The sequence below is a fragment of a genome, unplaced genomic scaffold, assembly GCF_019419815.1.
Source record: "Pyrus x bretschneideri cultivar Hongxiangsu unplaced genomic scaffold, Pyrus_bretschneideri_v1 Contig81, whole genome shotgun sequence".
Lineage (NCBI taxonomy): Eukaryota > Viridiplantae > Streptophyta > Magnoliopsida > Rosales > Rosaceae > Pyrus > Pyrus x bretschneideri.
Window position 1 is genome coordinate 319,181 of NW_025999822.1, and position 71,418 is coordinate 390,598.

At 35.7% G+C, this 71,418-nt stretch overlaps 5 protein-coding genes and 1 long non-coding RNA gene across 6 annotated transcripts in view; 4 read left to right on the plus strand and 2 right to left on the minus strand.

Moving 5' to 3' along the window:
• LOC103939746 (protein FAM133B-like) overlaps positions 1–254 on the minus strand; it is a 2,705-nt gene extending 2,451 nt beyond the window's left edge. Inside the window, exon 1 of the mRNA XM_009349862.3 lies at positions 1–254. This exon is cut by the window's left edge and continues 71 nt beyond it. Coding sequence (XP_009348137.1) covers positions 1–174 — 174 coding nt within the window. The 5' untranslated portion in view covers positions 175–254.
• Positions 255–11,763: 11,509 nt separating this feature from the next.
• Positions 11,764–14,104, plus strand: LOC103939744 (eukaryotic translation initiation factor 6-2). Its single transcript, XM_009349861.3, has 6 exons — positions 11,764–11,925; positions 12,020–12,202; positions 12,320–12,364; positions 12,473–12,603; positions 13,399–13,509; positions 13,625–14,104. Exons 1-6 carry the CDS (start codon positions 11,916–11,918, stop codon positions 13,880–13,882), a joined length of 738 nt encoding a protein of 245 aa, XP_009348136.1. The 5' UTR covers positions 11,764–11,915; the 3' UTR covers positions 13,883–14,104.
• Positions 14,105–15,300: 1,196 nt separating this feature from the next.
• On the plus strand, positions 15,301–18,825 carry LOC103939743 (uncharacterized protein C57A10.07). The gene is made up of 3 exons (XM_009349860.3): positions 15,301–16,329; positions 17,779–17,900; positions 18,386–18,825. The coding sequence occupies exons 1-3, from the start codon at positions 15,738–15,740 to the stop codon at positions 18,713–18,715; spliced, it is 1,044 nt and encodes a 347-aa protein (XP_009348135.1). The 5' UTR covers positions 15,301–15,737; the 3' UTR covers positions 18,716–18,825.
• A 341-nt stretch (positions 18,826–19,166) lies between these two features.
• On the minus strand, positions 19,167–20,562 carry LOC103939742 (pathogen-related protein). The gene is made up of 4 exons (XM_009349859.3): positions 20,320–20,562; positions 20,087–20,219; positions 19,524–19,825; positions 19,167–19,447 (listed from the first exon to the last, which is right to left on the minus strand). The coding sequence occupies exons 1-4, from the start codon at positions 20,455–20,457 to the stop codon at positions 19,304–19,306; spliced, it is 717 nt and encodes a 238-aa protein (XP_009348134.1). The 5' UTR covers positions 20,458–20,562; the 3' UTR covers positions 19,167–19,303.
• A 5,433-nt stretch (positions 20,563–25,995) lies between these two features.
• LOC103939741 (glycolipid transfer protein 3-like) lies at positions 25,996–31,098 on the plus strand. The gene is made up of 5 exons (XM_048575940.1): positions 25,996–26,241; positions 26,453–26,508; positions 26,938–27,068; positions 30,082–30,217; positions 30,553–31,098. The coding sequence occupies exons 1-5, from the start codon at positions 26,043–26,045 to the stop codon at positions 30,823–30,825; spliced, it is 795 nt and encodes a 264-aa protein (XP_048431897.1). The 5' UTR covers positions 25,996–26,042; the 3' UTR covers positions 30,826–31,098.
• Positions 31,099–39,675: 8,577 nt separating this feature from the next.
• On the plus strand, positions 39,676–47,717 carry LOC125473278. Its single transcript, XR_007255149.1, has 2 exons — positions 39,676–39,942; positions 45,358–47,717. It is a non-coding gene; the product is annotated as an uncharacterized LOC125473278 (long non-coding RNA).
• Positions 47,718–71,418: the final 23,701 nt, after the last annotated feature.

Below are 71,418 nucleotides of genomic sequence, written 5' to 3' on the forward strand. Positions count from 1 at the left end.
TTTAGTGTTGGAGCGACTGGTCTTTTTTCGGATCTTGAGGGCATCTTTGTCTTTATCCTTGTCTTTATCTCGGCGACTGCGGTGGTGGCGATGATGTCTGCGGCGAGATACAGACGAAGACGACGAGGACGAGTCCGAGGAGTACTCAGACAACGATGAGGACGAGGCCACCATGTCTCAGAGAGAGAGAGAGAGTTTGAGGCGACGAAGGGTTTGAGAAACTGCAGTTCGGACCAGAACTAGGAGAAACTTTTATTCGGGGGGTCAAAACGAAATAGCCTTTTGGTTGAAGTTTTTCTTTTCTTTTGGGACACGATTTTGGTCAATTAATTACGGTAGTGGGAAGCAACTATTTGATGTAAATGATATTTTATTACGGTGGTAAACTTTAATAAAAAAAACTTTAGGTACTATTTATTTTAACAAAAAATTATATTTTTACATTAAAAAGTCAATCATGTTACTATTTATTTTACATTTTATTTTGTCATTATCGTTAAAACTCAAACTTTTTTAAACCATTTTCATTAGTTTTTCTTTATTTTTTTAGGGGCTTTTAGATCTAGGTCCAAAAACATAGATGATTTTTAAAAGTGAGTCCAATTATCTAATTACATGTTTTTATTTCTTTTATACTCATTTTATATTTTTTTTAAATATTAAAAATCAATTAAAATCTTCTAATATTATGCATTTTTCAACTCCAAAAAATCTAATTAATATCTTACAAAAAAAAAAAAAAAAAACTAATATACTAACATAAATTATGAACAAAACATTGTACCTTAACTCAAGTAACAAATATACGAATATATATTATACCGGTAAGTAAGATATGAAACCTAACTAAAAGGTAGGAAAAAACATAATATACCTATAAGCAAGACACATGAATTTGTGACACGTTGATTATAAAAAAAGAATCTTTCGTATAGATACATAAAAATAAATTAACCTGTGATATAGATTGATTATAAAAATTAAAAATAAAATCTATAAATGGGGTTTAAAGCAGAAGGAAGAACAAAAAATAAAAATAAATAATCAAAGAGATAATTGGGAAGAAATTTGATTTTTATAATAAATCTTATCATTGAATAGATAATTATTGATAATAAAATAATTAAATTTAAGGAATTGGACTTATTTTAATAAATTGGATTATTCCTACTATTGGCTAAAAAAATTGGACATATATCAAGTTTTCCCTTTTTTTTTATACATGCAGAGACGGGATTGATTTTCACTAATTTTTCTACCTTTTTTAGTAATTAAATATCTAACTCACTAACCCTATGACCAAATGAGGATTCTTTTTGGATACTCTTTGTGAGGATCCTGGGGATCTGAAAATCGGATTCGATCATAGTATATCGTGTGGTCAGAAATCATTTTAAATACTTTTATTTAAAATTAAACATAAATAATACCTGACGAAAACTGACCGCATGATATACGATGAACGGACACAATTTGAGAATCCCCTGATCCCTATAAGGAAGATACAGAGAAGATCCTCCTATATAAAAATAAATAAATTTGATAGTACATTGCTCTCCCTTATTTGGAGAGACTAGGATTTTCTCCCCTCCTCTTTCTATCCCCTTCTCTCACATTTTCTATTTTGTATTTCTCTTTCTATAAAAAAATAATAATATAAGATATACTTTTATTTTAAATTAAACATAAATAGTACCTGACGAAAACTGACCGCATGATATACGATGAACGGACACAATTTGAGAATCCCCTGATCCTTATAAAGAGGATACGGAGAAGATCCTCCTATATAAAAAAAAAAATACATTTGATAGTACATTGCTCTCCTTTATTTGGAGAGACTAGGATTTTCTCCCCTCCTCTTTCTATCCCCTTCTCTCACATTTTCTATTTTGTATTTCTCTTTCTATAAAAAAATAATAATATAAGATATTGACGTGACTTAACCGTAATCGTTCAAATAAGAGGAGAGGAAAGGAAAGGGAAGCGAAGATGATGTAAAAAAAAAGAGGAGAGAAAATCCTGCTCTCATTTAGAGACGTTCATGCTTGTACAAGAGTTTGACTTTTCAAAGTTTCATTGCTTAGGGGTACGATGAATTTGGTTTTTTTATATTTGATCAGTCTATGTGCGGCTATCACAAGTATTTGGATGTCAATTTGTTTTTCATGCAGTGGATATTATATGGTTTTACATATGAAATTGGTTGCCTCAATACGAGAGCCATTTTATTGATCAGAAGAAAGAAATTACATCTAAAGAGGAGGGAGAGGGTGAAGGTAAAATGAGCGAGGATATAAACCTTACTCGTCATACAACATGAAAAGAGAAATATGAAAGTTATGTTAACTTCCTAGTTCCTATTTCATTACATTCGAGTATCATGGTACAATGAAAAATCATCAAGCCTTTGGCAATGTTCAATATTCATGATCTTTTTTTTTTGGGGAAACTGTACATTGTATTATAGGGCCAAGGCCAAACAAAGATACAAAGAGGTCCACAAACTACATAAGCACAAAACAAAACAATGGACCTAAATAGTACACACAAAAGAGCTCAAAACAAGTTTTGGGCCCAAGACAAACATAGACAAAACTACAGAACTCCCTAGAACCTTGCAGTCCCCTCCGTTGCCAGAAATGTCAAGAGTCACCATCACAATCCGTCCAGCACTCCGACCAACCAATGTTCTAACACTGCAAAACATCTATGCCAGCACAAACCCACGCCCTGAACCACCATCAAGCAGCCACCGCCCAGAAACAAAGAATTTGGTGACTTCTATAACCTACAACAACCCTCATGCCGATCGCAACCAGTAGACGAAAGAAGTCGGTGGAAAAGCTGTCACGCCCCAATCTCGACATACGTCCAGAATTGACACGTGGCGTCACCAAAAATCCGTATCTATCATATCCCACCTCCGGGATATGGGCAAGCACAACTCAAATATCGAATCACATAGTTATTTTCGTATGCTTTATGGCTGCATCTAACCTCCCTGTTAGACTGCCTACGTACCCTAGACAGGGATCAAGCCATTCGTAGTTCGTCAAGCACAATAATTGACATATAACACAATCCGATTAAGTCGAAAGGTATAACATTTCTCAATCAATCAATAGAACTTGACAAGCATGAAAATACTAGACTTAGGGTTACATAACAACCCATCTGAAAATCATGATTTCCCCTCCATCAATATATAGGCAATTATGTCACAACATGATACCGCAATTCACAACATATATCATTTCAAAGAACCAACGATGTACTATACCATTCTCTACCCACATTTATCAACAAGTCTAGTCATAATAATAACCATGGTATCCAACATAACAATCCCACATGACAATTTACTTTTCCACTTCAACCATCACATAATTCATCACGTTTTCCACATAAAATCGCATTTCATAGTGTGTAACATAGTTAATAATTAACAAAGTACACATTATTCTCTAGAAATATCACTCAACTAAAATACTCATGATAACCCCACTCATATCCAACGTCATTCCATAATCACATCAATCAATAATGTCAACCATTACATCATCAATAACACATACAACAAGTCGAAACGCAAGGCTAGAGCAACACAATTCAGTTGAAGACTACATCTTTGGAAAAAGGGAAATTTTGGACCACCCAACGGAACCAAGGCATCAAAGGGGATTCTGGACCATCACTCAACGGAATCCAAACAGAACTCAGTTCCAGACCACCCAACCGAATTGAACGGAAGTCCAAGAAACATAACAACGGCTCGAAGGAACAAGACATGATTCAAGTTACTCAATTCCCAAAAACTCAACGAAGCGAAACAATATCGAGCAACAAATCCACATCACAATGGGTTATTGGCCAATTACTCGACCTCACATCTCCCAAGCAATTCAATACGCATTTCATTCACATGTCACAACTATTTCCAATACACAAGTCAAATCCCATTTCACTTCATCTTACCAATTCACTATACTTCCAACATTATATCTCAATACATAGCTTGTAACATATCAAGGAATCACAAAGCACAATGTTAATATTTAATTATGTTAATCAATCAATGAGATAACATATCATTTCACGAATTTAATTAATGAATTCTACATAATTCCCAACTTGGGTTATGAATAATAACATGGCGATTCTAATTTATTTTCACAATATCTATTGTGAGTAATTCCCATCTACTCGAATTTAGGATTCTAAGATCACCTTATGGAATGAACAAGAGCAAGGATTCTGGACCACTCAACAGAATCCAACAACATTGGGTTCTAGACCACTCAACGGAACCAAAATACCAAGCGGTTTCTCATAATCTACTCAGACCTGCCATATGTAAAGTCAATGCCAATATTATGGAATTGGTGCACTGGCAAATCAGGCACTCAGATAAGCTAAGAGGCTCGGGTGAGGGACAATAAAATAAGCATGTGATACAATAATAAAACCAGCCATCAATCATAATTTATAAACATTGAATATAAATCTTTCATAAGAAATCAATACCAAACTTTTGAAAACTCCGAGGGAGTCACCCAGACATCCAAAAGTTCATCTCAAACAACCATAACATCTTACACCCATATTCACATACACACAATGAAAGTAGAATTAGGGCGACACTGTTCATCCAAAGCCTACACCTTTGCAACCATCTCAAACTAAACTCAATGAACTAAGGTGGATACAATCCCGGACCATCACTTAATGGGATCGCGAAGTAAGAGGGATTCCGGACCATCACTCAACGGAACCCAAACCAAGATACGATTCCTGACCATCACTTAACGGAATCGCAGAGTGGAGTAGGAAGGATTCCAGACCATCACTCAACGGAATCGCGGAGTACATTGCATAACCACCAACCAATGAAACAACACATGAATCAAGTTACTCCAGTTATAAAGGCTCAACGAAACAAGATATGAAATAATGAAACGAGCATTGACACATGTTTCAAAACAACAAACCCATGACAATGGGTTAACAGGTCCACCACTAGCCCTCATCTCATCAAATCAAGCCAATCATACAAAACAAACCATATTTCCAATATGCACGTCAAATCCCACTTCATATAACTATATCATTGGCTAAATATGAAAATTAACAATTTATAGGAAAAATGATTATAAAACCATTTCATATTCACATATATTAAGTTGCTCACATTTCATCATATCATACCATCTATGTAAATCAACCACCTTTCGAATACGCATGTCAATCACATATCACGATCATCATTAGTACACAAGTCAAATCATGTTTAATAAACTTCGGTCTATGGCTAAATGTATATATATAATCACATTTCAATAGAATCACATTATAAGACCAAGTCAAATTCACAGATGATGCCAATATAAGAAATCAAGGTAATAACCATACCACACATGTTCAAGTCACTCTCTAACCAATGTAGGCCCACTAGACTTCACTTAAGACTCCCATGGTACTAATTTTATTATTTAGAACATTCCGAGACATGTTGACCATAAATCAACTCTCGGTCAACGATGGGGTCCACAACAATCCGCAAATCAGATTTATGATCCATAACTTCCCAAAGTCCACATTATGCTTCGAGGATAACATACTAAAGTTTCATTATGATCCAATGGTCGAATTGTCGTCAATCACACAAACAAGTGGTGGTCCAAATTGATCACCACACCAAACAATTGAATCTTTGGAAACCAAGCTAGACATAGGTTCACATGGTCACTAGAAGGTATTTAAAACCTAGATAACACTCGTGAACGATCCCACACACTGCCACACGCGGTGGAAGTCAAGATGGAGGGTTTAGAAACCCCGAATTTCAACATTAACTAGATGAGCTCAAATTTATGTGGTAGCTAGAGTTCAACAAGAGAAACACTTTTCACAACTAGGTCGACGATAAATTCTAACCGGAAACCGTCCAATTTCACCGGAGAAAACCGAATTTCTAGGGTTCTAAACACCCAACTCTAAAATGAATACGAAAGCACAAACTAAGCATACCAACTTGAAGATTATGAAGAGTAGATGAAGTTTCATACCTCACTCGAAGGAAATCGTTGCCGGAATCGCCGGAAAAATGATAAAACAGCCGGAAAAGTCGTGGACTTTGCGACCTCAAGCTGCAAAGATGGAAAAGAAATGGGGAAATCTAAAATCACAGAGATGTAGGGCTCGTCAAGAGCTTTCCATGGACACCAAGATCATCCAAAACGGAGCTCGGATGAAAAAGATACAAGCGAGTTAAGTTTGGTGGTTTTATGGGTCAAATACTCCCTAAAACGGGTTAAGCAGCACCCATTTTCCATTTTCTGAAAAACCCTCCCATTTATAGCATTTTGGTAATATTACCAAAATGCCATCAACTTCAAACGACTCCAACTTCTCCGTTCGGACTCGAAAATAAGATTTGTTTATGCCTACGTGCTCATGAAATCGAACTCTACCTAACCAATTCAAGAGTTGACCGAAAAGGTAGAGAAAATTAGACATGACAAAATTACCCCTCACTTCGTTTTTCTGAAATTTGGAGAAATAAAGAACTAGTTCCAATCAAATCTTCGAAATACGTCAAGAATAAAATAAAATAATAATTTTGGGGACGGGATATCACAGAAGCCACCGACGACAATGCCAATAAAGGCAAACAAACAGAAGGTGGTAGTGTGTACACCCGAGTAAAAACTCTACGCACCTTCCAAAGAAAACACAGCCGAGTGCTGTTAAGAAAAGAGGTTGCATATCAGAAAGAGGAAGCAACAAGGAAGGATGGAGCCCACCCGAATTAGGACTGGAAGGAATTGGGAAAACAGAGTAAGAGGGATAAATGAGAGACATGGAAGTGGAAGGAAAACTAAGATGAGGGTAGAAAGAAAAGGAAAAAGGGTGGAAGAAGGAAGAAGAACAAGGAAAAACAACACAGGACGGCCATTGACCCTCGTTGGAGCTTGGGCTGACGGCTAGGGAGAAAAAACAACAATTAAAAAACTCACACAAAGAGGTGAGAAAAACTCTCAGAAAGAGAGAATATATTGTTTGTTATCAACCACTTTCTTTGACTTGTTCCTAGTCTTTCAATCTCCTTGGAACCTTTCAATTACTACTGTGCCACACATATGGTCAGATTCTCTGTCTAGTAAGACCATCTCCAATCAAATGATCCAGAGGGCTAAAGAGCCGAAAATAGCTCGAAAATGTGCCACTGGACAAAAAAGGGCTAAAGGGCCACCCATGCGACCCAAATGTGCCAGCTAGCCAGCCCCGAGCCTGACGACAATTCAAATTGCAACAGCTAGCCGTTATTTTTGAATTTTTTTTTTACAAAATTTTTAATTTTTTTTTTAAATTCTATTTTTTTCCCTATAACTTCCTAAGCCATTAAACAACATTAAATTAAATTAAGTAACATGAAACAACATTAAACAATATGAAACAACATTAAATAACATTAAACAACATAAAAATTATACAACATAAAAAATCCATTTAACAACATGAAACTTAAACAACATTTTTAAAAGCATTTAACAACATAAAACTTAAACGCCTGCTCCATGCTTGTTTTTCCTATAAATTTAAGTTGTTGTAGTTTTTAAATTTAAATAATAAATTATGTTTGACCCTTTGGCCCTCGGTTGGAGACTGTTTTTTGTGACAGGGCTAAAACGAACCATATGACCCTCAGTTGGAGATGGTAAGAAATATGGGCTTACAATGTTCATTAAAATATTAATTTTTTGGAGGGCTGAAATGAGCTCTCTGACCCTCTTTCGGTTGGAGAAATGCGCGAAATCCACTTCCCTCCACCGTTTCTCTAGTTATATTTTAAACAGGAACGAGCCAACATAGTTTCCACTGTTAGATTGTCAATGATTGGATCGGAAAGGATCTTTTCCACATATTCACCATCTAAGTAGAAGATGCCGCTCTCATTAGATAGCAATGGAGGAACATACAAGAAAGAACCACTTCTTGTAAAGAATATTTGGTTGCCCAAATTGTGTACCCTAATAAAGCTCCCACTACAATGCATCTTGTAAACCTCAAATTCACTAGTCATCTTAAAAATGAAGTGATACGTCTAAAGTTCAATAAGACTACTCTCGAAAGTATGCATCATATGATGGATTGTTCTGTGTAGTTGGTTCGCTAATTACCTTCCATGAAAAAAAATCCATGAGCTTGGGAAAAGTAGGGCCTTCGGTCAACCAAGAGAGGTCTAGCACTTCCTGGTCAATCTTGTTGTGTTCTTCTTTCAAGCTAATTAGTCAGCTTCTAGCCACCCAATCAATTATGTTGATCTTGAACTACAGGGAGGGGTGAATGAGGTTTTGAAAGAAATCCCTTGTCCGTCACGATGCCTGAGGACACAATCTAATAGATCATCATATCGAGTAGTTAGATCGTAGTCTCTTACCCTAAAAATGGATGCATGCGCACCAGCACCATGAGAAATCCACCAATCCATAAGTGTATCGAGAGGGAAGGGAGGGAGTACCACAGTGGAACTAAAAGTATTGTCTTAGTCCAGCAGCCTTCATCTTGAAGCAATAAAATGCAATTTATAGAACCAAAAGTAAACTCATACAAATTGGCAAATTTGCTGCTCAACTGGATGCATTGGACAATCTTTTTAAGGAAATACAATTGTCTACATTTACGTGTAATTTTCTATTTGTTGGAAAATGTGGCAACTCCTGAAGGCTTTTGCACCCCTCCAAATCAAGATACTTAAGCTTTGAAAGGCATCTAATGCTTCCAGGAAGGCTAATGAACGGATAAGCAGCCAATATCAATGGGGATATCTCCCTCACATAATTTACAATAGCTTAGGTTTAACATTCTTAAAGAACATAAACGATTTAGAGAAGACAACACCAGGCCCCAACAAGAATAAGGACGACTCTAAAAATCGAACCAGGCCCCAACAAGAATAAGGACGACTCTAAAAATCCAAGAGCACGGAGAAGGCTCCAATCCAAATCCAATCCATTAAACTTTAAACGTTGGAGATGTTTCATGCTAACAAACGGCTCTGTTAAAGCAGTTCCCAAACAAAGTGCACTCAAGGTGGTCCATGTGCCCTGGGAGTTAATTTGTTGAAGTTTGAGCGTATATCCATGCACATTTAGCCGTCTAAGAGACTTCAAAGTACAAATCGTACTGGGTAGACTCGTGAGATTTTTGCAACCACTTACATACAATCGAGAAAGCCCTAACAGATTTTTAGCTCAATCCCAGTCTGATCTAAGTAAAGCTGTGTCAAATTCTTCATCTGCTCCACAAATTCTGTTTAGGTTTTTAGTTGATGATGATATTTCCTCAATCCCAATCTCATATGATGATTTGTGGAAACAACCTAAGGCTATGTAAGATAGACGTTCTTCTCCCGATCCTTACAAATAAGGAGTCTTGTTGGCTTGAGATTGTCCTTTTTTTTTAAGCAATCTTGTAGAGCAATCTACTATCTTAATACATAAGCAAATAAATTTCAAGATTGCTCCTGCACTTACTCATTTATTTTTTTTGCCTCAAGAAACTGAGGAGATAATTGCACATGTTCTTGACGTTAAAGTTGTTAGGCTGACGAGTGCTAGTAGTATACCTGTGGGTGGCCATTGGACCATATCCAACAAAGGTAGCTTGGTAAGAATATGTCTCTCCTTTATTTGCATTTAATTATTGAAATGAGATACTACGGTCACTGTGTACTGTGCTTTTAAAATCTTTCTTCCATTGGATTTTTACTGTCCACTTCTTTCTCCTTTTATTTTTCTTTGGTTCCATTCTTAACCCTAACCCTAAAAAATACTAAATGCAGGTTCATCAAACGCATCGATCAAAGACTTGAATGAAATTTTAGCACTTGTTGAGGTCCCTGTGGTTGTCGGAACAGTTAACACAATTAACACTGAATTTAACTCCCGGATTGTGTTATCCATACACTCATTTTTACTTCTCATACATTCTTGTTAATTTTCGTCCTTTAATCTTCTTCAATTCATCAGATTTGACGATCAAAAATTAAAAAAATGTACGAGAAATAAAAAATGTGTGTGTAGATACCACACCTAATCTAAAGACATCGTGCAGCAACTAGACTTCGGGACCAAGTAAGTTTATTAATAAAATACAACAATTGTTATTTTACATTGAATGAAGATGATGACAAGGCAAACATCTATTTAACTTGGTCCTTACTCCAGGGAAATGGGAGTGTTCTCCACGTAGTCAGATAAGTCATACATCTCTGCGGATATTACAAAAACACCATTCTTTCTTTTGGTCATCACGTTTTGACCAACATGTGAAAATGTGGATTAATAACATATACAAATATATACACATTATATAATAATAATAAGAACAATAACAATAAACAATAATAATAGTGAACAAATACATTATTATAGCTGGCTTAATGTAAGACTTATCTCATTTTCCTACTTTCTTAGTATAGATACTATTATTTGTTAAAAAAAAAATAAAAAAAAAGAGGGTTCTCACGTAAACCCATCCCAACCTGCTCTAACCCTTAGCCAAAATATGAGTTTTAACTCAAAATTTATTTTTGGAGTACATTTAGGCCAAATTTCCCTATGGATTAATGGGCTCACCATCATATATGTGTTTTTTTTTAATTTTATATTTATAAATTCATTAAATATAACGGTTAAGATCTTATATGATCAAATCTAACAGTTAAAAAAAAAAATGTAACGATCCAAATTAAAATCCAGTGGCTAAAATAATTAAAAAAAATCATTTATGTGTTTCATATTCTTTTATAGTATTCCACGAGTTTCATGATGTCGGTTTAATGATTTTTCAATATTAATTGGAATCTAAATATTTTTAGGTTGAAATGTTCATAAAATTAAATTACGATAGTTTACATAATTTTTTTTAAAGTTACTATATATATAAAACCATCATAAAATTATTCTTTAATAATCTCAGACTAAAATTTTAACCATGAAGATTTGGACCAGAAAAGTTATTTATGGATTAAAATCCTACATTTTCTATGTAACTTCCCACACATCGACCAACGGAAAGGGGGTGATGTGCCTTATCTGTACATGCCCACCTCCATATAGCATGAGGCCTTTTAGGAACTCACTGGCTTCGAATTCCATTGGAACTCGAAGTTAAGTAAGTTCGGGCGAGAGCATTCCCAAGATGGGTGACCTAGTGGGAAGTTCTCGTGTGAGTTCCTATAAATAAAACCGTGAAGGCGTGGTCGAGGCCCAAAACGGATAATATCGTGCCGTAGGCGTGGTCGAGGCCCAAAACAAATAATATCGTGCTACGGCAGAGTTGAGCCCGGGATGTGGTGAAGCACGGGAAGGGATGTGACATTCTAGGTTAAAACTTTTTAGGTTTTAACCCAAATGTTGGAGATGGTACCGTTGACGAAATTAAACTCTTTTTATTTTAATAAGAATACTTCCTGGATAATCACCCGTGAGTTCTCATTTTTTTATTTTGTCCAATAATGTTTTAACGCATATTTTATTTAAAAAATACTAGACATGTTATTTAATATTTTTTTTACTTTAAAAATTAAAAAAAGAGATGTATTAGTTTATAAGAGCAAATCAGAGAGTAAGTAAATAGAGAGCGATAAGTACAAATTTACAAATTTACACTTTTTATCATTTTGAAACATTTTTTTGATCAAAATTTTAATTTTAATTGTTTATTTTGGCAAAATTTTTTGTTGGCATTTAGTTTGGACATCTGAAATATATAAAAAGAACGGGAGGAAAAAATTGTTGTTGACCTGTCTGCAATCAAAAACCCTAATTGCCCTCTCTCTTCCTCAACCTCCAAAACCCTAGTTTTTCCTACACTCGTACCTTGCAGTCAGGCGTTGCCCTCAATCCATGGCAACCAGTAAGTCTTGTTTTCTTCTTCTTCGTTCTCCGATTATTGTTCTCGTATTTGTTTCCAATAAAATTAAATTGAAAAATTAATTGGGAATTTGCAGGATTGCAATTCGAGAACTCGTGCGAGGTTGGGGTGTTTTCGAAGCTGACGAATGCGTACTGTTTGGTCTCCATCGGAGGCTCTGAGAACTTCTACAGCACCTTTGAGGCGGAGTTGGCTGATGTCATCCCCGTCGTGAAAACCTCCATCGGCGGCACTCGCATCATAGGCCGCCTCTGTGCTGGTATTCTTTTCTATTGTAAATCTTTTATTTGTCTTTCTTTTTGGTATTAATTAAGAATTAAAAAAATTCTAGATTGTTTATATGAATTTTGAAAATTTATTAAAATTTGGATTTCAGGAAACAAAAACGGGCTTCTTTTGCCTCACACTACCACCGACCAAGGTACTTTTTGTTTTTTCGTTTTCTTTTTGTTTTTGGGTATTTTATGTTTGATGTTGTCGTGTTTCGGTTTTCCGACTTATTGGGCTTCTGTTTTTATTGAAATTGAAGAACTCCAGCACTTGAGGAACAGCTTACCTGATAACGTTGTTGTTCAGCGTATCGAAGAGAGGCTATCGGCTCTTGGTAACTGTATCGCATGCAATGATCATGTTGCTCTTACACACACTGATCTTGACAGGGTATTCTTTTAATACTTTATTCGAAATTTTTATGTTGATTTTATCATGTGCATTCTTTGCTTTCCCTTGAATATGTGAATTCAATGCGAGTAACCCATAAAGCTCCTCTTCACAAATAGATTCCAACCTCTTTGCAATCATAGGAAACTATGAAGGCATCGTACATCTATCAAAAGATGATCCCTGTTTAGCGTGTAAGAGTATTCACAGGGGTTACTGCAGAGCATGTTCAAACCATTTTAAAGGAAAAATATAACTCAATATCGACCATATGCAACCGTGGATAGTCACATTATTATTTGCCAAACAGTTTTAATTTACTTTGGAATGATATATACGTAACTTTGTTCAGAAATTAATGAGGAATTGAATGGTTGGATAGTGTCACTTATTATGCATAGCATGACATTTCACCAAACAGTTTGATTTTACTTCAGAATGATATATATGTAACTTTGTTCAGAAATTAAAGAGGAATCAAATGGTTGAAAAGACTTTGGTTCCTCCACCAAAGACATCTTAACATACCAAATCCTGAGGCTTCAGAAGCTTTTTGCATATTGACTGTTTAGCAATTCTTTGAAAATGTTTTGAGGTCAAGTTCTCGGGTTTTAATGTGGTTGTATGTTTTGACCGAGTCCGTACGCATATATCGCAAGCCGCGTTTCTTGTGCTTCTTGCAAGCAAACTTTAGCTCTTATATGAACTTAGACTACTCTTTTCCATTTAGCCAATGACATTAAACTTTGAATCCATTCATTTTGTTCATTTCGTTGTATTTGCTATTTTGCATAGGAAACTGAGGAGATGATTGCAGATGTTCTTGGAGTGGAAGTTTTTAGGCAGACTATTGCTGGTAATATTCTTGTAGGCAGCTACTGTTCCTTCACCAACAGAGGTGGCTTGGTAAGAATATGTCTTCTTGGGCTGGTGTTTCTGAGACATATTTGTGGAAGATTTGTACTTTCATTATTTCATATTTCTTGTCCCTTTGGTCCCACTCTAATTAAAAAATGTGTAGGTTCATCCCCATACATCTGTTGAAGACTTGGATGAACTGTCGACGCTACTTCAGGTCCCTCTTGTTGCTGGAACAGTAAACCGTGGTAGTGAAGTGATAGCTGCGGGCATGACAGTGAACGACTGGACAGCATTCTGCGGGTTAGACACTACTGCCACAGAACTCTCAGTTATTGAAAGCGTTTTCAAGTTGAGGGAAGCTCAACCTAGTGCTATTGTGGATGAAATGAGGAAATCTTTGATCGACAGCTATGTCTAAATCTTGTGCGTAAAACTCATGGATATTTCCTGTTTTCTTTCTGGTCAATGTTTTTAAATAGTATTAACGAGTCTTGTGTACGTCTTAAAATCTTAATCATAAGAAGTCTGATTTTGCAAAGTTGTATAGTTTTGTGTAATCTGGTACTACAATTACAATGTTAACCTCGAAATTGTTATATTTTTCCCGAAAGTCAGTGAAATCGGAAATTTGGTGATGTAATTTACTTTGGTTACATAACCTTTGCTTTATCGTATCTTTACTTACTTTTATAGTCTCTTTTAAAGATCATTGTTATTTTCAACAAACAATGTTCCTTTTGCACTCTCTCATATGGCCAAATGGTTTTCAATCTAAATAACTTTGGGTACGAATAAACCTTAAAATAAAATAAACCTCAAAAAATAAAAAATAAAAAATAAATCCTTGAGTCGCAATATAGATTGAACTTTACCTTGGAGCCACAGCGAAGTTAAGGGATGTTTTACCAAAACATCGACTTTAGACCTTTGCCAAGAAAAGAAGAAAATAAAAACATTGACTTTTTGACAATTTTTGTATAAACAAATGTCTCAGAACGAAAAATGTAACAAATCTAGGAAAAATAGAATAAAAATGGGTTTTTTTTTTATTAACACCTCACATATTGTTAAATACACTCCATTTAAAAATGTAATACTAAACAACTTGTAACTCTAATATGAAATGACTATTTGAACCCTCATAATTGCTCTTACTCTCCATTATAGAACAAAACCCTAAAAACACAAACAAGTTGATGAAAATATATCTTTTGATGAACTGAATAAAAAATCGAGTTTTGCTCCTTGTTCATTCGTTGGTTTTCACATTCATGAAATTATTTAAATAATGGAAAAAAAATTTCACTTTTTGCAATGCCCTGTTCTAATTGGAATCCAAGAAATAAAAAGAAAACTAGAGAATGTTGAAAATTTTAAGATGTAATTAAATGTAATATTCTTGTGGCTGTTTGATGATGAAGAAATTTAATGTTTTGTTGGCTGGTTGGAACTGACATGACCTTATAACAATAGTTCTTACCATTTGTCCATCAGGCTTCTTAGAATCCAACGTGATTGTTCAAGAAAACTTGACGGATGTTTATAAATCAAACGGCAAGATGGAGATTTTATACAACATTTTAATTAATCTTTTTTGTCTTTAAAATGTGGATTATTCTATTGTTTGAAAGGGATGAAGAGTTTGATGTGTGGTTAATTAGTTGATGATTGTGGGGTGTGCAAGATGTGAGATGTGAGGGTAGTATTAAAAAATATGTGCGGTGTGCTAAGAAAAATTTTAATTTAAAAAGTAAATGTGAGATATATTAAGTATGTAGGTGTAGTTCACAAAATGTAAGATGTTAATAAAACAAGCCTTAAAAAACATCGAATTCCAAATTATTGTTTTTCCTCCATCGGAGTCCAAATTCAAATCTCAAGGGAACATCTAAATCCTGAATCTTCCCTGTAATTGAATAACAAAAGAACCTCTGCAACCTCAAACGTTCTTCTTCTCCCTTACAAGCAGAGTGAGTGCACACACAGAGCAATTCCACGGAGTTTCGGGTGAGCTTTTTCTCTCCGGATCAGACACTTTTTGCTTCGATTCAGTTGTGAATTCATTCGCAAATCTATCTGATTCTCGTTGAAAGCTGCAAACTTTATGAATCTTAGCTTGTATACAGAAGTTGGGTTGATCTCCGTTGTTCATATTGTTCTGTATTTGTATCATAGATTTCTTGATCACCATTGATTTTTTGCTGTAAATTTTCATCTGGGTATGAATAGTTCCATTCAATTTAATCCGTGGAAGCTGGATTTGCTGTACTATAATGAGCAATTATCCGTTTCGGCCCGGCAGTCCTAAGTCCTTTGTAGCCTACCCGAGTGGTGAGTTTGATTTAGAATCTGGAACATTTAGAAAACCCCGAAAGCATAGGAGTTTATCATCGCATCCCATCAAAATGATTAGGTCTATCGGAAACCGAATTCAGTATTACTGCAAGCTGCATCCCCTTTTAGTTTTCGTCATCTCCTTGTCATTTGGGGTCTCAATTCTCATACTTTTGTCTCTGTACGAGAGAGGGCACCAAATGACGAATAACTACCAAAATTATGACGTGAGTTCGTCTAGTTATCCGTTAGCGAATCTCCAGAATCTAGTCATGGTTGCCGGGCATTCAGTTTATACTAGTAGTAGCTGTGGAAAAGTTGATAAGGAGGATTCTTGGTTTTTGGAGTCTTACCAGAAGAATCCAGGTCAGGCTGCTACTTTTGTGGCACATATACAAGAGGGAATTGGAGTCGCAGCCAAAGACAATGCAGCTCTTCTGCTGTTTAGTGGTGGAGAGACTCGAAGAGATGCCGGTCCTCGCAGTGAGGCACAGAGTTACTGGGCAGTTGCTGAATCAAAAGGATGGTTTGGTGAGTTCCTGTTATTTCTCTTGCATTAGACATGTTTTGGCATGCCTTCTTTTACATATGATTCATTTTTAAGCCAAGATGATTGACTGGTGATTGTATGAAGAACGATATATAGGATGCTTTTTAGTTCCCATGTACTTGATTGTTTATAATCTTTTATCTTGCGATCTGCAGTTGCTTTGAATTTATAGCATTTGTGTAAATAGGTTCTTCGGTAGAAAAGAAAGAATTAAATGCTTTTGTCTTCCTTTAGGAGAAGGGTCTTGCAGAAAAGAAAAGCAGATTATTAATTCTTGCTGTGGTGTTTTCTGTTGTTTTTATTTTTTAAGTGCCAAAGAAGCTTGTCAACTTTGTTTGTTGAAATACACACAAAAGATTTAAATGTCAACTTCGAAGATTGTTTTTCATAATTGAGTAAGCTAATAACTGCACATGGATTTTCTATTTGTTGACAAGGCTGTTAACAAGATAAACCAAGTTGTGAAATGATAAATCTGTTGAACTTTTGAGTCATATCTTTGCTAGTGACGTTTATCACCCTGGGAAGAGATATAGTGGTATACAATATATGCAAGTTGTGTACACTTCATGTTTTACCTCAGTATATGATTCCATTTGTCGTCTTCTTTTTGGATTTTGGATGAATATCATAATGTCATATGAAAAAGCTAAAAATAGCAGTGCATAAGTTTGAACTATTGTGGGTATGTTTAAATAACTACATAGTACATCATTTGACAGTGTGGGTATGAAATTTTAGTAGGACTGGGAATATCATGCATATTCCAGTTGCACAAGGGGTAACTTTATTGAAAGTACAAGTCCTTTAGTCTAAATGTTTGTCAATTTCACTTTGGTCCACTGTTGTTCATTTACACTATCCTCGTTTCTTGAATTTACTATAACAAAAAATGGTAACTCTGCAAGTCTTTTATCCATTTCATCATTCTGTGTTCACTGGAATTACTTTTCCTGTTTTTAGTTGCATAAAATAAGGAAGCAGGCAATACCCTTGTTATTTGGCAAATCATATATCATTGTGGAGTTATCTGGTTTACGCAAATATTCTTTTCTTTAATCTCGTTCCCTCTTTTATTCTGTTTCTTTATCTCTGTTAGATTTCTCTTTCTCGTCTCTCAGTATCCTTTATGCATGAACTACTTAAAGTCGTTTCGTTCTATGCTGAGCTGATTTTATTTATGCTACCAATGAAATGTTTCTTCATGTTATATGATTTTTACTTTGTTTCTGGTCTGCTACTTATGGCAATGTTTTATTCTTCCTTTTGCCTTTCCTCTTCTCCTCTCACTTTATTGTCAAAAGCATAGTTACTTTTGTAAAGGAGAATAAAGCATGATTGTGCAACATTAATTTATATCCATGTTGGTCTGAACCATCGTTTACTGATCTTTAACTCGCATAAAACTTATGCCATGATGTTTTGTTTAGGCCAAGAAGATTTGAGATCGAGGACACTCACAGAAGAGCATGCAAGGGACAGTTTTGAGAATCTTCTCTTCAGTGTGTGCCGGTTCAGAGAGCTTACTGGCACATATCCTCAAAATATAACTGTAAGCCCGTTCTGCCCAATCTGATTTGCCATCTTTGAAGCTAAAATACAAGTATGGTGTGCTTGTGTCTTGACATAGGATGAAAATATTATAGGGAAACAGTTAAGCACCCATTAGCACAAAGAGCGACAATGTAGGCTGAGCGCATATATGTACTCATATGTACGGGCTTGTGAAAATATAAAATTTAACTGCTCATTAGTGCAAGCCAATATATGCATCATCTATTAGAAAAATGCAAAAGACATCTCTCTCTCTCTCTCTCTCTCAGCTTTGAAACACAATACATCATTTCTATACGAGTTACTTTAAACATCGCACAAAGGACCACTCTGCATGATGAGTATTCATGAAGCATGTTAATAATTGTATCCATATTGGTTTGAAAACACAATATATGATAAAGCAGTATTCCTGAAAGCTCAAGCTGTTAGGATGCAAACCAACAATTACTTTATAACCTAACACGACTGTATGCAAACCAGGTCGTAAGTTATGATTTCAAGGAGGAGAGATTTGCGCATCTACACCGGGCTGCTATTGGCTTTCCCGAGTCAAGGTTCTTCTACGTGGGTACCCCAGCAATTTCTACTGCAAAAGTAGCAGCCCGGAAAGGAGAAGCAATTGTGCGGGCTCAATTCCAAGAAGATCCGTATGGATGTCGAGGTTCACTTTACCGTAAAAAACTAGGGCGTGATCCATTTCACAGGTCAATTCCCTATCCAAATGGGTGTCCTGAAATTGAAGGTCTTTTCAGATATTGTGGGTCAGCTCCTTATCCAGGGTCCCTTCCTTGGCCTAAAGAGCTAAATTAATCTAAATATTCCACCGGGAGTTCCAATCTCGCACATATTGTTTTCTTTTTCCTGTGTAAACATCTTTTTGAATCAATATTAAGGTATCTGAAAAGATTAATATTTGTTCAGTGGTCTAGTGAAACATACTTCGGGGCATTATCAATTTTAACAGTCTGCTGGTTCCCGGGTGGCGGGTATAGTCGGAAGAGTTGGCTGCTCATCTCGGTTGATAGGTTGATTGGTGGTAACTTTTGAGTTTGTAGCTGCCATGTTTGTGTTTAGGGTTTAGATTTGTTTGTTATTTGGGGCTTTTAAATGTTTGTACGCGGTAAGCTTTACGGGAGAGTAATTGCTGTTTTCGGTACCGTTTATTGTCAATGCTGCGGTGAGAACCCTTTTCATGCTATGTTTGCATGAGCGGCGTCCTGTTTGTACGCTAATTCTTTAAATCAAAAACAAAAGAAAGAGATGCATAAATTACTGCCATAGAACAGAAAATACTTGAGAAATAAAAGTACACTTTGTATGCCAATGTGGGCATGGCTTATTCCTTAGTCCCTTGCTTATAGCAACTACTATTAGATTGTGACACTCTAGCTTGTGAAGCTACCCTGTGTTCTTCAAGAATGGGCAACCTAAGGCTGCCTCTGTACTCGAACTGCCAACGCTTGGACCCTTCATAAGGCCTCCGAGAAGTTCACCACGGTCGAAAAAGAACTCAACCTTCACGATTTTCCCACCCTCGTCCAACTGCAACAAAATCTCAGGGATCAGTTCCATGACAAACTAGCTAGAGGAAGAACAATGCGCGAGGCAAGAAGATTACCTCAAAGATAGCCATGCCAAAGAGTTCAACCTGTTCGCCCGTAGGGGCATGACCTTTGAAGGGGCCCTCCATGATACCCCAGTGCCTGAACTTGTATACAATCACCGGTGGACCGGAGTACACATGGAGAATCTCTAGAGCAAAACCGCGTGGGAAAGCGGTTACGAAAGCCATATGAGCTGTATCTATGGTTTCTTCTGACGGGTTGTAGCCCCGGAGGTCATCCGGCAAAGAGGTTTGCAGCAAAGAATTGTAGCCTCCCCCAAGCTTTCTCTTCTCTTCCAAACTTACAGCTTTCCTTCCTGTAAAATAAAAAGCACAATTTTATATTGAAACATGACTTGGATTCTCAGGTGAGCATCCCTCAATTAAACTTAATGTAAGGACAACGTTGTATTTTTGAAGCATCATCTGTTTTCTGGACTACAATTAGATGGGTTTGAACGTGTCTAAGTTTTCGCAAAATTGATCTATGAATAATATAATTAAAATATAAACGATTTGGTTCGTTAAAAAAATGTATGGACGACGTAGCTTTCAAGCTTTAAAAAAACAATGATTACCGTTTAGGCTGAATGTGTACTTCTTGGGATCAATTGTCTTAAAATCTTCATCCCTTACTTTATGAAACATCTCCATTTCCCATGTCTTTACAAGGTTTTGCACTTTCTCTTCCAGTGATCCAGGAGGCCATGTCTTCCATCAAATAATGAAAAAAACATGTCAGAAAAGTTCAAATTAAACGAGGGGGGAGAGAGAGAGAGAGAGAGAGAGAGAGAGAGAGAGAGAGAGATACTTTGGTTCTGCCTTGTTCAAAGATTTTGTTGACAGCACCATAATTAGGAGGAGCCCCATATCTCCATTTGGTGTTCTTCTCTTCTTCTCCATACAAATTGTAACGGTAATTATCTTCCTTAACTCTTGGTGAGGCCATCTTAACTTATTAAAACAAGATAACTTTTGAACCTTCTGTGAGTTGTGTGTTCTTCTGTGACACGGGTCCTTATACATATATATACAGTGAAGCTGTAAAGAATGGTCTTTGATGCCAAATTATTCAAACATATTAGTGGAATCTAACATGTGATATTGGATGTGGTGGATTAGAGAACAGAAAAAACAGTGACAATGAAATTAATTGATCTTATTGTTTTATCGTTTTAGGTATTTAGGCTCAAGACGAAGAATTTGACTAGTCAACAGACAATCCAAGCATTGTACAAAGATTCATGGCCAGATTAATCCCCTTAGTCATTCACTGCAATATTTCCCCCTAGCAACACTGTTACAAAGATTCATGTCTTTGGGTCTAATCTAGGCTCAAAGATTCACTGCAATATTTAGGCTCAAGACGAAGAATTTGACTAGTCGACAGACAATCCAAGTATTGTACAAAGATTCATGTCTTTGGGTCTAATCTATTACAATTTTGTAGAATATATTGTAAGTATTTTCAAGGACACATTTTTACTCTTGGATTGTAATATACATTCGACAAAAATATCTCTTGTAGGTTAAATCCTAATTTTCTTTAATTATCTCATACATGTATTATCTTTCGACTATCCCAGAGACAATTTGTGTAAAAAGAAGATCATGATCTTAATTATGATAATTTGGTCCAAAGGAATTAGTGATCTCCACTTTATTAATTAGCCACAAAAAGGTTACGAATTCAAACTTGATAGATGACAATAACTTTAAAAACAAGTTGATATTGACTTAAACAACCAGGCATAGTATACAAGCACTTCTATATATGCAAAGGGCTGGCTATGTATGGGGTTTTATTTTATTTTTTTGACCAATTCGTAGGACAAAAGAGTCTCCTCCTGCGCAGTACTTGGTCAATGATTGATACTTTAAGTTTTAACTAAAAGAATAAAAATGTGTTGTAAATGAATAGTATTAGGAGTGACTTTTTAGAGTAAATATATTATCAGTGAACAGTATCAAGTGTGTTGCGTTAAGACTCTTTTTATTTTATTTATGAGAAAAAAAGAGAATATAATAAGAACAAAAGTAGAAATCTTAGTTTCCAAGGAATGTTTATTTGACAAGTTTGTGCAAGTACTGGCACATACAATATTATTATGTTTAGACAAAACCAAAATGGATTTGTCATCCATGCGGTTCCACATAATAATGATTTTCCAACACTGGTTCAAGGCGGTAAGAGTGAAAGCTTATAAGTAAATTGGGTTACTTTTTGTATTGTTAATTGATTTATGGTAGAATTTTAATTTTCTTCATGGTATCAGAGCACTGAAATTTAACAACGTATTGTACGTCACCTTATTTGTGTTGCCACATATACGTTAGATTATTTGTGTTGCCACATATACGTTAGATTTGAAACATCCAGAGAAAGAGCGTGTTGAACACTAATAGTTGCTTTGGTCCTCAAATTGTGTCCAGTATTACTACACCACCCACAATTTTCTTAAACGCCATCAATCTGTTTTGTTATGTGGAACCACATGAATGAAAAATTCATGTTGGTTTCGAATCGCCCCAATACTTTTCTTCGTACACTTTTCCAACGTGTTTGCAAAAGTATACATTCACCCCTATTACATTTTAGGGAAGCTTTTTTTTGGGCGGATCTCTCTCATAAACTTAATTAAGGATCACATTACATCGTAATTTTTCGCTATAGAGGTAATTAATGGCTTATTTGAAAGTATTTTTAAAATGATTGAAAACATTTGTGACGAAATTGATTTTACATTCCAACGTCACTACGGTTGGGCTATCGAATATGAGGTTAGAAGCGAGTTACGAGTCAGACCAATTTGCGAATTGAGTAAGCTCCCCTTGCATGCAATGTTGTGGTGGTGAACCTCTCATTCGAATTCAATAAACCTTAACCTGTAGCTCCGTCAGTCGGCTCCATCAACTGTGCTGTCAGAAACTGAAACTTTCCACTATACTCTTTATTTCTAGCCCCCTGAAGTTAACACAGTCGCACTTGACCTGCTAAGCCTTTTGGGCTTAAATAAGGAATCCAAGATAGGATGGATTGGCTGAACTTCACCGCCTCGGCTCCTTAAGAAATCGACCTCTAGTAGGTTTGGGAAGAAGTTAGTTGACTCTTCCAAATAACCGAAAGGGAAGCGTTATGCCATGCTGGGGTAGGGTGTCAGGAAAAGAAATGGCTCCGAAGAAAGAAATTGGTGTTTCCCGCTAGAATAGTTGTAAGGAGGACATTATCAAGCTAGTTTTGAGTTGTTTCTCTTATATAAGGTAGAGTTTGGTTTTTTGAGGGTGATAGTGGAAAAGCTAACAAATAAGTCACCCTTAATGCCACTTTACATAAACGTATATGAGACTTTCACTCATATGGCTCCTTGTCAATGCATCGACCGGGGAAACAAAGTCCTATATTTCTTCAGGACGATCTGACGAAGTAGTTTTCGAGTTCTTTCGCCTGCTTATCTACTGCTCTTGAGATTGTATAAAATTATGTGCAAAATAATATGAAAATATCCTCTAATGTAGAGGGAATTGCACGTATAGAAATTCAAAAAAGAATCGATTTGATTCAGGTCATAATATATATGGGATTCCCAAGTTATAATGAAATTAGGGTGAAAGCCCATGGCAAACTTTGTCCCTCACCGATGTGAGACAACTTGTCTCTTACATTTCAACTTTCAACACGCCCCCGCATGTGTGGTCGATTTTCAAGCCTACATGTGGACAACAACTGGGTGACGCGTGAACATGTGTGGCCCTTGGGTTTTCACACAAGGAACAACCTCTGATACCATGATGAAATTGGGGTTCCACCATAAAGCCAATTAGGAATATGGAAAATAGCCCAAGATCATATAAGCCCATAACAAACTTTATCCTTCACCGATGTGGGACAACCTGTCTTTTACCTTTCAACTTTCCACAGTTATCCCCTTGAAATTATGAGTACTTTTTTCTCTGTGAAACTCAACCGAGCATTCTTTCTTCTATGTGAAAGAGGGTTTTGACGCCCAGGATTGCCACTTTATAAAGCACTAATAAATTTTGGGTCATGCATGGTTCATTTGCTGCCCAAATTAAATACCCATTATGCTTTCAGACAAACTTCAGTGTATTGGACATTGGGCAGGCCCAACGGTCTATGTTTAATCCAAACAGTTAATATTAGATTATCTTAATTGTCAAATGCTAGCGTAGGGTTGATTCCATTCCATTGCTACCCAAAACCAAAAGGACTTGGCAGTTTAAATAATGCTATAACGCGGGAAGCTTCCAGAAAGAATTGACATGATAATGATACGCAGAGCAATATACGCAGCCTGCTGCTTACAAAACCAGCTAGCAAATAGTCCAACAACCCGCGAAGTTTTAGTTCAGCAGCAGGAGGGGGAGGCATTATCTGTGGTTGATGAGTACTGCCTCAAATAATTAGAAATTTTATTTCTCCAAATTTAACTATTTTTTTTGGCTGTTTGGAATGGTTCATATATATTTGTCCTTATCCACGGGTGTTCATAATGCGATAAACAAAAATTAGGACCCGTTTGGTATCCAATTTGAATTTTTTTTTTTTATCATTTCTCAAAACATTTGTTAAGAACATTTCTTGAAAACAATTTTCTTTAAGACTCAAAAATTTGATTAGTTTGCGATTTAAAAATTTTAAATCTTACAACTTAAACTGTACAAAGAGATCTAAAATAAGAGGGTTGCAGGAGAGGGAGAAAGAGGAAAGAGGAGGAAAGAAAGTAAGACATGATTGTAGGAAAGAGAAAGAATAGAGAGGATTGGAGGAGATAGAAAGGAAGGGGAGTGAGAGAAAGAACCGAGAGAATGAAGAGAACGGATTGGAGGAGAGACGAAAAATGTAAAAAACAAAGAGAAGGTGGAGAGAGAAAGAAGAAAAGAGAGAGAGAGAGATAGATTTGGAGTGAGATGGGAGGAGGGAGAGAAAAGAAATGAGTGAATTTAAGTTTAAAAACTCTAAAAACTCACTTTTTATGTTTTTAAAGAGTATATTATATTTTTGAGTTAGTCTTGAGTTCAATTTTTAAAAATAGTCATACCAAACAAGTGTTTAAGGCCTAAAACTTGAAAATTGTTTTTGAGTTTAAAAAGTTGGATTCAAGTAGAGTATCAAACAGATCCTTAGAGACCCGCCTTAATTTAAGTTTCCCAACAATGTCGAAATCCCTAGTTGAGAGTCTAAAGTGAGAGTGTAATCCTCAACCCTACAATCCTAAACTGGTACCAGTCGGATATGGTGCTATAAAACACACACATACACATAGCTACGTATGTATTGTTAGAATTAGAGCTTGATCTTATAATTTTGCACCGAAAATAAGAATGAGAATGGTGATTTTTCACTGTTTGGATTTTAGGGGAAACAAAGTTGTACAAAGAGAGGTATCAGAGAGGAATGTTCATTGCATTACCGCACACAAATCGTGGGGAAATATTTCGTTGTTACAAGCTTGGAGAAGGAGTGAGCTTTTGTCTCTTACATCATCACCTGCATCTGACCAATCAAATGATCAACCCTATAGAATGATTACATTTGTCAAGAGTTATAACTCATTACAACTAAATAAGTAATGAATAAAAACATTAAAACTAATTCTCCAAATACATTTACACATCAACACTCCCTTCTAAATGTTTTGTAGATTTCACTTCCAAGGCCATCCTCATATACTCAAATCAATCCCTTACTAAAACCTTTGTAAAAATGTATGCAATCTGTTCTTTAGTTTTGCAGTAAACAAGGTCAATTTACCTTCTTGCAGAGCATCCCCTATGATCATCACCATAAAAATTAAACAAATTCAACACCATTAACATATCCAATGCAATGAAGAATATAGACGAATATAATGCAACTAAGAACCACTAAAATAACCGCCATTTAAATCAATATGATTTCTGATTTTAGCAATTCTTTTTATAAAAGTTATCGTTGAGGGAGGACTTAAAATAGATTGCTAGACTGTTAAAATATAATTTGGAATAAGCACTATAAGAGAGTCATAAGCTCATTTGAGGAATCACTTGATTATATATATATATATATATATATATATATAGGTTTAAGGTACAGGATAACTACAAGATTAAGCGCTGAATAAAATGTTATTTCAAAGTCATAGGTCAAAATTAAGGTCGCCATCAATGAGTATCCATATAATGGGAACAATTAAATACAGAAATACATCCGATAATATAGGATATATATATATATAAATTAATTAATTAATCGTAACAACTATCAATGAAAGCTGGCCATGCGTTCATCAGCACTAGTTTATATCCAGTAACAATTAACTAACAAATAATTGGGGGGCATATATGGCGTGACCCATCACCAAGTCCTAATTAAACAAGAAGAGTACGTGGACAATGATGCAAACATATAGTTCGAAGCTCTCGCTCTCTCTCTCTCTCTCTCTCTCTCTCTCTCTCTCTCTCTCTCTCTCTCTCTCTATAAATCCTAGATTTCGGCAGCCACTGTGAAGTTAGAAACAAGAAAACCTAATTAGAATGAAAAGGAAGTTAATGGATCAGAATATGGGATCAGAGATTAGATGTGCCATTGAAGAACTCTCCGTTATGGTCAAAGTTAAAGGTGGTATACTGGTCCCAGCGGCTGAACATGGTGGTGGTGATCATGTTCACGAGGCTGCCCATATTCCCACCAGGCCTTTTCTTTCTCTCTGCACCTTGATTCTTCAAGTTCTTGGTCTCTCTCTCTCTCTCTCTCTCGTATCATCGGATCAAAGAATATTTGTTCTCTCCCTTTTAGGTTCTAGGGTTTACTTTAACTTTGAGAATGTATACTCATTCAGTATAACTTCAATGGAGATTGTCCTTGATGCTTTGAAAGACGCGTGCGCACACACGCAACCTGCCATAATCAAATACCACTTACAGTTGTTTTTGCCCTTTTGCAGATAAAATAGGACCAACAATGGCTGTTCTAAGCCAAGATGTCCATCAAAATATTCGGGTAATAATTACAAAGAAAACCAATCTTAGCATTATATATGTGCATATGTATTTTAGTAAGTGTATTCAGTCAGTATCTATTTACGCACAATTTATACACACGTATAGAATAATGTCCTTATATATCCATTGCAATAAAACATGATTTTGTTCCTTCTAGGACCTTCATGTAGTAATAATTACAAAGAAAACCAAGATGCTTCACATGCTTGAAGTGTCTGAATAAAGCATTCTTAATTATCCAATAGCAATGGATTTCCAATGTGAAATTTTCTTTCTTAAGTCCACTCTACCTCCCCTTGACTTTTCATGTAATATTTGCTCTCGATTATATCATTGCATAATTAATTGGCAATTTGGACTAATTAATCAATCAAGTGATTGATTTATCTTTTTTTAGTAACCATTTTACCAATTCTTATGTGTGTAGAGATTGGAAACGAAACATGAATCAGATCCTCTGACGTATTCAAATATGGTTGAGATGTTGAAAAACGAGGCGACAGAAGGCATTGCTAGAAACGATACCAGTTGTAGTAGAGCCTTTGTTTGGCTCACCAGGTAATTATTTAATTGGCTTTTCACCAGGTAATTAAACAAACATATTTAATTACTGTGTTTACCCTTGACTATGTGAGACATGAATGATATTATTACACCGAGAACCTTCTCCATTTGGACGGAGGAATTTAAAAGAAATAGTTTGAATTTAACCATAAGGCTACATGTTACCCCAAAATTTGAAATTATATAGAATGTATTTAAAATGACTGTACGAATGGAATCATTTTGAAATTCATTTTTGTTCTTTATTTCCTTCTTGTCAGAATCTCCATGGATTATATAATCTAAAAAAAAAAAAAAATATTATCTTATAACGTCATATATATAATCCCTAGATTTGAAATCATAAATCCAAATGGACCCTTATTTATTCCAAATTTAATAGTTCTTACCCAGATTTTAGAGAGTTGACTAATAATTAACTCACTGATAATCAATATTAATATTGTCCTGATCAACTTATACACGTGTGATTCAGTATATGTGAAGTTTTATGATACAAAATCTTGAAGTATTTAAAAATAGAACTACTTCATATAAGTTGTATTACCTACCGTCTTCCCAACCTGACGATCTTGGATTCCACGGTTGGTGGAATGGTGTTGCTCTGCAGTTGCCTATCTGATTATTATGTGATAAACAAAACTTATAAGTTGTATTTAATTTTAGGATAAATTACATTTTACCCCTCTATGTTTGAGTGCAATTACAACCTCATACAATATCTTTAAAACATTTCATTCACATACATTGACTTCTCATTTAATTACAATCTCATACATCCGTTAGTACCGTTAATTTGACTATTAAGTGATGATGTGGAAAATATAAAGTTCATATATTTTTATGACTTGACAAATAAAAACAATTGAATATTACAAATCAATTTAAAAAAAACTAAATTAAACAAAATGACCCCACTTATCTCTCTGAAAATCTCCAGCCCCAAACTCAGTGGATGCAGCCACTTTTCATCTTCCTTTCTGACAACCCAACGTACCCAGATGACGGCTCCATCGCCGTTCCCCATCGATGTCAGACCACCACCATGACCCAATGTTCCTCATGGAACAAAGCTCAAGTCTCTGCTTAGTGATTTTCAAACCCCAAGCTATCGAATTGAAAAGCACCTTCTTGGACCTGACTTCCCACGGCAAAGTCGACAACGTCCTCCTCCCCCTTCTCTCCCTAACCACTCCGACCAAAGCCCCATTATCTTCGCCGGAAACTGAAATCGCTAAGCTAACCAATTTAGAGACTCCAAATTCGACGCAGCGCTGAGATCTAAGCCGTTGGGGAGAAGGAAATCCTTGGCCACCACTTGCTGTCTCAAGCAAGTGTCCGCCATTCATCCGCACCCGCTCCCCCTTGTTTGTGCCCCATCCCTTCCACCACCAAAACCACAACCCACTCCCCCCACCCCTGATGGTGGAATCGCGAACAGCAAGCCCTTGGAACTCCTCTGTTAACAACAACAAAGATGTTTCCGATTTGGGATTGGGCCCCTTTATTTTGAATCACAACCCCTTTCATTTTTTCTGCAGAATCACAACCCTAAACCCTTTGCAGAGAACAAGAACTATGCCTTTATTTTGAATTATTGATTTTCTTTTTTTCTTGGCTCATGATTTCGTGCTCCTGGACCCCTGGTCTTCTTTGAGGGTCTATGGCCATTTGGCCACTAGTAGTGGCAGCGGGCGGTGGTGCAGCAAGGTTGTTTGAGCAACTTCAGCAGGGTAGGCAGATCAACCACATCCCAAAAAATCCTAAAAGCCTGAAATCTGGAGCAAGAGAAGAAGAGAAAGAGTAAGGAAATGGTGGGTTGGAGAAGAATGAGAGAGCCTTTCTATAATTAAAAATTATTTTATTAAATTTTAATCCACGTGTCACATGTATATGGGGCCAGGTAGATCCACATAAGCAGATAACTGAAAATTTAATAGAAATTGAGACAGTTGTACGGAATTGAAATGAAATAATAGTAAATGTATGAAATTGAAATGTTTTAAAGATGTTGTAAGAAGTTGTAATTGCACCCAAACTTGAGGGTGCAAAATGTAATTTACCCTTATTTTATCTGTACTTTACTACTAGCCATTAGATTTTCAGTGATAGGTAAATCAAAATCAACTTAATTTTAACACAAACATCGATTAGCTTCTTACATAAATAAAACTTTTTTGGTGACTACTTTTCGTTTTTAAACAAAATGAAAACTGAAAACGAAAATCATGTCGACTTTTAGAAACTCACAAAAGAGGATATTCGTTTTTTGTTTTTTTTTTTAACCGAAAACAATTACCAAACAAGCTTAGTTTTCATAAAAAGAAAAACTAAAACTAAAAATTAAATACAAAATTATTATCAAACTGCTCATAATTACACACAAATATTGGCTAGTTCTTTTTCTTTTAGAAATAAATAACGATTAGTCTATATAGCTTAGGTGGCATCCATATATTTCGCATTCAACATGCTCTCTGCTTGTTTTTAGTAAGTTTATATCAATTACGCGAACGCTTCCAAACTTTAAAGTTAACAATAGTACAAACTATCTCAGCCTCAATGCTCAAACTACCCCGGGAACTAAACAACCTCAATAAACTTATGTCATTCAGTTGTACGGTTATTTTTTTTTTAATATAACAATATATTTATATTAAGGGATGAGGGAATTAATTGGTTGTGAACACACTATCCACGAAATTCAAACCTAAGACCTATCTATTATAAGTGAAGAAGAATATCACTAGACCTTAATAGTAAGCGGCGAATTGTTTAAGTAATCAATTATTTAGAATTCACCAAGCGGCCCCACTTTTATATTTTTGAGTTTGACTTTACTTATGCCATCAAAGTTCGCTTTCATTGCTAATGCTAATAACCTTATAGTACTTAAACCCTTGTTTAGGTGCATAGTTGGCACTATATATTTCTTGGATGTATCAACTACTTGTTGTATAAGATGCTTCATTTTCGTTATAAACTAATTGGTTTGTTCTACATTCAGATCCCTAGATTTTACAGTGGCCTTATTGCAAAATTTAGTAAGAGATCCCGGGAAAAATATGAAGCAGGCAGTGGAAGAGTCTTATACCATTACTTTGAAGCCATGGCATAGATGGATTTCATCAGCTGCTTCTAAAGTATTATTCTCTTCTTTTTTCAAAAGCTATATAGCTATTCATTATTTATTCCACTATTATTGTCCCAAACTTAAGCAACTTATCTAGCTATTCATTAGGTTCAACACAAGGATGTTAACACCGCGTGACGTGTTGATGTCTTGTATCAAGTCTGAGACCATGCATGCCACATGATATATACAGAATTTTTTCTTTTCTGTATAAGCTTGTTTCTTTTAGAAGGACCATGAATAGTTGAAACTTAAAATTTAACAAACCCATGGCACATAAGTTATGTTATCACATGGAGCAACATCAAATTCTACTTGGAGTACTAACAAATATACTGTATGCAGGTAGCTTTAATGCTAGTGCCAGACAATGAAACATTCATTAGTAGCCTCATGGCAAAAGATGAAAACTATGACGACTTGAAGCTGGAAATAGAGACCTTAGTTTCCTTACTTGTGCCTTATCTGGAACAAATCCACTCGATTCTGGTAAACTATTTGACAACCCAACGCTTACCCAATGCTGCTGCTTTTTTTTTCCTTCTTTGGCTAACGTGTGTGTTTTACATGTTTGATTATACTTTGTTTTGCAGAGATTTTATCACTTGGATAGGTTGAAATCTAACTGAGGTACACACGAAAACAAAGCAGACTTAATGCGTACAGCCATAAGTCAAAGAGTCCAGTATTCCTATGTATGTAAATATGTGCAAACTGTATTTGGTTGTTATGATAAGCAAAATTGTCTTCGTGTTTCGTATAATTAATTAAGTATTATCTAATGTATCTCAACATGAAGGAACATCTACGATCTATCTAGCTATGATCTCCTCTGTACAGTTTGAATGGAAAATACTCTTAAATCATAAATATTAGGCTTGGCTTCAAAGGCGTGTGGTTTGAAAGCTAAGGACCCACAAGTTTAGCAAGAGATAGTATGCATGAAACTCCTTTGTATTTGATTAAAGTTTGGGCTTTAAGAGGCGTTTTGGTGAGGTTTCTGTAGTGGTTGTTAAGGCTATGAATATTGTAGTTCAAGTAACTGCTTATGGTTTTTTTAAAAGTGGTTGTACCAAAGGGATTGGCTCGAGGCTTACAGTGGATAATGCTTCCAACAACTCGAAAATGGTTGGACTTAAAAAATGGAAAACAAAAAAAAAAAACTCTAAACAATATGATGTGGACTCCTCTCCAAATAAATTAACTATATAAAAATAAACTTTGATAGGAATGTTAGACCTAATGGCTATGCTGCTTCTGAATTTATCATTGGAAATTCTAATGTTCATACCATTAGATAATTGGTTCGTTCCTCTTGGTTTTCCTTTCTATTTTGAAGGTTGAGACATTTGCTTTAAGACTACCTCATACGATTCATCATGTTAATTTTGAAGGGAGATATTCAAACGCAGTGATCCAACAGTTAATCAACAAAGTCTAAATAGCTTGGCGTAGTCTCTCAATTATTCAAGATAAAGAGGGCATACATGGCAGGTTACACCGTCACGATGGCTTCCCACGCTAATGAAGTAGAGACAAGTATAAGTTTTCATCTATATATCATTGTTTTTTTTGACATGGAAGGCAGCATGATAGTTTACTCATCCTATTCAAGTTCTTCTCTATTAATTTATATAAGATTCCTTAGTACAGTATTGACCATATTAATCTGGCGGTAGATTGACTTTACAAACATAGGTCATCATTATATATGATCAAGTTTGTATTTAGTTAGATCATTATATATGGTCATGTTTAGATTTGGTTAACTAACTTTGAACTTTCTTCTTTAAGATTGAGTAGTTTGATTTCTACATGGCATGTTTTTTGTACTGTTATTTTCAGCTTCTTTTTTTATTTTCTAAATTAAACAAAACAAAAAAACAAAAAAACAAAAAAAACACCCAATCTGAGGGCTTGTTCGGTATCCTATTTGAAATTTTTTATAATTTCTCAAAACATTTCTTGAAAACAATTTTAGTTAAGACTCAAAAACTTATTTGGTATGCGATTTAAAAATTTTAAATCTTACAACTTAAACTAAACAAAAAGATCTAAAAAGAGGGGGTCGAGAGAGAAAGAGAAGAGAGGAGGAAAGAAAGTAAGAGTTAATTGGAGGAAAGATAAAGAAGTGAGAGGATCAGAGGAGATAGAGAGAAAGAGGAGTTAGACAAAGAACTGAAATAATGAAGAGAACGGATTGAGGAGAAACAAAAAAGGTAAAAAAAAAAAGGAGAAGGGGGAGAGAGAAAGAAGAAAAGAGAGATAAATTTGGAGTGAGAGGGGAGGAGGGAGAGAAAAGAAATGAGTAAATTAAGTTTAAAAACTCTAAAAACTCACTTTTTGTGTTTTTAGATAATGGATTATATTTTTTTAGTTAGTCTTGAATTTTGTTTTTGAAAATAGGTCTACCAAACAAGTTTTTAAGTTTAAAACTTGAAAATTATTTTTGAGTTTAAAAAGTTTGATTCAAGTATAGTACCAAACATGTTTTAAATGTTTTTCATGCGCTGAGTCTAATCGAAAGACTTCATTTCAAATAAGGAAACCAAGGTCAGACTGAGATCATTCCTAGTCCATTTGAAAGACTTCATTTCTTCAGCAAGCCAATGTTAACATAATGGTTAATAGTTCCCCACCGCTGGATTAGTGATCTATCATCTCGCCCTCTTTCAAATGTCTTGTACTTCATGCAATACTTAACCATTCGACCCCAATATGTAGTTTTTCGTTGGTCATTTCCATGCACAACATCGATGCTAGTTGCAAGCCAAGCTTGTATAAGAAGAATATCTTCTACAGTGAAACTCTCTCCTCGTTTTTTCTCAAGAAAATTAATAAAAAAAGTTTTAAAACTTCAAACTTTAACCAAAAACCATAAAATAAGTTTATTTAATGATTACGACAAAGCCTAATACTTAATCAGTCCAATCAACATGGCCCAGCAAAAATAACCTAACATGTTTCCAATTTTACCCCTGACGACTTCAATTTTTTTCTGTTTGTTATTTGTCCGTTAGTTTATTCATGCCATGAAACTATAATTTGGGAAGCATTTGAAAATCTCATAGCTGGATCATTTAAGAGAGGAGAAAGATAACAACTGCTAAAATTGCCGCCGATTGGAACCAACCCATGTATGCAATTAAAGCCCTTCAACTCCTTCAGCATTGCCTTCATGATGAGCGGCGCATTCTCGATCCTCTTCTTATGCAGCTTCCTCGAATTCCGCACCCGACCCGTTTACCCATTTAATCAGGAAGTGGGATGCCGAAGTGGGTTGCTCCGTTTCAAAGAGAAGCACAAGCAGCTGTAGTTCTGCAACAAATTCGCTGCAAATCAGAATGCGGGGAGACAAAACTGGAGCATGTTAGCATGTTGGGTGAAAGGGTGGACTTGGATTACTGATAATTTGGATAATTTGTATTCGTGCCCGTGTGGGTTGAGCTGTTTGTGGACTAAATCTTATGTTCTTGTTAACAAGCCTGATGCTTTTCCGTTTGAGAGCACTACACCTCCCCTTCAGGTACTCCATTTTGTTTTCTTAAGGTTATGCAGTAGGTTTCGTATTATTCGTGTTATATATGTGCGCGCGCATTTCTACATGTTCATGGTTAGCTAGTTTTTACTCGGATCATGATTATTGGTACAATGTGGTTAAATCTCGAAGGAATTTCTTCCTTGGTACTCATTTATGGAGCAAGCATATGGAATGTTAAACAGAAATATAGTATACGGTGGCAGATCTAGGAAATTTTGCGTGAAGTCGAAATGATGCCCCAATTTTTCGCCTTAGGAAAGTTGCTTCTTTGAGCTGTTTTTTACCGAACATTTTGGGGGAAATTATTGAGAAACACACAAGCAATGAAAAGGAAAATACCCAAAATGTCAAATGTCTCAAATTTATAACAAAACTAGTACAGAATACGCACGAAGCATTAGTTTTTCATTTTTTTTAAATGAGAAGTATAGAATTATATTTGCGCTTGAGGTAACGAGTTTGTTGCGGGAATATTTTTGTATCCTTTGAACCCCCTTTTTCTTAGGCTTGATTACATTATCTACTCTTTACTTACCAAATGTATTACTCGTTAAACCAAGCCAAACAACAACTGAGGCATATTTACTCATGAAAAAGTTTCTTGGTTTCGACTTTGTGTGGCTCAAGGAAGGGATTGGAAAATGTGCAGCAGCTGCATAATTAAATTGAGGAGAGAGAGCGACTGATTTCTTGCCTTCTCCAATTCCTTCCTTATGGGATTTGTCTTGGTATTCTGCAAGGAAAGCTGAGATGGAAGTTATCAGGTCCGAATTGCTCGATAGGGAAGAAGTCAAAAGTTTTGGGATGAGAAAATGAATGCAGAGAAAACCCGTGGTCTTGAGGTGGAGAAGGCTTATCTTGCTGTCCTTAGTGATTTGGAACAGGAGAAGATTATCCAAGAAAAGAATGTTGCAGAGATTTAAAGGAGAGGTCAGCTATGGACTGCCAGAGGCAATTACTTCTGAGTCTCAAGGAAGAGGTCAATAAGATGTCCGAAAAGCTTGCATATGAGAGTGTTCAGTTTCATAAATAGTGCTATTTCGGTTTCATAAGTAGTGCTCAGTTTCATAAATAGTGTTGGTTTAGTTTCATAAATAGTCTTAGTTGCATTTGATTTGTAAATCCATGAAATTATATTCGCAATTTGATTTCATTCAATTAACGCGTTATAATACTATATTTGTTATATATAAATTATACTATATATTATCTGTATTATTCCGGTTCAGTTTCATAAATAGTCAATTTCAGAAATAGTGTACATGTGTTCAATTTCATAAATAGTGTACTCGTACTCAGTTTCATAAATAGTCAGTTTTATAAATAGTGTAGTTAGTTTCAGAAATAGTGTAGTCAGTTATAGAATTTGTGTACGCGTGTTTAGTTAGTGTACCCAATGTTTAGTTTTATAAATAGTCAGTTTCAGAAATAGTGTACTTGTGTTCAGTTTCATAAATAGTCAGTTTTATAAATAGTATAGTTAGTTTTAGAAATAGTGTAATCAATTCTAGAAATTGTGTACCCGTGTTTAGTTAATGTACCCATGTTTAGTTTTTCAGAAATAGTGTACTCATGTTTAGTTTCATAAATAGTCAATTTCAAAAATAGTGTTCTCGTGTTCAGTTTCATAAATAGTTAGTGTACCCATGTTCTATACGTCTTTTTTCTTCTTCCGCATTCTATATTTTCATTCTCTTTTACCTTATTCAATCTAAAAATTAGAGTTCTTCTCCTGCATTCTATACTTTCATTCTTTATAACTTTATTCAATCTAAAAATCAGAAATAAAACCATAAAAGTCATTTCCCGATTAAAATAGAGAAAACCAAACCATCTTCCTATTCAAACAAACGTGACAAACGCATTATTTTCTGTTACAAGTGTGTATTTGCCATGTCGCACTAATTCATAAAAAAAATATCTATCGAGAGTGCACACCAACAAACAACTAGCATACTTACCATTCCCTATCAAAGCACCTAACCTTCTCTTTCTCTAGGTGAGTCTAAAAACAGACAGGAATAATGGGCAGCAGATCTTGGAAGCTCCACTATTCTTTTTCTAGGTATAATTTTAAATGTTTTTTAAACAATTAAGAAAAAATAAAAAGACAATCGTCCATCTTCTCTTACTAAAAATCTGGTTGTCTCCTCCGTGATCCCCAATTCCATTGCACCCACTACACAATGGCATCACAGACACACTCGGCAAAGCGGCATTACTGAAAATCTGGTTGTCTCCTCTGAGCCTGCCGAATATGCAGGACCTCATTGTGGCTGCGAACCGTTTGACCGGCGAAATACCCAAGCCTTTTTCGATTTTCCCCGTAACGCTTTCGCTCAAAACCCGGGTCTATGCGGGTCGTGCAGAGCTGTAAGGGTTCATCAAACGACCCGACCCAACCCAGATCTGACGCAGCCATTGCATCTCCTGTAATGCCTGCTGCTAAACCAACCATCATAGCACGTCGCCGAGTTCATTGCCTGCGAACGCCGTACAAATCGGGAAATCCTCACTGAAGTGGTAGCGCGAAAATGAGAAGATCGTGTACTGGTCGAGCCCCTACTCGGCCAACCCATGTTCGAGCGGGGTCGGATGGTGTCCTTCGAAGGAGTGAAGCGTTTCAAGCTCAAGGACTTGCTCAGAGCCTCCGTGGAGATGTTGGGGAAATGCGGGTTCGGGATGGCGTACAAGGCGGTTCTTTACGATGGCAATGTGGTGGCGGTTAAGAGGCTCAATGATGCTCAGATTGGCGGGAAGACTCAGTTCGAGCAGCACATGGCGGTGCTGGGGCGACTCAGCCATCCCAACATTGTGAGCTTGAGGGCTTATTACTTCGCCAGGGAGGAGAAATTGTTGGTGTATGATTACATGCCCAATGGCTGCCTGTTCCGGTCACATAATTTCTAACGGAATTGGCTGACGGAATTGGTTTTCCATCAGGGGCAAGAGTTGGACATTTACTTATTTTCGTATTGGGCTTTTAACTCAGCCCATGTATGTTCAACATTTGTGGGGCCTCATATAAATTAGTTTTGTCTATGATTAAATATGAAGCTCTTTTGGTTAAATAATAGTTTATGGTGGTTTTTTGTTAAATTAAACTTAGCACAAGCCCTTTTCATTAAAACTCATTTTTCTGGTTCTCAACAGGAATTTGGAATGAATTGGCAGGTAAGACTTTCTTGCATAGGAAATGGATGCCTCATGGTGACATTATTGTTTGGGGATTAAGAGCTAGTGTAATGAAGTAGGCTCTTTTGGCCAAGTTAGGGTGGAGAATTCATCCTAAGGAGACTGGTCTTTGGTCTCAAATTTATCAAGTCAAGTATTTGAAAGGTTCTTCCATTTTAAACCTCAAAATTCATCAAAGAACCGAATGTTCTTTTATTTGGAAAGAGATTCTGTATGGAGCTAATCTTCTTAAAAATGCCTGATTTGCAGAATGCTAATGGTGAGAGAGTGAAGTTTTGGAAGGATATATGGGTTTTGAATGTCCCTCTAATTGGCTAATGTCTCCAATGGTGACTGTGTTGTCTCAGAGTTTTTAAATAATGGTTGGTGGAATTTTAATAACTCAGATATATGTTGCCAGAGGATATGGTTAAAAAAATTATGTGTTAGTCTGCTAGTACTACTGGTGCAGGTGTGGATAAAATTATTTGGGTATGTGCTTTTAATGGAGTTTCCACGGTCAAGTCAACTTATAACATTTTTCTTAACGGAGGGGATTGGTCTGATACTTCTTGTGGATTCTATATGGAAAATTAATGTTCGACCTAAGCTAAAAGTTTTTCTTTGGTTGATGAGTAAAGGGAAATTACTTTATCTTTGAGCAGTGAGTTAGAAGAAATTTAATTTCTAATCTTTCTTGTAATACTTTATATTTTCAAAGGTTGTCCCATACCTATGTGTATTTGGAAAGTTATGAGAGTTTCAAGAAAACCGAGGAAAGCCCAGAATCTTGATTTTAAGGACTGTATGTTGGCATATTTGGAAATGGAGAAGCAGATTTTTTATGTCAAATTTTTCACGCCGGTTGATCCAAAAAAGCGATCATTGTGTTTGGACCTAAAATTACACCATCGGCCCGTGCAATCGAGGCCGTTGAGTAAGCATGATTCTAGACCGTCGGATAAGAAAGTTAAGATAATTTTGTTTTGAGATAATGTTATGGTTTTTAATCATAATAATTATCTTTTAATAAGTTATCTCAAATTTTCTTATACAAAATAAATGGGATAAAAATCATAGTCCCAATGTAGAAGCAAGTAGAACAATCCGATTTAATTTGGATTTGTTAGCAGTGTACCATGTGGATTAGAGCAACTCGGCTTGGGATCTTATCACATGGCATAGTATGGATCTGCAAATTTTGGATAATGGTGAATAGAAAGCCTAAGTAGGTTAGGTTGATTGACAAGTAGTCAGAAATGAATTTTAAATGGTTTGAAATTCATTAAATGGGATCAGGATGTATGGATGAGTGATAGAATTATGATAAGAAAAGAAAGCCTAGCTAGGCTAGGTTTTTAATTACGATGGGATAAGTCAAGATGGGCTTTTATCTTGTTTGGAAAGCCAACCATTTGGATGAAAGGTTTCAGACTTTAGAGGAACATGGAAATAGTGACGTGATGCAGCAGGAGGTTTACCATGCATGAAGAGATAAAAGATTATGATGGTGGGACCGAATATCCTTGGCAGGATGCTAAGAGTTTTAGTCAAATGACAACACTTGCAAGACTTGGAGATAAAATCACAGTATATCAGGTTGCTGCAAATGAACACGTGGCTTCAGTTTGCGTGAGATGGTATGACTAAAGCATGGGCTTTGGCCTGCGTAACGTAAATTTCTTTATGAGTTTGAAAACGATTGGATTTTGTAACAGGTATCCAACAAGTGTCAGCCGCCAAAGCCAGTATATCAGTACTATAAATAAAAGGCAACGTGGACCTTCAATTCAACATACAATTGTCCTGCGTAAAACCTTTCAAACATCTTGAGATTTTTTTATTTTCTTTTTTCCGCCAACACATCTTCAGTTTGGATAAACAGCATTGTGAAGGCAACTGACAAACATCTTCAGTTTGGATAAACAGCACTGTTGCCGTAGAATCAGCCGTTCCCGAAGCACCTTCAATTTGGATAAACAGCACTGCGTCGAGATCGACTGGTTATCTATCCAAGTCTCGGTCGAGAAGGATTTTCGAATCTTTATTGGCAGAGGTCATCTCATTAGCCTTCTCGGCGAAGTGAGGTGTTATCAGGTTACTACATTCAGCATCCTGAGAGCTGAATTTGATATTGAACTTCGCAGAACTAGTAGCCTTGTCTTCAGGCTCGAGAATCCAAAGGCCGAGATTTGTTCCTTCCTCGGCCGCAGTCACAAGATAAAGAAGTCAGCAACGCTCTCAACGCAACATCAACAAATTTTACTCGTCGGCCGAGCTTGGCCGACGAGTTGGCACGCCCTGCATTCAACCGAAGGACTTAGTTAGCTTATTAGTTATTCGGCCTGCGCGCCGCGTAGGCTTTGTAATTTTTAGGGTCAACACATTGTAAGAGATGTGGCTGAATGGATGAAGGCTTTTGTAAATTCTTTCGTTAAACATGTGATGTGATATCCCGTCCCCAAAATTTTTATTTTATTTTATTCTTGACGTATTTCGAAGGTTTGATTGGAACTAGTTCTTTATTTCTCCAAATTTAAGAAAACGAAGTGAGGGGTACTTTAGTCATTTCCAATTTTCTCGACCGTTTTGGTCAACTCTTGAATTGGTTAGGTAGAGTTTGATTCCATGAGCGCGTAGGCGTAAACAGATCTTATTTCCGAGTCCGAACGGAGAAGTTAGAGTCGTTTGAAGTTGGTGGCATTTTGGTAATATTACCAAAATGCTATAAATGGGGGGGGATTTCAGAAAATGGGAAATGGAAACCGCCCAAAACCGTTTTAGGGGAAAATTTGACCCATAAACCCACCAAACTTGACCCGCTTGTATCTTTTTCATCCGAACTCCGTTTTGGATGATCTTGGTGTCCCTGGAAAGCTCTTGCCGAGCTCTACATCTCTGTGATTTTAGATTTCCCCATTTCCTTTCCATCTTTGCAGCTCGAGGTCGCAAAGTCCACGACTTTTCCGGCGGTTTTATCATTTTTCCGGCGATTCCGGCAACGATTTCCTTCGAGTGAGGTATGAAACTTCATCTACTCTTCATAATCTTCAAGTTGGTATGCTTAGTTGGTGCTTTTGTATTCATTTTGGAGTTGGGTGTTTAGAACACCTAGAAATTCGGTTTTCTCCGGTGAAATTGGACGGTTTCCGGTTAGAATTTATCGTCGGCCTAGTTGTGAAAAGTGTTTCCCTTGTTGAACTCTAGCTACCATGTAAATTTGAGCCAATCTAGTTAATGTTGAAATTCGGGGTTTGTAAACCCTCCACCTTGACTTCCACCGCGTGTGGAGGTGCGTAGGATCGTTCACGAGTGTTGTCTAGGTTTCAAATACCTTCTAGTGATCATGTGAACCTAGGTCTAACTTGGTTGCCAAAGATTCAATTGTTGGGTGTGGTGATCAATTTGGACCGCCACTTGTTTGTGTGATTGACGACAATTCGACCATTGGATCATAATGAAACTTTAGTATGTTATCCTCGAAGCATAATGTGGACTTTAGGAAGTTATGGATCATAAATTTGATTTGCGGATTGTTGTGGACCCCATCGTTGACCGAGAGTTGAATTGTGGTCAACATGTCTCGGAACGTTCTAAATAATAAAATTAGTACTAGGGGAGACTTAAGTGAAGTCTAATGGGTCTACATTGGTTAGAGAATGACTTGAACATATGTGGTATGGTTATTATCTTGATTTCTTATATTGATATCATCTGTGAATTTTACTTGGTCTTATAATGTGATTCTATTGAAATGTGATTATATATATTTATATATATTTAGCCATAGACCTATGTTTATCAAACATGATTTGGCTTATGTACTGATGATGATCGTGATATGTGAATTGACGTGCATATTCGAAAGGTGTTTGATTTACATAGATGGTATGTTATGATGAAATGTGAGTGAATTTAAGATATGTGAATATGAAATGGTTTTATAATCATTTTTCCTATAAATTGTTAATTTTCATATTTAGCCAATCATATAGTTATATGAAGTGGGATTCGACGTGCATATTGGAAATATGGTTTGTTTTGTATGATTGGCTTGATATGATGTGGTGAGGGCTAGTGGTGGACCGTTAACCCATTGTCATGGGGTTTGTTGTTTTGAAACATGTGTCAATGCTCGTTTCATTATTTCATCTCTTGTTTCGTTGAGCCTTTATAACTTGAGTAACTTGATTCATGTGTTGTTTCATTGATTGGTGGTTATGCAATTTACTCCGCGATTTCGTTGAGTAGTGGTCCGGAATCGTATCATGGTTTGGATTCCGTTGAGTGATGGTCCGGAATCCTTCCTACTCCACTCTGCGATTCCGTTGAGTGATGGTCCGGAATCGTATCTTGGTTTGGGTTCCGTTGAGTGATGGTCCGGAATCCCTCTTACTCCGCGATCCCGTTGAGTGATGGTCCGGGATTGTATCCACCTTAGTTCATTGAGTTTAGTTTGAGATGGTTGCAAAGGTGTAGGCTTTGGATGAACTGTGTCGCCCTACTTCTACTTTCATTGTGTGTATGTGAATATGATTGTGTGTATGTGAATATGGATGTGAGATGTTATGGTTGTTTGAAATGAACTTTTGGATGTTTGGGTGACTTCCTCGGAGTTTTCAAAAGTTTGGTATTGATTTCTTATGAAAGATTTATATTCAAGGTTTATAAATTATGATTGACGGCTGGTTTTATTATCGTATCACATGCTTATTTTATTGTCCCTCACCCGAGCCTCTCCGCTTATCTGATTGCCTGAATTACCAGTGCACCAATTCTATAATATTGGCATTGACTTTACATATGACAGGTTTGGGTAGATTATGAGAAACCGCTTGATATTTTGGTTCTGTTGAGTGGTCCGGAACCCAATGTTGTTGGATTCCGTTGAGTGGTCCGGAATCCTTGCTCTTGTTCATTCCGTAAGGCGATTTAGAATCCTAAATTCGAGTAGATGGGAATTACCCACAATAGATATTGTGAAAATAAATTAGAATTACCATGTTATTATTCTTAACCCAAATTGGGAATTATGTAGAGTTCTTTAATTAAATTCGTGAAATGATATGTTATCTCATTGATTGATTAACGTAATTAAATGTAAATATTGTACTTCGTAATTCCTTGATGTGTTACAAGCTATGTATTGAAATATAATGTTGGAAGTATAGTGATTAGTAAGATGAAGTGAAATGTGATGTGACTAGTGTATTGGAAATAGTTGTGACATGTGATTGAAATGCATATTGAATTGCTTGAGAGATGTGAGGTCAAGTAATTGGCCGATAACCCATTGTGATGTGGATTTGTCACTCGATATTGTTTCGTTTCGTTGAGTTTTTGGGAATTGAGTAGCTTGAATCATGTCATGTTCCTTCGAGCCGTTGTTATGTTTCTTGGACTTTCGTTAAATTCGGTTGGGTGGACTGGAGCTGAGTTCTGTTTGGATTCCGTGGAGTGATGGTCCGGAATCCCCTTTGATGCCTTGGTTCCGTTGGGTGGTCCAAAATTTCCCTTTTTCCAAGGATGTAGTCTTCAACTGAATTGTGTTGCTCTAGACTTACGCTTCGACTTGTTGTATGTGTTGTTGATGATGTGATGGTTGACATTATTGATTGATGTGATTATGGAATGAAGTTGAATATGAGTGGGGTTATCATGAGTATTTTAGTTGATTAATACTTCTAGAGATTAATGTGTACTTTGTTAATTCTTAACTATGTTACATACTATGAAATGCAATTTTATGTGGAAAACGTGATGAATTATGTGATGGTTGGAGTGGAAAAGGAAATCGTCATGTGGGATTGATATGTTGGATACCATGGTTATGGTTATGACTAGACTTGTTGATAAATGTGGCAAGAGAATGGTATTGTACATCGTTGGTTCTTGAAATGATATATGTTGTGAATTGCGGTATCATGTTGTGACATAATGGTCTATATAGTGTTGGAGGGGAAATCATGATTTTCAGATGGGTTGTTATGTAACCTTGTGTCTAGCATTTTCATGCTTGTCAAGTTCTATTGATTGAATGAGAAATGTTATACCTTTCGACTTAATCGGACTGTGTTATATGTCCATTATTGTGTATGACGAACTACGAATGGCTTGATCCCTGTTTAGGGTATGTAGGCAGTCTAACGGGGAGGTTAGATGCAGCCATAAAGCATACGAAAATAACTATGTGGTTCGATTATTGGGTTGTGCTTGGCCATATCCCGGAGGTGGGATATGATAGATACGGATTTTTGGTGTCGTCACGTGTCAATTCTGGACGTATGTCGGGATTGGGGCGTGACATGTGAAGAGACAAATTGCACTTTCTTAGTATCTTCCTAATGTAGGTTGTTGTAAGCTAAACGTGGATGGATCATAATGCCTTTGGTTAGGAGGCTTTGTTGTTCATTTGGAGCAAGGACGGGTTTGTGATGTTGAACTATGGAGTTTATACTTTGGTTTACAACTTGCTTTTGATAAGTGTTACTGATCTTAGCATTGAGATGGATTCCAAGGCTATTGTTATGTTGTTGAAGCAAACCAAAGTTGATAATTTTCATTCTCTGGACACAGTTATGCATATATAACTACAAATTAATGATGAGATAACTAAGAAGGTGTGAGTTGAAACACATTTACAAAGAGAAAAATATTGTGACGGATTAGTCGGGCTAACTGGAATTTTAATATGAATATTAGCAGTTTTGTATTTGATAAGCCTCCTATTTTCATTTTGGATTATATTCCCCGTTCTTGAAGAAAAAAAAAAAACTAACAAGAATCAAGAATTTGTTGTGAAATTGGGAATATGTGTGCAGAGGAACATAAAGTAACTAAGACAAAATATTTACGAGGTTCAGCAAATGTGCTTGCATCCTTAGGGCAGTAGTAGTATTTTCCCACATTATCTAAAATAATAGGAGTACAAAGATAACATTCACTATTTTTCTCTCATCTCTAGCCTTATAGCTTACTGTTATATTTCTCTTTTTTTTTCTTTTCTCTTTTCTCTCTCCTCTTTCATGTTCTCTTTTCCATTTCTTTTTTGTTGCTAGTGGCCTTGGCCTTCATTATATAGGCAAATGAATAGGTAATGACATCATTGCTTACACATGCATGATGCCATTGCTTGCATAGGCATGAAGTCATCTACTAAATCTTGATCTGTTTTGGATGTATCCCCTGATGGGTATCTCCCTCTAATTTCGAATTCTTTAATCTATTTGATTAAAAAGTTGATATAATCTAATACCATGCATGATAGTTGGAGCGTTTTCTTTTGAAGGCGGATCACATGCGCTCCAAATTTTAATGGGTCACATGTCTTTATTAAACAAATGTATTTCTAAGTGATATGAAGATGTAGCAATGAATGCTTGCTTTCTTGATTGTTGTAGGATCAATATGTTTGTATTTGTAAATACAAATCTTTTCTGAGAACGATTTGAATGTAGGCTAGAGAGATATTTAAATTTTGTTTGCCAAATAAGATCATGGCTATTAGCGAGTTCTTTGACTACAACAAGCACATTTCTATAATTTCTTGGAGATATAAATAGATAAACTTTACTTCATTCTTAAAACTCATATGTTGGTATTGTGCTTCATAGGAAATGTGACAATTGATTTAGTGTACCTTACTAGATACAGTGAGGCACATACTTCACTAAGATATGGTACTTCTGGATCAAATATCAACTCATCGTTTCCTTCACGAGAATCAATGATCTTTCATAGTGTCTAAATATTGGTTAATCATTTGAGTGTTCAACTCATAATTTTCAATCCATATGGTTCTTTAATGTCACAAACATTTTGATTGATAAGAACCGGGTTGGTATATGGTTTGATCTAAAGCTCAAGACAATATTCCTTTCAATACTTTATATTTTTCTAGACTCTTCAGGAGTCTTATCCTAATAGCAACTTTTGCAAGATATTTAGTATGTTGCCACAATATCATATTGATAGTACTCAATAAGGTAATTTATATCATCCATTGCTATTGAGTACATAATTTTTTCTTTACCCTTTCAGTACTTACTTTAAGAAATTTAAATCCTTTAGAGATTTCCTACACTTCATGACACATTCTCCTTTGGAATTTATACAAAGCAATTTGCTTCTATGTATACTTGAGGAATTTACTTATGGAAATACGCTTATGGTATTTCATAAGCCTTTGTATAATATATAGTTCTCCTCTGAAATGAACAAGTTTCACAATGAAAAATCATGTTTACAAGAGTTTATTAAAATTTTAGGTTTCAACTAGGAACCTTGTGTCATATCGTGTGAATGTACTTCACTATGTTGCAAATGCCTATATATAACCTTATGGGTTCAACATCAATTGACAACTTGTACTATAGGTCCATTTTTTAACTTTCTTATTAAATAGTAATAGAGTTGTCTCTCCCCATTTTGTCCAGTAATTTACCACAATTCCTGCACAAGCTTGTTTAGTTCCGGCTTGCATCAACATGTACTTTAAAGGAAGGATGTTCAGGAGGTGACCACCCTTTTCTTTGTGTCCCAATATTTTGATTTTGATGATTCTCTTCTTAGCCTTCAAATATGTTCAATAAGCACAAGATATAGCCTGTATAACCTGCATTGGCAAAATAGCCTTATGATTGAAAATTAAATTACATCTAGTTTTCCATATTTGCCAACAAGTACAAGCAATTTGGGCCATAATTTTTGCTTTCTCCTTTTTGTTTCTCATATCAGCACATAATAAAGTATTTAACCATTCCCCAAAAGTTGTAATCTCATTTTTATTCACCTTGTAATTAAGTTGTCCCCAGAACCAGATCTAATCCACTTATGGACAAAGCAGGAGCATGTGTTCAACGAACTCCTCCTGCTTATTGCAATAGGACATATTAGAGCGTTTGATAAGGGGTTTTTTTTTTTTTTTTTTTTAAGATTTACTCTTGCAGCAATAGCCCCTCTCATAACCCTCCAAGTGAAGTTTCAAATTTTGGGCGAGCCTCTAATTTTCAAATTAATTTCCATACTTGATTGCTTATCAGCAATTATGAAGAAGGATGGTGGGGTTTATTCTTGATTTCTTTGTCATGTAGCCATGATACCCCGACTTCACATTCTAATTTTCTTTTTATCCGTAGGCCAAAGGAATTGTTATAAGGTTTGAAAAAAAAAAAGATTAGCCGATCTTCGCTTTGGGTATTCCCAATTTGCAGCTCCTTTATCATCACCTGCTCATGGTCTGGAATTTGTGATCTTATTGATTCCTATTGCCACTCTCCCGTGTCTTGGCATATTATAGAATTCACTCTTTGGTTTATGTCAATTTCAGTATCTTCAATTGGGGTTGGATGTCCCATTGGTAGTGAAGGCAGCCACCAATCTTTCCATAATCTGATTGAATTACCATCCTTCACCTGCCAATTAGCACATTTCAATACCTCTCTTCTTTCCGTAATGCTTGCCCACGCCTATGATGCCCTGCTTCCTTTTTTAGCTTTCAAGAATGAGGTATTAGGAAACTATCTATCCTTCAGTACTTTGACACATAGCGATTCATGTTTATGAATTATACGCCAACATTGCTTTGCAAGCAAAGCTAAATTAAACTCCGGAAGATTCTGGGCCCATTCCACCTTGTTGTTTAGGTAAGTCAAAAGATTTCCAACTCACCCAATGAACTTTGTTTAGGTAAGTCAAGAGATTTCCAACTCACCCAATGAACTTTCCTTTCTTCATCTTTCTATTCCCACCAAAATTTGGCTAGCGTTGAATCAAAATCTCTACATAATTACAATGAGAACTTGAAACTATTCATCGAATACACTGGTACTGTTTGTGCTTCCTCTTTTACGAGAACCTCTCTTCCCGCTTGTGAGAGCAAAATTTGTTTCTAACTTTGAATTTTCCTCAACATCTTTTCTTTTATCTATATAGATAAATAAAGCGAGGGCCCCAAAATGGTGAAGCATTAAAAAATGTCAAGAATATCCCTGTGTTTCCTTTACAATCAAAATCCAAAAAATGAGGGCAAAAATGTAAAAAAGAACTTAACTTATCAGAAACTGTATTGGAAACAAAACATGGTAATTAAAATAAAAAAATCATGATAATTATCATCTAAAAGTTAGTAGTTATGGAGAGGAGAGAGAGATAAATAATAAAAAGGCAACAAAAAAATATTAAAAATAAAACAAATTAAAATAAATAGAAAAAAATTAGATAATCCAAACTAAAATGGCAAAACCATTTGGAAGTGAAGAGGATGAATGTGGTGTCATTTTTGAAACTGCTATGAGCATTTATCGTGTGGTTTTTTAAATAGATATCTATGGGAAAGCGCCTCAAAATTTTTTTGACTAGCCGGGTTTCTTTTTTAGTTATTCTTCTCTTTTATTCACCTTAATTTCTTGATGCATGATTTTTAATAAATATTTCATAGAATGTTTATGCTTCCATTTTGATTAGTACGGTTCTTGCTATATTTTAGATTATTAAACAAACAAAAAACAAATAAAAGTAAAGGGACGTGATGGGTAACTCCTCCATTTGAGGATGAGATATTAATATCTCACAAAATTATATTAAACAAAAAGAAACAAATAAAAGTAGGGGACGTGATGAATAACTCTTCCATTTTAGGATGAGATATTAAAGTCAGAGATAATTGTACTGAACATCATTTTAGGAGAGAAATATTAAAAAATTAAGTAAAAAAAAAAAAGCAACATAGTGAATAAGTGCTCTTCATTTTAGGAGAGAGAGATATTAAACAGAAAAATTAAAATTTGTTATATTGAAAAAAAAAGGGAAACGAAAAAACAAATAAAACAACAGGAATGTTGTGAATAACTTCTCCTCCATTTTAGAAGGAAATATTAATATCTAACAAAATTATATTAAAAACATCTAACAAAATTATATTAAACAAAAACAACGTAACTGCTATCCATTTTAGGAGACAGATATTAAACATAAAATTAAAATTTGTTTTATTGGAAAAAAAAGTTTAAAAAAAAAATAAATGAACAGGAACGTATCTCCTCCATTTTAGGAGGAGATATTCATATCTAACAAAATTATATTAAAATAATAATAATAATAATGTGGGAGAAAAGGGATAGAGGTTATCGTTAGTTAAAAAAAAAACGGTGAAGTTCTCCCACTACCAAGCAGTAATTTCTTATCCTAATAGCAACTTTTGCAAGATATTTAGTATGTTGCCACAATATCATATTGATAGTACTCAATAAGGTAATTTATATCATTCATTGCTATTGAGTACATAATTTTTTCTTTACCCTTTCAGTACTTAATTTAAGCAATTTAAATCCTTTAGAGATTTCCTACACTTCATGACACATTCTCCTTTGGAATTTATACAAAGCAATTTGCTTCTATGTATACTTGAGGAATTTACTTATGGAAATACGCTTATGGTATTTCATAAGCCTTTGTATAATATATAGTTCTCCTCTGAAATGAACAAGTTTCACAATGAAAAATCATGTTTACAAGAGTTTATTAAAATTTTAGGTTTCAACTAGGAACCTTGTGTCATATCGTGTGAATGTACTTCACTATGTTGCAAATGTCTATATATAACCTTATGGGTTCAACATCAATTGACAACTTGTACTATAGGTCCATTTTTTAACTTTCTTATTAAATAGTAATAGAGTTGTCTCTCCCCATTTTGTCCAGTAATTTACCACAATTCCTGCACAAGCTTGTTTAGTTCCGGCTTGCATCAACATGTACTTTAAAGGAAGGATGTTCAGGAGGTGACCACCCTTTTCTTTGTGTCCCAATATTTTGATTTTGATGATTCTCTTCTTAGCCTTCAAATATGTTCAATAAGCACAAGATATAGCCTGTATAACCTGCATTGGCAAAATAGCCTTATGATTGAAAATTAAATTACATCTAGTTTTCCATATTTGCCAACAAGTACAAGCAATTTGGGCCATAATTTTTGCTTTCTCCTTTTTGTTTCTCATATCAGCACATAATAAAGTATTTAACCATTCCCCAAAAGTTGTAATCTCATTTTTATTCACCTTGTAATTAAGTTGTCCCCAGAACCAGATCTAATCCACTTATGGACAAAGCAGGAGCATGTGTTCAACGAACTCCTCCTGCTTATTGCAATAGGACATATTAGAGCGTTTGATAAGGGGTTTTTTTTTTTTTTTTTTTTAAGATTTACTCTTGCAGCAATAGCCCCTCTCATAACCCTCCAAGTGAAGTTTCAAATTTTGGGCGAGCCTCTAATTTTCAAATTAATTTCCATACTTGATTGCTTATCAGCAATTATGAAGAAGGATGGTGGGGTTTATTCTTGATTTCTTTGTCATGTAGCCATGATACCCCGACTTCACATTCTAATTTTCTTTTTATCCGTAGGCCAAAGGAATTGTTATAAGGTTTGAAAAAAAAAAAGATTAGCCGATCTTCGCTTTGGGTATTCCCAATTTGCAGCTCCTTTATCATCACCTGCTCATGGTCTGGAATTTGTGATCTTATTGATTCCTATTGCCACTCTCCCGTGTCTTGGCATATTATAGAATTCACTCTTTGGTTTATGTCAATTTCAGTATCTTCAATTGGGGTTGGATGTCCCATTGGTAGTGAAGGCAGCCACCAATCTTTCCATAATCTGATTGAATTACCATCCTTCACCTGCCAATTAGCACATTTCAATACCTCTCTTCTTTCCGTAATGCTTGCCCACGCCTATGATGCCCTGCTTCCTTTTTTAGCTTTCAAGAATGAGGTATTAGGAAACTATCTATCCTTCAGTACTTTGACACATAGCGATTCATGTTTATGAATTATACGCCAACATTGCTTTGCAAGCAAAGCTAAATTAAACTCCGGAAGATTCTGGGCCCATTCCACCTTGTTGTTTAGGTAAGTCAAAAGATTTCCAACTCACCCAATGAACTTTGTTTAGGTAAGTCAAGAGATTTCCAACTCACCCAATGAACTTTCCTTTCTTCATCTTTCTATTCCCACCAAAATTTGGCTAGCGTTGAATCAAAATCTCTACATAATTACAATGAGAACTTGAAACTATTCATCGAATACACTGGTACTGTTTGTGCTTCCTCTTTTACGAGAACCTCTCTTCCCGCTTGTGAGAGCAAAATTTGTTTCTAACTTTGAATTTTCCTCAACATCTTTTCTTTTATCTATATAGATAAATAAAGCGAGGGCCCCAAAATGGTGAAGCATTAAAAAATGTCAAGAATATCCCTGTGTTTCCTTTACAATCAAAATCCAAAAAATGAGGGCAAAAATGTAAAAAAGAACTTAACTTATCAGAAACTGTATTGGAAACAAAACATGGTAATTAAAATAAAAAAATCATGATAATTATCATCTAAAAGTTAGTAGTTATGGAGAGGAGAGAGAGATAAATAATAAAAAGGCAACAAAAAAATATTAAAAATAAAACAAATTAAAATAAATAGAAAAAAATTAGATAATCCAAACTAAAATGGCAAAACCATTTGGAAGTGAAGAGGATGAATGTGGTGTCATTTTTGAAACTGCTATGAGCATTTATCGTGTGGTTTTTTAAATAGATATCTATGGGAAAGCGCCTCAAAATTTTTTTGACTAGCCGGGTTTCTTTTTTAGTTATTCTTCTCTTTTATTCACCTTAATTTCTTGATGCATGATTTTTAATAAATATTTCATAGAATGTTTATGCTTCCATTTTGATTAGTACGGTTCTTGCTATATTTTAGATTATTAAACAAACAAAAAACAAATAAAAGTAAAGGGACGTGATGGGTAACTCCTCCATTTGAGGATGAGATATTAATATCTCACAAAATTATATTAAACAAAAAGAAACAAATAAAAGTAGGGGACGTGATGAATAACTCTTCCATTTTAGGATGAGATATTAAAGTCAGAGATAATTGTACTGAACATCATTTTAGGAGAGAAATATTAAAAAATTAAGTAAAAAAAAAAAAGCAACATAGTGAATAAGTGCTCTTCATTTTAGGAGAGAGAGATATTAAACAGAAAAATTAAAATTTGTTATATTGAAAAAAAAAGGGAAACGAAAAAACAAATAAAACAACAGGAATGTTGTGAATAACTTCTCCTCCATTTTAGAAGGAAATATTAATATCTAACAAAATTATATTAAAAACATCTAACAAAATTATATTAAACAAAAACAACGTAACTGCTATCCATTTTAGGAGACAGATATTAAACATAAAATTAAAATTTGTTTTATTGGAAAAAAAAGTTTAAAAAAAAAATAAATGAACAGGAACGTATCTCCTCCATTTTAGGAGGAGATATTCATATCTAACAAAATTATATTAAAATAATAATAATAATAATGTGGGAGAAAAGGGATAGAGGTTATCGTTAGTTAAAAAAAAAACGGTGAAGTTCTCCCACTACCAAGCAGTAATTTCTTATCCTAATAGCAACTTTTGCAAGATATTTAGTATGTTGCCACAATATCATATTGATAGTACTCAATAAGGTAATTTATATCATTCATTGCTATTGAGTACATAATTTTTTCTTTACCCTTTCAGTACTTAATTTAAGCAATTTAAATCCTTTAGAGATTTCCTACACTTCATGACACATTCTCCTTTGGAATTTATACAAAGCAATTTGCTTCTATGTATACTTGAGGAATTTACTTATGGAAATACGCTTATGGTATTTCATAAGCCTTTGTATAATATATAGTTCTCCTCTGAAATGAACAAGTTTCACAATGAAAAATCATGTTTACAAGAGTTTATTAAAATTTTAGGTTTCAACTAGGAACCTTGTGTCATATCGTGTGAATGTACTTCACTATGTTGCAAATGTCTATATATAACCTTATGGGTTCAACATCAATTGACAACTTGTACTATAGGTCCATTTTTTAACTTTCTTATTAAATAGTAATAGAGTTGTCTCTCCCCATTTTGTCCAGTAATTTACCACAATTCCTGCACAAGCTTGTTTAGTTCCGGCTTGCATCAACATGTACTTTAAAGGAAGGATGTTCAGGAGGTGACCACCCTTTTCTTTGTGTCCCAATATTTTGATTTTGATGATTCTCTTCTTAGCCTTCAAATATGTTCAATAAGCACAAGATATAGCCTGTATAACCTGCATTGGCAAAATAGCCTTATGATTGAAAATTAAATTACATCTAGTTTTCCATATTTGCCAACAAGTACAAGCAATTTGGGCCATAATTTTTGCTTTCTCCTTTTTGTTTCTCATATCAGCACATAATAAAGTATTTAACCATTCCCCAAAAGTTGTAATCTCATTTTTATTCACCTTGTAATTAAGTTGTCCCCAGAACCAGATCTAATCCACTTATGGACAAAGCAGGAGCATGTGTTCAACGAACTCCTCCTGCTTATTGCAATAGGACATATTAGAGCGTTTGATAAGGGGTTTTTTTTTTTTTTTTTTTAAGATTTACTCTTGCAGCAATAGCCCCTCTCATAACCCTCCAAGTGAAGTTTCAAATTTTGGGCGAGCCTCTAATTTTCAAATTAATTTCCATACTTGATTGCTTATCAGCAATTATGAAGAAGGATGGTGGGGTTTATTCTTGATTTCTTTGTCATGTAGCCATGATACCCCGACTTCACATTCTAATTTTCTTTTTATCCGTAGGCCAAAGGAATTGTTATAAGGTTTAAAAAAAAAAATATTAGCCTATCTTCGCTTTGGGTATTCCCAATTTGCAGCTCCTTTATCATCACCTGCTCATGGTCTGGAATTTGTGATCTTATTGATTCCTATTGCCACTCTCCCGTGTCTTGGCATATTATAGAATTCACTCTTTGGTTTATGTCAATTTCAGTATCTTCAATTGGGGTTGGATGTCCCATTGGTAGTGAGGGCAGCCACCAATCTTTCCATAATCTGATTGAATTACCATCCTTCACCTGCCAATTAGCACATTTCAATACCTCTCTTCCTTCAATAATGCTTGCCCACGCCTACGATGCCCTGCTTCCTTTTTTAGCTTTCAAGAATGAGGTATTAGGAAACTATCTATCCTTCAGTACTTTGACACATAGCGATTCATGTTCATGAATTATACGCCAACATTGCTTTGCAAGCAAAGCTAAATTAAACTCCTGAAGATTCTGGGCCCATTCCACCTTGTTGTTTAGGTAAGTCAAAAGATTTCCAACTCACCCAATGAACTTTGTTTAGGTAAGTCAAGAGATTTCCAACTCACCCAATGAACTTTCCTTTCTTCATCTTTCTATTCCCACCAAAATTTGGCTAGCGTTGAATCAAAATCTCTACATAATTACAATGAGAACTTGAAACTATTCATCGAATACACTGGTACTGTTTGTGCTTCCTCTTTTACGAGAACCTCTCTTCCCGCTTGTGAGAGCAAAATTTGTTTCTAACTTTGAATTTTCCTCAACATCTTTTCTTTTATCTATATAGATAAATAAAGCGAGGGCCCCAAAATGGTGAAGCATTAAAAAATGTCAAGAATATCCCTGTGTTTCCTTTACAATCAAAATCCAAAAAATGAGGACAAAAATGTAAAAAAGAACTTAACTTATCAGAAACTGTATTGGAAACAAAACATGGTAATTAAAATAAAAAAATCATGATAATTATCCTCTAAAAGTTAGTAGTTATGGAGAGGAGAGAGAGATAAATAATAAAAAGGCAACAAAAAAATATTAAAAATAAAACAAATTAAAATAAATAGAAAAAAATTAGATAATCCAAACTAAAATGGCAAAACCATTTGGAAGAGAAGAGGATGAATGTGGCGTCATTTTTGAAACTGCTATGAGCATTTATCGTGTGGTTTTTTAAATAGATATCTATGGGAAAGCGCCTCAAAATTTTTTTGACTAGCCGGGTTTCTTTTTTAGTTATTTTTCTCTTTTATTCACCTTAATTTCTTGATGCATGATTTTTAACAAATATTTCATAGAATGTTTATGCTTCCATTTTGATTAGTACGGTTCTTGCTATATTTTAGATTATTAAACAAACAAAAAACAAATAAAAGTAAAGGGACGTGATGGGTAACTCCTCCATTTGAGGATGAGATATTAATATCTCACAAAATTATATTAAACAAAAAGAAACAAATAAAAGTAGGGGACGTGATGAATAACTCTTCCATTTTAGGATGAGATATTAAAGTCAGAGATAATTGTACTGAACATCATTTTAGGAGAGAAATATTTAAAAATTAAGTAAAAAAAGAAAAAAAGCAACATAGTGAATAAGTGCTCTCCATTTTAGGAGAGAGAGATATTAAATAGAAAAATTAAAATTTGTTATATTGGAAAAAAAAAATTGGAAACGAAAAAACAAATAAAACAACAGGAATGTTGTGAATAACTTCTCCTCCATTTTAGAAGGAAATATTAATATCTAACAAAATTATATTAAAAACATCTAACAAAATTATATTAAACAAAAACAACGTAACTGCTATCCATTTTAGGAGACAGATATTAAACATAAAATTAAAATTTGTTTTATTGGAAAAAAAAGTTTAAAAAAAAATAAATGAACAGGAACGTATCTCCTCCATTTTAGGAGGAGATATTCATATCTAACAAAATTATATTAAAATAATAATAATAATAATGTGGGAGAAAAGGGATAGAGGTTATCGTTAGTTAAAAAAAAAACGGTGAAGTTCTCCCACTACCAAGCAGTAATTTCTTAGTTCCCATGTACATTCCCATTTGTTCCAGTTCGGCTACAATATTATTATATGTACTCCCCATCACCTTTGATTATGTGGCCAAATCTTATACTCTCCATTTTTTTTTGCTTTGCCTTCACTTCTCTAAGTTGTTCTTTTTCTTTGATCTTTTTTATTTTGTGTTTGTAAATGATATGAGCTCAATCCCCATCTCCGTCAATTTTTAGCATGCATGTTGGATACTAGAAGCATGGTGATGGAAGCACGGTCGTATGAGATTGGTGGGTTTTCACTTCCTTTCCCTACATGGTTGTACTCATTTTACACATTTCCATGTAAGCATAATATGTAATTGTATGAATTCCCAGATTTAGCTTCAGTTGGGTTTTTTAATTTCTTCCTTTGAAATCTTCATTGTGCGTTTTTTAAATTTTGGTCAGATTGTGAGTTTCAATTTTGATTATCTTAATGTGCTATATGATACACCCCGATCGAGATCAGGGCATGCTGGCCGTCACGTGGAAGTGACGTAACCATGTGCACAGTGCGGAAGCTAATAAAATAATAGAAATAAGTGCTAGCGTGAGTGAGACATAAGTTCAGAGCATAACGCCTAAGCAGTCCAAACGAAAATGACACGACAACAATACACCCGAAGGTGGCCCTACACTGATGATCGTCTGTCAGAAATGCCGGGAAAGCCCTCTGGGAAACCACCAAACCTGCTAGACCGCTAGAACCTGAAGGGGCGCAAAACAAAAGCGTGAGTGGGCAAAAACAAAGCTTTTCGAAAACCATTTAACAAATAAGTTCTAACCTCTCGCCGTCAAACCTGTATACTTCCCAGAAAATAAACATATGTACATATATATATATACACTAATCATGCTTAAGAATATGCCATGTCGGAACCCCAGAATGAAATGCAAGTGCTCGGGTATAAATCATATCCATAACATATAGTCTGGCAGCCGGAGTCACCTAACGTGACCTGTACGGCTGCATCTAGAGCTCAAATCTCAATCTCAATAACTAAATCTGCCCACGAGTCGGAACCACCTAAAGTGGTCTGTACGACAGGCCTGGGTGTAATACATATAAACGCTCTGGTGCTACGATCACGTGAAGGCTGTGCGAATAATCACGGGTCACCTACGAGTCGGAACCACCTAAGGTGGTCTGTACGACAGGACTGTGCACCTAACTTGGATCCAAGCTGAGCGTGTGGTGTGGGAGGTGAACAACACGTGAAGGACTGTGCCCTACTCTGGGCGGGAGCACTAACACCGGGGGTGTAGGTTATGAGCTCTCTAAGCATCTCGAATCGCTACTGAATGTAAACATGAACAACATTTACTTGGCACTTACCTGTGTGTCCGCAGCACCCAATATGCATATGTATATATATACAACTAATAATGCAACTAACGATGCATAAATAACGATAATCTAATGCATGGCATATGGCAAATGACAATTCAAATCAATTTCTGGGAAAATATAAGTATATAGGTATATACGGAAAACCAAAAGCCCACTCACTGGTAAGTGGAAGGGTCGTAACCCCCCTGCCTCGAGTGACCACGCTCGTACTCGGGATACGTCTCACCTATATGCGAAATAACTATAAAAACGTTAATTTTAAAACACATAACCAACCTTTAAAAATAACTTCTCATACAATGCTCAAATGGGGTGTATGAATACACCAATGTGATCTACTCAACCTCAGGAACATCCCCATATTTTTTTAAAATAATTTTTCACCGCCGCACGCGCCCCCATGCGCCGGCCACGCGCAGGCACGTGCTTGGCACGCTAACGGCGTCAACTGACGCCGTTAGGAATATTCCGTTATCCTTAACGGTTTCCGTCAACAGCGTCAGGAATATTCCATCAGACTTGACGGAATATTCTATCATCTTTTCCGGCGAGCCTCCGGGGCCATCGGGATTTTTTTCAAACGTTGATATCTTCTTCGTTTTTCATCCAAATTTCACAAAATTGGTACCAAAATGAAGCTTAGAACTAGAGGAACACAATCATACCACTTTCAAGGGCTAACTTTCACAAAATCTCACCTTAAAAATCAACCCAACTCCGGCCAACTTCGAAACTAGTGATCCCGACGTCCAAAACCATCAAACGAACCACCCCGAGCCTCCTAGGGACATCATCAAGCTACCTACAAGCTTGAAATTCCCTAAAACGTGAGAAATCACGTGTGCATGAACAGTACCTCAAATCGGACATCGTGTATTCGACGTGAAAATGAAGGTGTTCTTACCTGAAATGGGCATGGTTGGACTCCCACAAGCCTCACGAGTCTGAAAATGTGCTTGGATTCCACGATCTGTGAAGATTCGATGGATGTGTGGGTGTGTCCGTACGTTTCAAGGGAAATGGGAAAGAAATGGGGCTCGGGATAGGCGCAGGGAAAGGGAGAAAACAGTGAGGGAAATGTGTGGTCCACCATTAGCCAGCAACCAACCAAAAATAACCACAAAACGTAAAGAAAACGAACTAAGGGCAAACTTGTCTTTTCACACATACGTTGTAATATTTTGGGACGGGCTGTCACACTAGATGTGTGCTATGGTAATTTAAAAATGATTTATTTTCATTCTCAAGATATTTACAAAAATACCCACAAAAAATGAAGAAGGAACTACGTATTAATAAGAACACAAACAGACATGTCTCTATTTTTACACCTAGTTGGGAGATACTTGTCGGAGTAAAAATTACTAATCTAAGTCAACTGATTCTCAGAAGCATGAGCAGTATGTATTCTAAATTCTTTATTAAATTTGCTACAAGAAATCTAACATTATATATACCTTTAATATATAGGTGGCACATGAAAACGGCTATAGAAGAATTAAAACCTTCAACAACTCTTCAAATCATACATATTTGTAATAAAGTCCAACAAATTAGGTACAACACCATTTCTTACCTATTTATTTTTAATGACATTCTCTATTCTACAGATTAATTATCTCAAATAATAAAATTTAAAAATTAAAAAAAAAAACAATTTATGAGTGCAGGAAAAAGATTAATAGTGACCAAACAACTTTTCTAAATACGGTAACTCTTCTCTTATTTTCATACGGAAGTATACTATAAATTCAAATTGCATTATTTTCAAATGGAAATAAAATTGCATTTTGTATTAGTTTTGCAAGCATCAGACCCGTCTCAAATTACAAGGGTTGAAGTAAAAGATTAATGTAACATTTATTTCTATTTAATTTTGTAAACATGATTACAATTTGTTACCTCAAACTTGACAAATTATTTATCTTTCAATATTCTAAAAGTAACTGGAGTAAAAGTATTACTACAGAAAAATTGTCAAAGTTAAAGGTATTTAGGTTAAATTGCTTACATGTGACATCCCGTCCCGAAACGATCGAAATGTATATGTGAAATGACATTTTTACCCCTAGATCGTTTCTTTTACGTTATTGGTTGTTTTGTGTGGTGTTGGCAAGTGTTGGGCCACACACACACACACAGTCACTCTGAAGGAATATTTGTGAAAAACATGTTCATTTAAGCAACATCAATAGCATGCAATTAACAATTAAAGGCGGAATCATGCTTGTATGCACTTAAAACAAAACATTTACCCATGAAATTCAAAGCCTAGTAGATAGGTGAACCAAGACTCAACTCAAAAATAAAGTGAGTTGAGAAATCAATACCTTTGTAGATTCCTCTTTGCATAAGCAAAGGCTAATCACCCAAAGAGAGGGCCTTCATTCCTTGCATCTTGGATCCATGGATTTGGATGGATGAAAAGGTTTCTCCAAGTTCCCAAAATTGAGAACCTCTAAGTCTCCACACCAAGGTATATTGTAGAAGAAATGAGTGACCTAGAGGAAGTAAGATTGCTAGCTATTCCCCTCTAGATTGGCCAAAATTTTAGAGAGAAAGGAGAGCTTGTGTTCTCATCCTTTCCCCCAAAAATAACCCTTAGTAAATTTTAGGCTATAAAGTCCTTTATATAGTCCCTTCAAATAAGTGACCTAATGGACCAAAAGCCCTATTCTTTTACACATGGCTAGCCTATAGGTTTATTGGGCTTTCAAGCCCTTTGTTTTATTCAAGTTGTCATACAACTTGAGTTAATGGGCTTGACATTCAAATCTCATTGGGCCTTGCGGCCCAAAACTAACCCGAGGTCTTTAACGAACTTATTCGTTTGATTAATTAACATATTAATTAATCCTAGCCTTAGATAAATAATTAAACCATTTAATTATTCTTACTCATCTCCGTTGTTTCTTCAAACTCTACCTTACACGGTGTACGATCCATTAGGTTCCTTTTAGCGAGGCAGTGAGCGATTCAAACTCTTTCAAATCGATTGTGAATTGAAACTTACTTTCAATTCTCCCGTTAGTGATAATACACTTTTAGGGCTTCCACAAACCATGAGTGACACCTAGCAGCATATCATGGTTACCCAAGCTAATCAGAAGAGGTGGAGAACCTATTCAGTTTAGGATTACAAATGCAATACGGTCTTTCTCTAATACAATACTCTTGACCACATTGTTTGGTTTGATAGTTTATTCATGTCTACTATCCAATGTGAATCTTGTACTTATATGATTACCTTGAATGTGATCTGGAACGCATTCCAACATCTCATTCATACTCTGGCCAGAGATTCTAAATCATATCATAGAGTATTCTCCTTCAAACAGTTTGAAGGTTAGAGATCCCTTGTTGCGCATTCACTTGCCTCCATGGCTAAATGGCTTTACCCCAACGATGCCGTGGACACCCTGATAGAGTGACGTTGACATAATCAAAGATTAAGGACCTAACCACAAGACAACTGTGATGCCTCAGGTCAAAAGACTAATTTGCATTATCCCAACCATGAGTTCTCATGTGACATGAATATGAGAACTCTTCATTGATCGTGTTCAGTGAACTCATTCTCTATTGAGCACCTACGTACTTGTCTTGATGTCACACACACCAATGACTCGAGACTAGTCACTCTCCCTGAGAGAAGACATAGCACGTACTGATCTTAACGGACTGTCAATGCCCAATTGACAATCCTATGATCAGGAACGTTTAGGATGTGTCAACGAAAGAATGGTCTCATGAATCTAACTTCTTTAGATCGCATTCTTCCAATCATATATTCCTTGGACTTTATCGTTTAAGCATATAACATTTATATGAGACGGCTCAAACAATAATCTTTGCCCTTTACATTTAAACTACATTAGTTTGAAATGTCCGTAAAGTATCATCATATGATTGGTTTTAGGGCACATTTCCAACAATCTCCCACTTGCACTAGAGCCAATCAGCTTAGTCATCATTGATGATCCCTCTTCTGTAATTCATTTCATAAATGGCTGAGTAGTAGGCCTAAACAATGGATATCTATATGTTATCCATAGAAGCAACCTTGAGAATAACGACGTCATCATTATACATGATTCTCAATCATGTGGTTCAGTCTCTCATTTGAGTTCGGACCTTGATGAGACCTTGATTCCCTGGCTTGAGCTATCGCCCCATTAGTGTCATACACTTTCTGGTTGGAACCGAATGAAGAGTTCATGAATGAACTTTCCCATCCAAACAACAATGTTGTAAGCTTCTATATGGCAATATATTTTGCATACATGATGGAACACATTAAAGTCATTTACTTTTAACGTTTCCACCCAAATATCTCTTTAGTCATAATAAAGAGATATCTCATTATCACTTCATTCATAATGAAGAGATATTCTATGATGGATTAGATTCATAATCTAATACATTTACGCTTCCATTAGGTTACTCTAATTCTTCCTCATTCTTGAGGAATCCATCCTTAGTATTTCTTAAATACCTAAGGATTCACTTGACAGTTGCCATGGTTCTGATCCTGGGCTTGCACTGATATCATCTTGTACCGTTCTAGGTACGACTTATATCAATGTTTTCATACAATATGAAATACATAAATCACCTTTCTGCGTATGCATAAAGGATTCTATTTACGCATTATTTCTTTGGGAGTCAAAGGGTACATTCCCTTTGAGAAGAACAACTTCCTAGTCTCACTAGAATTGTCATTCTAATTGAAGTTTATCATCATATGAGAAACTTCCTAGCATCTCTTGTCTATTTTAGGGATTGATATAATCCAATTATATCTTAAAATCTATCATTATAGATTTCCATCCCATGTATATAGACTATGTCTCCCATATACATTCTATCATTATAGAATGTTTAAAGTCATAACTTTAACGATGAAGAATTCCTTTCATTTTCAAGATTAATATATGTCATGTATATATATATTCTAATTTAGGAATATGATCAACTCCCACTAATCTTTTGTAAACCTAGTAAACAAAAGATTCATTTACATCTTTATGAGAAATCAAACAATTGATCTTTTCTCATAAGACGCTTATAGCTCCCACTAGCTTGCTAAGATCCATGATGGATGGATCTTCTTACAACTAACATGTCTTAGAAGTATCTATCATATATATATGGGTAATTGATAATGTCCAACGAACTAAATCTTATTTATGTTCATTCTTCTCCTAATGGAGAAATTCATTATCTTACGATGCTACTTTCCTTGATATTTTTCAAGGAAATTAATCTAAAGTGTTACTTTTTCCTTGGATCAAATCTAAGGAGGTAAATACTTTAAACGTCTTACTCATCTACTTACATTTCTTGAATTCTTTGAAACCTTTTGCAAAGTATTCGGACTTGTGTTTATTCAAAATAAACTATAGTCCAACCGAGAGTGATCTTCGGTGAATGTCATACAACATGAGTAGTATTATGTTGTGGACAAGTGCCACTAACATCTAAGTGAATTAACCTCAACAACTTTGTGATTCTTTCTTCTTTCCAAAAGAATAAAGATTTGAACATTTCACCTCTATACAATTTTAACAAGAAGGTATTGGATCCGGATCTAACGATCCAAAGCATCCATCTATGACCAACTCGTAACTTATGTTTTAGAGGTATCACAACTCAGTTGGGATTAGTCACTACCTTGCAACCTTTTGGGTTTTAAGCATCGTTATATTCTTAAACAGTTAACACTACCACATCATCTCTACTATAGAGACAATTAATTAGATTACCATAATCTAATCATTCATTAATAAAGAACAATGTTTTGTCAAACAAAACATTCATCCATCTCTACAATAGTGACGGAATTAAGTTCCTTAAAATTGGGACGTAAAGACAATCTTTGGTTTTTCCAATTTTTTGGTAGTTCATATGAGGAAGTAAGTACAATCCGCTTTCGCAGAGATCTATATTTTATTCACTTTCCGAATGTGAAGTACTTTCTCTTCTCTCATTAATCTTCTTCTTTTTATTAGCACACTTTTACAACAATTGTAAAACATAGTTACTAATACGGAATCAAGCATTCAAGTAGAAGAACCAACTGTTTTGAACTATTTCAAGAACATATTACAACACCTTCGAAAGGTGTGTTCTTGACACTTGCAAGACATTTCTTGCAAATACCCCTTCCAATGTCCATCCTTTCATAAAGAAAGTTTGTTCCCTTGGAGTTATTTTGCCTTCTTCATTTGACTTCCCTTTTGATTACAATAGTCATGGTCCCTAAACTCCCACTATCTCTCTTGAAACTCATTTCAAATGTGTTATACACATCAAACGATTTGGAGAGCGTGCGGTTATTGTTCACTATATAGTTTACAATAAACTTAGTGAACCATTAGGATAGGGACACAAAGGTGAAGTCCTTGCCTAGTTTCCGTCTCGTTAAGTGGTTTAACACTTCAACACTCAATGATTCAAAATCATCATCAGTCCATATAAATGGACTATTTTTGTTAACCAACCATTATGTTCTAAACATAATAACAAACTTTCAAGAGTTGTTCAAGGCAACTCTCATTTCTTCATACAACAATTTGTAAGTGAAGAATCATGGCACATAAAGTGTCCATGCCCTTGTGCTTACTTCTCAAGTTCCTTGTTCGTGTAACAAAGAGACAAGCACTAAAGTTTGTGTTGATTAAGGGTTGTTCAAAGCAACTCTTATTTCTTCATACAACAATTTGTATTTGAAGAATTATGACATTAAAAGTGTTGTCCTTCTCATGTTAGACTTATCTAACATATTCTTCCAATGATACATTATCAATAGGAAGATTGTGAGGATGAGACTACTTAGTTACATCTACAAGCCATTAAAGACAATCTATGGGATTGTAGAACTAAGTCCGGAAATTAAAGCGTTTGGTTTTTCTTTGTCAAGTTTTGGATAGCGTTTGCAAATATATTGGTAAACAAATACATAACGAATATAAATTGATTGATTTTAAGCCATTTGATTCGGGTCTTTAAATCAAATAGCACCACCCACTATTTTTGGCAAATTCCATATCCCTCATCGGAATTCGAGAGTTTTGGAGGAAACTCTTAGTAGGGTATGGGAGGCTCACCATTACCAAGCCCACCTCACGATTATACGATGTTGGTTAGCAAAAATAATGATGAGAGAATAACGCTTTACTCATTTACAACTCTTGTAATTACCCATCTAGTTTGGCCTCTAGAGAATGAATGCCTTAGAATTATATCATGTTGGCACCATTGCACTTAGTTAAGTTATTCCCACCATGCTTAGTTTATGTAGAGGTTCAAGCACAACCTCAGAATTATATCATGTTGGTCATACTCGTTGTCTACACTCACCTCATCATATGCGTATAGACTCCTCCTGAATGTAAGCATGCACTTTGTACTCCCCCATTATAGGGTGAAGCCGGTGTACAAGTCACAAACGATTGGAGCCTACCATGGTGGAAGGCCACGAAGAGATATTCAAAGCATCTCTCGCTTATCAACTTAATATTGGTTTGTTGAGGGTTTTAGGTCTCATCACATATAAACATACATTTTAATCCAATTAAAACATTTTGGTCCTATTACAACTATTGGTCCATTTGATTGATTTAGTTGTATATAATACTCCCACTAAGCTTTTAAAACGGTTTTTAAAGCAAGAGTATATGATACTACTAACATAAGGTTTGCATTCATTGATGGACTATATAGTTGCCTTAGGGCCTTAGGATGACTATGAACCTTTGATTTGATTCAAACACGAGCCTAGTGTTGAATCTCGGTCTAGGGATGGAGATTGATTTTAGTTACGCGTTTAATCACATTAAGGCGTGTTGTCTTATTGGGCGTTGGACCCAATTACTCCATTTTCATGCATATCGAATAAAACAAGAAAGGAGTACTTCAAAGTAAATAAGAGCTTATGCTCTTTTACAACAATTGATCAAATCTAATTACTTTAAAGTAAAGAAGAGCTTATACTCTTTTACAACAATTGATCATATCAAATTACAACCAAAATTTAATCTACACATTCCCATGGTTCAAACAAATTTGAAACGGCCTTTCACATAGCTCAATTATCGTAGGCTAAGGTTCATAATCACCCTTTCTTTAATTAATTAACGCTTTAACTAATTAAACTTGAATGCAACATTTTCATTTGGTTTTTGTATCCATAGAATTGATTTAAATGGAACTAAATATAATGAAAATCTAATTCTCATTAAAGAGACAAAACAATTTTTGTTCTCATTCTATTTGGGCCATTTTGCAAAAACACAAACTTTTGGGTCAAAATACAAATACACAAAAGTATCAAAACTTTATTTAATTGCACAAAAGCACCCCACTATAGGGGTGGCCGGCCATAGGATAGTAATATAGAGATTTTTGATAAAAAGAATTTTGTAAGTGGATTTTGGTGGGTGAGATTAAAGATGGTGGGGATGGTTTGAAAAGAAAATATACCTTTGATATAATTAAAAACATTTAATTATTTCTTACCAACAAACATCATCCATCAACTAATATTCAAAATTATATCTTTGACATAATCATCACCCATTAACTAATAATCAAAATTATATCTTTGACATAATCATCACCCATCAACTAATAATCAAAACTTTATGTAAAACATAAAACTTTTGAATCAAAACTTCAAAACTTTTTGTTCTTGATAAGAACTTCAAGAAATATGAAGAACATACATGAAAACTCATAATAGCTCCATGGATGTTTTCTTTCATCAAAAACTCAAATTTTCACAACTCAAAAGAGGGTTAATATCCTAGGGTACTTAGGGGTTCCAAAAAGCACTTTAAAACCATTTTAACAAGCCTAACATGAACCCAAAAAATCACCCTTTGGATTTGGCCGAATTTCCCAAAACACTTGGCACCAACTTTTAGTTCCATTATTCATGCTCATATGAACTACATCTACAACATTTGAGATGGCAAATTTTCTAACAAAATTTACATTCAAAGAAGCAAGAATAAAGCTTGTAACAATTACAACATTCAAATCATAAACTATGAACTACAAAACCCAAAAGGATTCACCAACTACTAGACTTAGGCTCTGATACCACTTGAAGGAATATTTGTGAAAAACATGTTCATTTAAGCAACATCAATAGCATGCAATTAACAATTAAAGGCGGAATCATGCTTGTATGCACTTAAAACAAAACATTTACCCATGAAATTCAAAGCCTAGTAGATAGGTGAACCAAGACTCAACTCAAAAACAAAGTGAGTTGAGAAATCAATACCTTTGTAGATTCCTCTTTGCATAAGCAAAGGCTAATCACCCAAAGAGAGGGCCTTCATTCCTTGCATCTTGGATCCATGGATTTGGATGGATGAAAAGGTTTCTCCAAGTTCCCAAAATTGAGAACCTCTAAGTCTCCACACCAAGGTATATTGTAGAAGAAATGAGTGACCTAGAGGAAGTAAGATTGCTAGCTATTCCCCTCTAGATTGGCCAAAATTTTAGAGAGAAAGGAGAGCTTGTGTTCTCATCCTTTCCCCCAAAAATAACCCTTAGTAAATTTTAGGCTATAAAGTCCTTTATATAGTCCCTTCAAATAAGTGACCTAATGGACCAAAAGCCCTATTCTTTTACACATGGCTAGCCTATAGGTTTATTGGGCTTTCAAGCCCTTTGTTTTATTCAAGTTGTCATACAACTTGAGTTAATGGGCTTGACATTCAAATCCCATTGGGCCTTGCGGCCCAAAACTAACCCGAGGTCTTTAACGAACTTATTCGTTTGATTAATTAACATATTAATTAATCCTAGCCTTAGATAAATAATTAAACCATTTAATTATTCTTACTCATCTCCGTTGTTTCTTCAAACTCTACCTTACACGGTGTACGATCCATTAGGTTCCTTTTAGCGAGGCAGTGGGCGATTCAAACTCTTTCAAATCGATTGTGAATTGAAACTTACTTTCAATTCTCCCGTTAGTGATAATACACTTTTAGGGCTTCCACAAACCATGAGTGACACCTAGCAGCATATCATGGTTACCCAAGCTAATCAGAAGAGGTGGAGAACCTATTCAGTTTAGGATTACAAATGCAATACGGTCTTTCTCTAATACAATACTCTTGACCACATTGTTTGGTTTGATAGTTTATTCATGTCTACTATCCAATGTGAATCTTGTACTTATATGATTACCTTGAATGTGATCTGGAACGCATTCCAACATCTCATTCATACTCTGGCCAGAGATTCTAAATCATATCATAGAGTATTCTCCTTCAAATAGTTTGAAGGTTAGAGATCCCTTGTTGCGCATTCACTTGCCTCCATGGCTAAGTGGCTTAACCCCAACGATGCCGTGGACACCCTGATAGAGTGACGTTGACATAATCAAAGATTAAGGACCTAACCACAAGACAACTGTGATGCCTCAGGTCAAAAGACTAATTTGCATTATCCCAACCATGAGTTCTCATGTGACATGAATATGAGAACTCTTCATTGATCGTGTTCAGTGAACTCATTCTCTATTGAGCACCTACGTACTTGTCTTGATGTCACACACACCAATGACTCGAGACTAGTCACTCTCCCTGAGAGAAGACATAGCACGTATTGATCTTAACGGACTGTCAATGCCCAATTGATAATCCTATGATCAGGAACGTTTAGGATGTGTCAACGAAAGAATGGTCTCATGAATCTAACTTCTTTAGATCGCATTCTTCCAATCATATATTCCTTGGACTTTATCGTTTAAGCATATAACATTTATATGAGACGGCTCAAACAATAATCTTTGCCCTTTACATTTAAACTACATTAGTTTGAAATGTCCGTAAAGTATCATCATATGATTGGTTTTAGGGCACATTTCCAACACACTCTCCCTCACCCTCTGCTGCTTTTCCCTGTCTCTCTCCCTCTCTCTCTCTCTCTCCCGAGTCCTCTATCATTCCTCTTCCTTCTGAAAACGTACGGGCACACACCAAACCCACCAAACCTTAGCAGATCGAGGGAACGAAGGCCATAATCGAGCTCGTGAGGTCGAGGGGAGCACGATCGTACCATTTTCAGGTAAGGTTATCACCGTTTTCACGTCGTTTTCACAAGGTCCGATTTGAGTACTATTCATGCAAAAATAATGTAACACGTTTTTGGGATTTTGAAGCTCGTAGGTAGCTTGGTGGTGTCCCAAGGAGCCTCGGAGTGCTTCGTTGGACGAATTTGGACGTCGGGATCGCCCTGTTCGAACTTGGCCGGTTTTGGAGGTTGGTGACAGGTGAGATTTCGTAGGTTTTAACTCTTAAAAGTTGTATGGACGTGTTCTACTAGTCTTAGGCTTCATTTTGGTGTTAAAATCGTGAAAAACGGTTGAGAAACGAGTGAGAAAACATGAATTGCAGGTTTTTCCAGTTTCCGGCGCCGGCGACGGCGCCGGAGGTTAGCCGGGGAAGGAGACGGAATATTCCGTCAAATCTGACGGAATATTCCTGACGCCGTTGACGGAATCCGTTAGAACTAACGAAATATTCCTCACGGCGTCAGTTGACGCCGTCCGTGTGCACCGCACGTGCCTGCGCGTGGCCGGCGCGTGGGGGCGCGTGCGGCGGTGGAAATTTTTTCTAAAAATATGGTGTGATCCTGAGGTTGTGTAGAGCACGTTAATATATTCAATTGTCCATTTTGAGCAATGTATAAGAAGTTATTTCGAAAGGAAGGTTATGTGCTTTAAAATTAACGTTTTTATAGTATTTTCGCATATAGGTGAAACGTATCCCGAGGATGAGCGTGGTCACTCGAGGCAGGGGGGGCTACGACCCTTCCACATACCTGTGAGTGGGCTTTTGTTTTCCGTATATACCTATATACTTATAATTCCCAGAAATTGTATATAAATGCTTATTAGTTATGTGCCATTCCTTGTATGTGGTTGTTTAGTATGCATGGTTAGTTGCATAAATATTTATTTACATATTCATTGATATGTTATATATATATATATATATATGGGTGCTGTGGAGGCACAGGTAAGTGCCAGGTAAGCGTTATTTATCATTGCAATAAATAGTGATTAGAGGTGCTTAGAGAGCTCATAACCTGCACCCCCGGTGTTAGTGCTCCCGCCCAGAGTGGGGCACAATCCTTCACGTGATGTTCACCTCCCGCACCACACGCTCAGCTTGGATCCAAGTTAGGTGCACAGTCCTGTCGTACATACCACATTAGGTGGTTCCGACTCGTAGGTGACCCGCGATTATTCGCACAGCCTTCACGTGATCGTAGCACTAGAGCGTACATATATGTTACACCCAGGCCTGTCGTACAGACCACTTTAGGTGGTTCCGACTCGTGGGCAGGTTTAGTTATTGAGATTGAGATCTGAGCTCTAGATGCAGCTGTACAGGTCACGTTAGGTGACTCCGGCTGCCAGATTATATATTATTGATGTGATTTATACCTAAGCACTTGCATTTCATTTGAGGTTCCGATATGGCATATATTTGAGCATGATTGGCATTTTTATATCTACGTACATATGTTTATATTCTGGGAAGTATACAGGTTTTACGGCGAGGGATTAGAATGTATTTTACTAAATGGTTTTCAAAGAGCTTTGTTTTTGCCCACTCACGCTTTTGTTTTGCGCCCCTCCAGGTTCTAGTTGCTTAGCAGGTTCGGTGGTTTCCTAGAGGGCTTCCCAGCGCTTCTGACAGACACGCACCAATGTAGGGTCACCTTCGGGTGCACTGTTGTCGCTTTATTTTAAACTTGGACCTGTAGACTTATTGCTCTGAACTTAGCATCTCACTCGCACTAGCACTCTTTACTTTGACCTTATGTATGCTAGTTTTTAATTATTCGTACTTTTATATTACTATTCTATTAACTTCCGCACTGTGCACATGGCTACGTCACCTTCGCGTGACGGCCAGCACGCCCTGATCTCGGTCGGGGTGTGTCATTACAACCTTTATATTTGGGATTGTGCATTATAGTGCATTATTCCCATCAAAATTAGTTAGACTTATTATTTTATCATCACTGGTTGCAGATTAACCATGAAAATCTAAAGCATCAAGTGCAAGCAAATGGGTGGCAAGCATGACTTTGATTTACACGTAGACATGTGTTTACATATGCACATATTGTCCATATTTTTCTTTGCTTCATATATTAGGAGTTCATCCCTAGCTAGCCTATAACTTTGACTGAAAACTTATGAATTTGAAAATTTTGATTTAAGGACATTAAATGTTATCAGCATGTATTTAGAAATGAAATTACATGTCATATTTTCATATTTTTTTAACAGTTTCTGACACACCCTGACCCAGAATGTCCACTTAAACTCTGAATGGAGCTGTGTTGGCCAATACCCGGAGGGTGACGAAGCCATAAAGTGTAATGATGTAGAAAATGTGAATAAATTTAAACCTAAAAGAGCCTAAATATAAGAGTGCATTTATGAGCAAGAATGAACCCAATTCACACGTGATGTTAGAGCATAAGTAAAGTATAGTAAAATTAGAATAAGTCTTATACCATTGGGAGTAGTCTCCGATATAAGTGTTTTCCAAAAATCCTCGTCGACACAAACATTGTCTCTAAAACTTGGAGGGGTGAAAAACAAGGGTGAGTAGGTCTAAAAATAAAATTATATAAAAACCTTTTTGAAAACATCATAACCCCTCGCTGTAAAACAAGTATAGTTTTCATATGTATAGAATGAAAATACTTACCATAGCCTGCAATATCTCAAGATACAATACGTCATAAAATTCGTAAATATATACATGACTTCTGTAATCACATAATCTCGCATAAGCAAACATATCATATCGAGTGCTCATCAACACATGCTAACACACAAGTTCATGCAGAGATATTCTGACATGAACAGAACTGGGTATAACAATGATATATGCTCTAGTACTACAATCAAGTGAAGACTGGTGCTATGCGTAGAACATACGAGTTCTAATTGCCTATAGCAATCTAAGGTGAGCATACGATGCGATGTGCACATACATATGAAAGACTGGTTATGGCCCAGGTGAGTACTAACATTGGTGCAGCAAACAATAAGCAGATAATATAAATGTAGTCATGCCACAATGATTCGATAATTCTAGTCAACATAACATTCATCATAGTCGTAAATTTAATTAAGGCATCCCATAATAGTATGCATAGATGTGCATCTGCAGGATTCGGAATAATTTCGTAAATTTCGTTATTTTGCTAATTCTTATAAACATTAGTCTAACCATAGGCATGCGTAGGAAATTCTTTTTCAATGTATAAATGGAAACTAAATAAATATATACTATTTAAAAGCAAAGACCCGCTCACAATTACTTGTGGTGTCACATTCGTTCAAGCTACAAAGTTGAAGTCTCCAATAGTAATTGCACCTAAGCATAATATTGGGACCCATTAGTAAACTCCAATAAGGCAATTAAATTTGGGAAAACGGAGTGCAGATTTGAAATTAGGGCGTCAAAATACGCTAAAAAGGGTCCCCAGCAAATTTTGTAAAAAGTCAACGGTTAACCCTAAAAAGTTAACCAAGACACCCTGACGGTCAACTACGTTAAAACTTTAGAATTTCACTAAATAGATGTCAAAAAGGGACTCGGGACGTCAAAATTAGTCTAGGAGGATTTTCGAGAAAATTTCATAAAAGTCAACACAGAGAATATTTCAAGAGAATATTCCCTCCAATTTCATAAATGAATTTGGGTCGGATCTCGGGTTCGGATCCAGATCTAGTTGGATTTTTTTGTTTTTGGGGTTGGGTCCACCCGGTGGCCTGAAAACCCACCAGAAGCTGGGTTTTTGGCCGGAAATCTGAGCAATTTTCAAAGCTTCGTAACTTCTTCGTTTCTTAACCAAATTCAAACCATAATATATCAAAATGAAGCTAGGAAAGTGTAGAACAAAATTATACCTATTGGAAGTCCAATGGTGGTCGGAGATGGCCTGAATCTCATCTGAAAGGTGACTAGTTAGTCAAAAATTGGGTGATTAGTCGAAAAACTGGACAAACTTTAAACTAGGTAAATACCCTTCTCGACGGCTAACTCATCGTGATTTGGTCGAAAAATGCCTCAAAAGCCTCGGAGGTCGCTGGAATCTTGGTAGACTTTAAACGTTCAACTTCTTCAATACTCAACGAAATTGAGTGATTCAAATCATACTTCTCAACGAGACGAAGAGAACGGTACCTTTCTCGACGGCTAGCTTGCCATTATTTGGCCAAAAAATTGCCTGAAAGGTAACGACTCAACTTGGGTTTCGATCCTGACGATCCGGAAGGAAGTTCAAGGTAAGGTTGGGTGCTCTGGGTTCATGAGGACGAGACGAAACTCGTGGTGCTCTTGGTTTGGGCAGTGGTGAT

Bases quoted from the DNA above. Each gene is read 5' to 3' on its own strand.
- LOC103939744 (XM_009349861.3), top strand. The intron at 12,365-12,472 runs GTACTTTTTGTT...TTGAAATTGAAG, and splicing joins TCACACTACCACCGACCAAG to AACTCCAGCACTTGAGGAAC. The intron at 13,510-13,624 runs GTAAGAATATGT...AAAAATGTGTAG, and splicing joins TCACCAACAGAGGTGGCTTG to GTTCATCCCCATACATCTGT.
- LOC103939742 (XM_009349859.3), bottom strand. From the start codon at position 20,457: ATGGCCTCACCAAGAGTTAAGGAAGATAATTACCGTTACAATTTGTAT. The intron at 19,826-20,086 runs GTAATCATTGTT...TTTATTTTACAG, and splicing joins GTACACATTCAGCCTAAACG to GAAGGAAAGCTGTAAGTTTG. The intron at 19,448-19,523 runs GTAATCTTCTTG...ATTTTGTTGCAG, and splicing joins TTGGCATGGCTATCTTTGAG to TTGGACGAGGGTGGGAAAAT.
- LOC103939741 (XM_048575940.1), top strand. From the start codon at position 26,043: ATGAAAAGGAAGTTAATGGATCAGAATATGGGATCAGAGATTAGATGT. The intron at 26,509-26,937 runs GTAATAATTACA...TTATGTGTGTAG, and splicing joins ATGTCCATCAAAATATTCGG to AGATTGGAAACGAAACATGA. The intron at 27,069-30,081 runs GTAATTATTTAA...TTCTACATTCAG, and splicing joins GCCTTTGTTTGGCTCACCAG to ATCCCTAGATTTTACAGTGG.
- LOC103939743 (XM_009349860.3), top strand. From the start codon at position 15,738: ATGAGCAATTATCCGTTTCGGCCCGGCAGTCCTAAGTCCTTTGTAGCC. The intron at 16,330-17,778 runs GTGAGTTCCTGT...TGTTTTGTTTAG, and splicing joins TGAATCAAAAGGATGGTTTG to GCCAAGAAGATTTGAGATCG. The intron at 17,901-18,385 runs GTAAGCCCGTTC...TATGCAAACCAG, and splicing joins CATATCCTCAAAATATAACT to GTCGTAAGTTATGATTTCAA.